The 66,121-nt window shown below is 63.0% G+C and overlaps 6 protein-coding genes across 14 annotated transcripts in view; all 6 read left to right on the top strand.

The window, feature by feature from the left end:
- The window catches only part of ANKRD33 (ankyrin repeat domain 33), a 2,519-nt gene extending 1,231 nt beyond the window's left edge, over positions 1-1,288 (top strand). Inside the window, exons 3-4 of the mRNA XM_075724891.1 lie at positions 231-371; positions 510-1,288. Coding sequence (XP_075581006.1) covers positions 231-371; positions 510-1,288 — 920 coding nt within the window. The remainder of the gene's footprint in view (positions 1-230; positions 372-509) is intronic.
- A 5,140-nt stretch (positions 1,289-6,428) lies between these two features.
- Positions 6,429-14,765, top strand: ACVRL1 (activin A receptor like type 1). The gene is made up of 10 exons (XM_075725095.1): positions 6,429-6,526; positions 8,683-8,753; positions 11,004-11,228; positions 11,626-11,825; positions 11,936-12,035; positions 12,377-12,523; positions 12,598-12,873; positions 13,015-13,212; positions 14,405-14,535; positions 14,631-14,765. The coding sequence occupies exons 2-10, from the start codon at positions 8,687-8,689 to the stop codon at positions 14,763-14,765; spliced, it is 1,479 nt and encodes a 492-aa protein (XP_075581210.1). The 5' UTR covers positions 6,429-6,526; positions 8,683-8,686.
- A 14,538-nt stretch (positions 14,766-29,303) lies between these two features.
- ACVR1B (activin A receptor type 1B) lies at positions 29,304-36,603 on the top strand. 9 transcript variants are annotated; one of them, XM_075725076.1, is made up of 8 exons: positions 29,304-29,556; positions 30,839-31,087; positions 32,442-32,531; positions 32,914-33,081; positions 33,655-33,811; positions 34,334-34,458; positions 35,114-35,244; positions 35,442-36,603. In XM_075725076.1, exons 1-8 carry the CDS (start codon positions 29,382-29,384, stop codon positions 35,565-35,567), a joined length of 1,221 nt encoding a protein of 406 aa, XP_075581191.1. In that variant the 5' UTR covers positions 29,304-29,381; the 3' UTR covers positions 35,568-36,603. The 9 variants fall into 9 exon arrangements, with proteins under 9 accessions (XP_075581191.1, XP_009489498.2, XP_075581192.1 ...); XM_009491223.2 differs by having other exon boundaries at positions 32,301-32,531; XM_075725077.1 differs by lacking the exon at positions 32,442-32,531.
- Positions 36,604-40,546: 3,943 nt separating this feature from the next.
- On the top strand, positions 40,547-45,014 carry TAMALIN (trafficking regulator and scaffold protein tamalin). Its single transcript, XM_075725068.1, has 8 exons — positions 40,547-40,687; positions 42,765-42,814; positions 43,258-43,312; positions 43,904-44,006; positions 44,088-44,181; positions 44,264-44,330; positions 44,419-44,485; positions 44,581-45,014. The coding sequence occupies exons 1-8, from the start codon at positions 40,547-40,549 to the stop codon at positions 45,012-45,014; spliced, it is 1,011 nt and encodes a 336-aa protein (XP_075581183.1).
- A 6,500-nt stretch (positions 45,015-51,514) lies between these two features.
- NR4A1 (nuclear receptor subfamily 4 group A member 1) lies at positions 51,515-56,996 on the top strand. Its single transcript, XM_075725001.1, has 7 exons — positions 51,515-51,747; positions 54,642-55,447; positions 55,700-55,829; positions 55,943-56,094; positions 56,168-56,370; positions 56,453-56,631; positions 56,740-56,996. The coding sequence occupies exons 2-7, from the start codon at positions 54,644-54,646 to the stop codon at positions 56,994-56,996; spliced, it is 1,725 nt and encodes a 574-aa protein (XP_075581116.1). The 5' UTR covers positions 51,515-51,747; positions 54,642-54,643.
- Positions 56,997-62,074: 5,078 nt separating this feature from the next.
- ATG101 (autophagy related 101) lies at positions 62,075-63,155 on the top strand. The gene is made up of 2 exons (XM_009481876.2): positions 62,075-62,371; positions 62,506-63,155. Exons 1-2 carry the CDS (start codon positions 62,120-62,122, stop codon positions 62,908-62,910), a joined length of 657 nt encoding a protein of 218 aa, XP_009480151.2. The 5' UTR covers positions 62,075-62,119; the 3' UTR covers positions 62,911-63,155.
- The last annotated feature ends 2,966 nt before the right edge of the window (positions 63,156-66,121 follow it).

Below are 66,121 nucleotides of genomic sequence, written 5' to 3'. Positions count from 1 at the left end.
GGACTCTTTTCTGCATTCTCTGCTGAAGCAGCTGGGGCGCCAGCGCTGTCCCCTACACGGCCAAACCCAAAACAAAATAAACCCAAACCCTTTCAGTCCTGATCCCTCCAAGTTTCTGTGTCTTCATCCTCACGAGATGCGGTTGCTAAATACTCTTTCTCCAACAGGCATCAGCAGTTATCACTCATTAACTGTCGAAACCCTAACGCAGCTTCTCTCTGGCTGTTAAGGACACATCACCATCGTCAACTACCTCCTCAACTACTACCCCGCGCTGGAGGTGGACAAGCGAGACCCCCGGGGCCTGACGGCGCTGATGAAGGCTGCGGTGCAGGGGCGGCAGGACTGCGTGGCCGCCCTGCTCCTGGCCGGTGAGCATCTCCCCAGGGACCTTCTGGGATGTTTTGGGAATGGGTGGCATTGCTGCTCACCCTGCACTTGGACCTGCGCCATGGGGTGGGCCAGGGTGGGACACTGCGGTGATGCTCTCTGCATCCCGGTGTCTCCAGGAGCAGACCTGCGAGCAGTGGATTCCATCAAGGGGAAGACGGCCAGGGAGTGGGCAGCCTTCACCGGCCGCTTCGAGACAACCGTGCGGATCTGGAGCCTCCTGCAGCACCCGCGGGCGGAGCAGTTCAGCACCCGGTACCGGCCCGAGTGGCCGGCCCTGGCCGAGCTGGTGGCCAAAGCCCTGAGGCCCAAATCCAGGAGCAAGAGGCTGTTGGAGAAGGTCCGATCCATGTTCACCTTCAGCTTCCCCCACGACCCTGAGGAGGACGGCGTGATGGACCACATGGTGAGGATGACCACCTCCCTCGCCAGCCCCTTTGTGGCCACCGCTTGCCAAACCATCTGCCCGGACAGCCCCCCCGAGGTGGGCAAGCGCAGGCTGGCTGTGCCGGAGATCCTCGGGCAGCACGTGCCAGATCCGGATGCCAAGCCAGAACCCACCTCGTGCCCCGGCACTGGTGCATCCTCTTGCAATTGCCAAGCTGTGTCGGAGATCCGGCTCCTGCCGCCACGCCGGCTGGCCGGCGGCCTGCTGAGCTTCCTGCCCCGGCGGCTGCGATGCGGGAACAGCATCTTCCCCGGAGAGCCCATCCCGAAAATCAAAGTGAGCAAAGCCTCCTGCCCGCCTGCCGGCTCGAGGGAGTGGAGGCAGCGCGGGGGAAACAAGAACCTGCTGCAGCCGCCCAAGTGGAGGTACAAGGAGCTGAAGGAGGAGAAGAAAGCGGCCAAGGAGGCGAAGAGCGAGGAGAAAAAGAAGAAAGGGGGAAAGAGATGCTAAGGCAGGAGGTGTTGGGGTGGGGTCCCCGTGGTCCCCTGGGACCTGCTTGCTTTTCTGGCACAGGAGTGGTTTCCTTCCCGGCAGGATGGTGATGCCCGAGGGAGGAGGATGCTGTGGACGTACCCAGCTGAGATGCCCCAGCCCCTGTGGTCCTGGGTCCTGGACCCCCTGCCCAATCCCTCGTCCCCTCCCAGCCCGGCTCTGGTCGTGCTGGGCTCGAAAGTGCCGAGACCCTGCCCTGGGCCAGGCTCTGGGTCTGCCAGGGAGCAGGGCTGTGGCAGAAGTGGCTCTTTTCTCTTTTTTTTTTTTTTTTTTTTCCCCCCTCCTTTGATCTTCCTGAGATCTTGATATTGCAGCACATGGTGGAATGTGGCTGTGCAAATTGGAATGGAAGTGGTTGCCATGTTAACAGGATTGATTTAATGAATAAAGCTCAGGGTTGCTCGTCGGGCTGGCAGGAACGCTTCCCCTTTGCTGCCAGCATCCCCTGCCCGCCCCATCACCCCTCTGGTGACATTAACTTCCCTGCTCCTGTGTATTCCCGCGTTGCAGAGGGACAAACCAAGGCTCAGCGTGGGGAAGCATCTCCACGCTGCAGGAGGGTTAACGGGAGCTCCGGGTGCCAGGCACAGGCTGGAAACCAAACCTGGGGTGCTCCTGGGCTCCAGCCCCACTGCCCGACAGCCCGGCTGCCCTCCGGAGCGGGGATGCTCAAGAGAGGAGGCAGCTTTTGTGCTCCAGCGTTACCCAGGGCAGTAACTTTTGCTCGTTCCCAAGCAAACCACCCTCCAGGAGCTCCAACCTGTGCCCACGCGGAGCCCTGGGACCCCTCACCTGCACCTGTGCAGCGCCCCGGGACCCGCTCCCATAGGGAGCCGTGCAGCTGCTTTTTTGTCAGATGCCCGCAGAGCCAGGTATGTGATGCGCTGCCGCGGCAGCGAGCTCCTGCTCCCCATATTTCAAGCTCCTCTTAAATCCGGCTCCACCCTGGGGTGTAGGAAGGTGAAAGCGGGGTGCGAGCAGCTGCGCCGGCTCCTGCAGCGCCCGAGCACCCAGGGTTTGACACCCAGGGAGAGCGACTGGCAGCAAGAGCTGCGCGAAGCACTCATTATCCGAGTAAGAAATATCCCTTGGCCAGGGGCACAGCCCCGGATGGTGCCCCCTCCCCTTGCCACCCCCTTCTTTAGGGGGTGAAAGCCCCCGCTCCCCACTTTCAAGCTGCAGCTTTGCCTTTTGGGAGGCACCGGGAGGTTTGGGCCGAGTCACGGGCAGGCGAGGAAGGATGCTCGTCGGGAAGGAGCTGCAATGTCCCCGTCTGTTCCCCTCCAGCCCTTGGCTCACGTCGGGCTCCCCGGCACGTGGCTGCCCTCCTTCGCCAGCTCCCGGCGGCGGCTCGCAGATGAGCTGGGGGCGGACGGCACATGGAGCAGCCATCGCACGCGCCGTGCCAGCCTGGCTCCTGCCGCGCGGGGGGAAGGGACAGCCGGGCTCCCACCGGCCCCTCGTCCCCTCCGCCGCTGTGGGGACAGCTCGGTGAAACCCCGAGGGACGGCTGGGTGCGCCCGTGGCGGCGTCCGACCACGGTCCGGGGGTACCCGCGACCCTTCTGCGGGACGAAGCCGCGGTGCGCGGCGATGAGCGCCCAAACGGTGGCGGAAAGTCTGGCTTCGGCTTCAAAGGGGGGTGGCGGGAAGTTGCGCCACGGCGGGCAGGGCTGGTGCGGGGCTGCGGGTCGCGGTGCTGCCGGCGGTGCCAGCACTCAGCCCAGCGCCGAGGCAGGCGCCCGGCCCCGCTGATTCACGCCGGCTGCCCCAGCCGGGGGCTGGCACCGGCGCGAGCGCGGAGCGGGGCAGGGATTGCCCTACCTGCGGCCAAGAGAGCCCGGGGCGGGTTTGGGAAGTTCATGGATGTACCGCTACGGTCAGTCCCGGCTCCGGATGAATTCGCTTTCCCGTGGCAGCAGCGCCGGAGCCACAGCGCAGCCTGGGGCTCTCACCCATCCCTGCCCTTTGAGTCGCCCGGGATTAGGACTTGGTAACTTCTAGAAGTTTTTAAGCAAGTATTTATCTCCCCATTGCTGATTATTGTTAAAAATATGGAGCTGCCCCATTTGGAAAATTAAAGTTCAGGGACCGAAGCAGCTGGCACCAGCCCTTGCCGGAGATCCAGCACACTCTGCCGCCTGGGAAAACTCCTGCCCGCAGCCATAAAAGCGGGGTGCCAGCACCCACCATGTGCCTGCACCCATGGAAGGCAGCGGGGGACACAGGAGCCATCCAGGAATAACTCTGGGAGTGGCCGATCGCCGGTCAGATCGCCGAGACCTGTGCGCCGGAGCAAAGATGGTCACGGCGATAAGGCATCTGCAGGCACCGGCTTCCTCCCCGGCGGCTCCTATCTGATGGAAACTGCCCGTTTCCCCTGCGCCGGTTCTGCAAACCTCCCGGCCCCGGCGCGGGCAAGGTCACGCGTGAAGGTCCCTCGTGTTTTATCCTGGTTTTGTGCTTCTGTTTGTTTAAACTTCCTAGATCAGGGGCGATAGCAGGGGAGAGGCGGCCGGCAAGACCTCAAAGCTTCGCAGCCGCGCTCCGCTCCCCTGGCACGGGGACGGTCCAGGTGCCGGTTGGGTTCGTGATGCCATTGGGGTTGGTGATGCAAAGAGGAATGGAGAGGTGAATGAGGCCCCGTAACTTCGTTAGGAAAGAGGCTGCAACGCCAGCCCGGGCGCTGCCTGCTGCCTCTGCCTGCCCGCGGGCGCAGGTCAGCGTGCCAGGGGGAGCAGCCAGGAGAAATGCAGGGATGGGGCTCGGAAAGGTGCTGGGAGGGAGAGGAGGGGGACGGGAGGGGCGTGAAGCTGCTGAGAGCGGGGTGGCTGAAAGAAAACAACCCCAAAGCGGCAAAAGGGGAAGCGACGCTTCCGCTGCCCGCGGTCCCGGCGGCCCCACGTGCCCTGGGGGAGCGGGAAGTGCCCAGCCTCCCCCCACGGAACGGCCCCGGCGCCTGCTGCCCCGGCACCTCGAGGGCCGCGGCGGGGACGCACGGGCAGGAGGCACCCAGCAAACCCCCGCAGCCCACCCCAGCCCTGCTCCGTGCCCGCAGCCAGGGCAGAGCATCCCTGATGGGGCGACCATTCGGCAGCACCCCCCAATGCCGTGTTACACCCCAGGGGAGAAAACCTCCCTGCCCTCCAGCGCAGCACCCCGAAGGTTGTGTGGCCAGCGCCGAATAAGCAGGGAGCCCCTCGGCTCCGCCGTGATGCTCCCATCGCCGTGAGGGTTGGATGCTGGAGCAGGAGGGATGGCCAAGCTCGTCAAGGTCATTCCCACAGCATCTCTCCGGACCGTTCCCATCCCTGGCACCGTCAAAGCCGCCAGCTCTGTTTCTGCCGCAGGCCTTTAGGTGCTCGGGGAAGGAGATGGCTGTCGCCCCGCCAGCTGCAGCCCAAGGGCTTGGGTTTGCCTTGAAAGCTGGGAAACCGGGGAGGGAAAGCGCCCGGCAAAGGACAGGGGCGGGAGGAATGGGCCGAGGGAGAGCAACCAGGATGGAGCTGGGGCCCGGTGTGCGGGAGGAAGGGAGGCTGGCCGTGGATGTGTGCTCAGCAATAGGAAATGCTTTATTAGCTGGGAGTGGTGGAGAGAAGCCAGGCAGGAAGAGGCAGTAATAAGAAACATTTTTTTGACTTCTCCCACATCCAGACCACAGAGCGCTTGCCAAGCGGCTGCGTTCGGACAACGGGGCCGCCGAGCCGAGCCCCACGGGCCGGGCCGGGGACGAAGAGGTTCCCCCACCGGGACGGGTGACGCTGCGGCTGCGGGAGCCCCCGCGGTGCCGGGACAGGCGGCAGCAGGAGGGGAGCAGACCCATGAAGCTCCTCCAAGCCGTGGCACACGGCACGGAGCAGAGCTGCCCCGGCTGAGCCGTGCGCGCCGCTTCCACGCTCGGGACCGCGGCCGGGAGAGTCTCACCGGGGCCAGGCAGTGCCGCGGGACGCGGATGCTGTAGGTGAGTGGGGAAGCGCCGCGCGCTCGTGGGGTCCGGGGCTGCACCGAGCTCACCGCTTCCCTCCTCATTTACCCCAGCGCGGCCGAAATCAGGATTTGGCCCTGCTTCCTTCGCATTCGGTGGGACGCTGGGGTTGATGTCAGTGCAGCAGAGGCTGGAATTGGGGGTCTGGCAGAGTGGGAGCATAAATCCGGATTCACACCAGTTTAGTAGTAGCAGGATCAAGTCCCCAGGTCCTTGCTAAAGAGTTGAAATATGCGGCTGCTACCGAAAGCCCGGAGCCGACTTGGGAAATGGGGAATTTGGGTGTATTTTGAAAAAGCACGGGGGAAAAAAGAAGGGAAAGTTGACAGCTCTGCTAGCTGGGGGCTGGAGCGAGGGCAGCGGGGGTACCGACGGCAGCAACACCGCAGGACGCAACGCCTCGACGCACCCCTTCTGCAAAGCCAAACCCCGGGTCCCTCTGAGGAGGGGTGAGCGAGGAAGAGCCACCCAGCCACTACGGAGGCTCCATTTTCAGAGCAACATGTCTAAAGCAAAGCTGGTGTGAGCCGTGCCACGGGAGCTCTGCCCCGCTGCCGGCATTCGCGCCCTGCCGCAAGGTCAGGGCAGGAACGCTCCCCTCCTCCCCGCTCCGCACGAGGAGCCGCGTGCGACGCCGGCCCCACGAAGAGATGAACGTGAGCTGGGTTTGCTGCTCTCTGCATCTCTCGTTTATGGCACAGCGATGCCCGTCGGTGCGAGAGGAGCCGGGGCGGCACAGCCCACCCGTGCGAGTCCCTGAGCTGAGAGCTGCATCCATCCCTCCTGCACCAACTGCACCGGAGGGTCCGGAGGATGCAAACGGCTTTGCTGCACGCTGACCAACACGCAGCTCTGGGGAGGAGGGAGGAGAACCTCCGTCCATTGCCTGAAACCAGGCTGAAGCCTTGGGAGTCCATGGCAAAGCTCTTGCTGCCTCTGACGTGGTCTCCATCCAGCCCTTCATGCCTGCGGCCGGTGCCGCCGGCACACGCCTGGCTCGCCCTGATTCCCCGCAGCCAGCACCGGCACCGGTGCTGGCACTGCGTGGGCCGACGGTGCACGGGTCTCCACCACGTCTGGCTCCCTGCGAGAAGGCGACACAGGGGAACTGAGTCACAAGGCGCATCCTGTGGCGAAACCCCCCCGGGAGCAGCAGAAACCACAGCGGAGGGTGGAAGCGCCGGGATTGCAAAGCTCTGCCGAGCTGCCCCGGTAAGAGCGAGGGGGATCCAGCCATCCCGTGTGTCCCAGAGGATCGCACCCGGCCACCCCCTTCCCCGGGCTCCCGCTGCCTCCCGCTCCGTCGCCCCCAACAGCCCCTTTGCTTTTCCTTCCACGGAGTCGCGGGGAAATTCCCCTTCCCCAGGGCTGCTCCAGACCCCCCGGCCGGCCGCGGCGCGGCGCGGCTGCCTATCGCTCCCAGGCACTTCTGCCAGCATCTGCACCCCTCCGAGAGGTTTTAATTGGGGTTTATTCCTTCTCCTGATGCTGCTGCAAATCCCGAAGGATGGAAGGATGGAACATGGCAACGCAACTTGCCATCACCCCCCAGCCAGGCTGGGGAAGATGCTCCAGAGGGTGCGTGAGCTGCAGCTCCAGTGTGAGAGAGAAGGGACGGAGGTTGGGGACAGGGATGGGGGCATGAGGGCCGGTTTGACCCAGGGTATTTCTCCCACGGGACACCGGGGACGGCTCGGGGTTAAGGTTTGCTCTCAGCACCAAAAATCCGTGCAATGTTGTTGCACGTACGGCGAAGTTTTGGGTGAGGCCCGGCCCGCTTTGTGTTTCATGGCAAAGATCCTGCAGCCATCTAACGCCTCGGGATTTTATGGAAGTGCCCCCAGGAAGGGAATGCACCACCAAGGAATCTGGGCTCCCCTTTAAAAGGACGTGTTTTGTAGCTCTCGGGATTGCAAGGAAAGGCGCTGTGCCCGGGAGCATCCCGGAGGCTCAGGGAGCAGCAGCCCGACTCCAGCGGAGTTTAGTTTTTGGAGCAAAGCTGCCAGCGGGCCAGCCAAGGGACCGGCTGCTGCTTCAGCCGGAGATCAGCCCCGGCATCACTCCTGGCACGGGACACCCGGGACCAGACCCCGCTCCTGCCCTCCGGCCGCGGGACCCGGTCGTCGTTTCCTCCCCGCGAGCAACAACCAAGCGAGCTATTTTGGGGAGGAAAAGCTCATTTTACGCCACGGCCGGAGTCTGCCTGGGTCAGCCACATACGTGTGTGCTCTCGAGGGCCGGGTTTGCGTGACTTCGCTTCCCCATCAAGGCCAGAATCTAAACAATCTTGATTCCTGTCCCGGCGGCCCTGGGCAGGGCTCCTTCAATTGCAGGAAACGGAGACTTTGGCGTGTTTATGTCGGGAATCGCGAAGAATGAGCCGAGGAGGGGCTGGGGAGCCCTGGCTGCCGCCGGCCAAGCTCTCGGCCATGTGAAAGTGGCAGCGATGTCGGCAGGGCGAGGGGCGGGGGACAGCGCCGGCTCCGCCGTGTTTGGCTTGGCAGAAATGTCTCTTTTAGAAGTTTAAAAAAAAAAAAAGAAGATAAAAAAATAGCAAAACTTCCCCCAAAGGCACAGCTGGGGAATTTTTGGCTGCCCGCAGCAGCTCTGCTTGTGTCATCGATAAGCTCCGTACAAAAGCCCCCCGGGGACGGAGCTCCGGACCGCGGCCAGCTGCATCCGGTGGCTCCGGCACCAGCGGGGGCCGCACCGCGGCACGGGGGCTTTGAGCTGCATCCCATGGCACGGGTCTGGCCAAACCTGGGATCGCCGGTGGTGCTGTGCCATCACCGCGCTCGCCATGGCTGTCGAGCCCATGGGGTCTGCCGCTGGCTGCGTTTTTGCAGCGTGGGAGCCACGGGAATGGTGGGAAATGTCAGAATACGGATTGCTGGGATAAAGGAAGGATGTTGGGGCAGCATGGACATGGCAAGGTCCCCGTTCCCAAGTCCTCCCGAGCACCGTGGGGCCGTGCGCGGTGTCCCACGCCGCGGTCGGGAGGTCCCCCAAGCTCGGGAGGTCCCGGGGATCTGCTCTCAGGAAGGGCTGTACCCGGGACGTCCGGAGCCGGACTCCGCTTGGAAGCAGCACATCCTACCTCGCACCGCTCCGCCCGCCCTCTCCCTCCCTGCCGGCCTCCATCACTCGCCACGGCCCCCCAGTTCCTTCCCAAAGCCCCCACGGCCACCCCTGGCCCGGCAATGGGCCCCTTGGGGGGCTGCGGGGTGTTGTGGGGGGCTGCGGGGCATTGGGGGGGGCTGCGGGGTGTTGTGTAGGTCTGTGGGGGGCTGCAGGGTGTTGTGGGGGGCTGTGTGGGGCTGTGTGGTGTTGTGGGGGGCTTTGCCTCTGACCCCCTCTGCTCTCCGCAGGAAGATGCCGCGCGGAGCCTGCGTCCGGGCGCTGCTGGCGCTGCTGACCCTCTCCCTCGCCTTCGCAGCCGGTGAGTACCAAAACGATGCGGTGAAGGCGGCCGGTGCTGGATGCTCTCCACCACGTGCAGGGGGTTAAAATAAGCCCTCGGCTCCTTGGGAACGTCATCGCTTGCTCTGCCCAAAATAAACCGCCGCGGAGGGCAGCTCGTTCAAGCTCGCCTGGAGCGAGCACCGGGGGAGGCAGGGCTCCTCGGGGACCCGCGCCGTGCCCAGCGAGGGGCTTCTCCCCTCTGGGGCGGTGACCTGCCTCCCAGAGAGGATCTCGGCTTAATTAATTACGCTTCATCAAGTGCTTTGACGTCACTGGAGGGGAGATGGGGAAAAGGCTCGCGCGCACGTGGTTTGTCCCAAGGGTGATGGTGGGGAGCGGGGATGAGCTGCTCGTGATCCCAGGGGAGCACCACGGTGAGCCGGGGACAGACCCAGGCTGGGTGCTTGTGCAGGGAGGACCGAAGCAGCGCGGCTGTGCCGGGGAGAAGCAGCAGAGCTCGTCAGGGGGATGAGTCCCGCCTGGGTCCCCATCCTGCCCACGGGGCCACCGACCCCCGGGACTTACCGACCCAGCCCCGCCGCCACCCCATGGCCCTGGCACCGGGCAGCCTTTGGGGCAGGGGGGGTGACAGGCGCAGGAGGGGTCTGGCCACAGCCGTCCATCCCCTCGCCGTCATCCGTCAGTCCCCTCGCTGCCGGCTGTCTGGCTGCCCTCGCGCTGAACTCGCTGATTCCAGGAGGGATATTTTCTGCACGAAAGGGCAGAGCTAAATCGGGAGGTCGGGAGCGCGGCCGCCCCCGTGCCGCTCCCGCACCGCGGCGCAGGGGAAGCGCCTTTGGGGCAGCCGGGGAAAGCTCCAGGAAAGACCCCGGGTTTGGCACCCGGCTCCCAAAACACAGCATCCCCACAGCTCCCGCTGTGGAGGCACCGGCCGAGTTTGGGGCTTTTGGTCCTGTGCTGGCTCCCAGGACACAGCTCCTGCAGGCAGCCCCGGAGTGGGGGGCTCCCACATCCCCAGGACCCCGCGGGCAGGATGTCACCCTGGGCGCTGTGAGCCAGTGCGTCGCAGTTAATCCCAGCTGGTGGGGCTGGATGCACGGCCCCTCCGCTGCCTTCCCGGGGGCACAGGGACAGGTGACCCCCGGCTTCGGCACTGGTGCTTGGGTCCCAGCCAGGAGCTTGGGGAAGAGCGGCTGGAAGCTGCCCGGTCGAAAAGGAGCTGGGGGTGTTGGGCGACAGCGGCTGAACATGAGCCAGCAGTGTGCCCAGGTGGCCAAGGTGGCCAACAGCATCCTGGCTTGTGTCAGGGGTGGTGTGGCCAGCGGGAGCAGGGCAGGGATCGTGCCCCTGTGCTCGGCACTGGTGGGGCCGCCCCTGGAATGCTGTGTCCAGTTTTGGGCCCCTCAGCACAAGGAGGACATTGGGGTGCTGGGGCGTGTCCAGAGAAGGGCAGCGGAGCTGGGGCAGGGTCTGGAGCACAGGGCTGGTGGGGAGCGGCTGAGGGAGCTGGGGGTGTTCAGCCTGGAGAAGAGGAGGCTGAGGGGAGACCTGATCGCTCTGCAGCTCCTGAGAGGAGGGGGCAGGGAGGGGGTGTTGGGCTCTTCTCCCAAGGCACCAGCGATAGGATGAGAGGAAATGGGCTCAGGCTGTGCCAGGGCAGGTTTAGATTGGATATTAGGAAAAATTTCTTCATGGAAAGAGTGGTCAAGCACTGGACCAGGCTGCCCAGAGAGGTGGGGGAGTCCCCAGCCCTGGAGGGGTTCAAAAAACGGGCAGAGGTGGCACTTGGGGACATGGTTTAGTGGGCATGGGGGTGTTGGGTTGATGGTTGGACTGATGATCTTGGAGGTCCTTTCCAACCTTAATGATTCCTAGTTTTTACTTTCATTAAAAAATAACCCAGCCACCAAGCCAGGAAACACGAAATTATTCCTCTCCCCTTAACTGGTTTAGTGGTGGGCTTGGCAGTGTTAGGTTAATAATGGTTAGACTGGGTGATCTTAAACATCTTTTCCAACCTAAATGCTTCTATGATTCTGTGAATCTAAGTGATTTTCCAGGAGGTCTCAGGATGGGCTTCTCTATGCTGAGCACCCACAGCTGCCTTCCCCAGCCCAGACCATGGTGGTCCCAGGCTGCCCGCTCTCAAAATTTGGTTCAAGAGTCTTTAGGACAGATGTCACTGTCCCCAAAGCTGCCAGCGTGCCCCGGGCTGGGCAGCAGGTTGGCCCCATGGCACAACGTGCCCCCTCCCTCATGCCCGCAGACGAGCTGCTGTGCGCCTGCGACGTGCCACACTGCGACCTGCCCACCTGCACGGGCAAGGTGTGCTTCGTCAGCAAGAGGAAGGAGGAGGGGACCATCATCCAGCACAAGGGCTGCTTCTCCCAGAACATCCAGGAGAACTGCTACACGCCCGTGATGGAGCAGTACGGCATGAGATGCTGCAACTCCAGCATGTGCAATGACGAGCTGAAGATCTTCCTGCCAGGTACGGGGGCATGGTCCCCTTCGAGGACCCAGAGGGAAGAGGGGCAGAGCTGTCCACGTGGCTGGAGATGTAGTTGGGTCTCCAGATCATCCCCCCTCCTCACTCAGCACCTCCAGTGTCACCCTCTCCCAGGTGGGACAGGGCCAGCGAGACGTCCTCAGTTGTCCCTTCTTGGGCTGTGCCTGCAGAGCTGCCATCCATGGGGTTGACCCCAATGCAGAACCACCCACCCCAGGTCTAAGCCCAAGCACCACAACCTCCACCTTTCCTGGGTCCAAGCCCAAGCACCACAACCTCCACCTTTCCTGGGTCCAAGCCCAAGCACCAAGACCTCCACCCTCCCCGGTCCAAGCCCAAGCACCACCTTCATGCTCCCATCCATCGTTTCCCCTGCCAGGAGAAGAGACCCTGGGAAAGGCAACTTCCCTGCCCAACCTCCTCCTGATGATCTTCGTCCCGCTGCTCGCCCTCCTCGTCCTCGCAGCGCTCACAGTGCTCTTCTGCTGGAAGGTGGCCCAGCACCACCGCAACAAAAGTGACTTGGGAGACATGGACCTCGTGCTGAAGGCATCCATGGTGGGAGACAGCACTTTAGAGGTGGGTGAGCTCTGGGGGGGACCCCGAATGCCCCCAAAGTGTGGGAGGGAGGGACGCACCAAGTGTGGGGTGGCTGCCGGGCTGACCCCGCTGCCGCCCCGGCTGCACAGGACTTGCTGAATGACGACTGCACCACGGGCAGCGGCTCGGGGCTGCCCTTCCTCGTCCAGCGAACGGTGGCTCGGCAGATCACCCTTGTTGAGTGTGTGGGTAAGGAGAGCGGCCGGGGGCGGGGGGGAGGCTGCCCCGGCCCCCCCAGCCGGTGCTTGGACGTGCTGGACCCCTTTCCCCCAGGAGCCAGCAATGGCACTGCGACACCAGACCTGGGAGGGGGGTTTGGACCCAACCGTCTCAGCCAAAACCCCGTAGACACCCTAAGTTCTCCCCCGTCCTGCTGATGGGAGAGGCAGAGAGCAGCTGGGTGGGTGGGTGGCAGTTGGCCAAGGTCAACGCTCTTGTTCCACACCAGGAGCTGGGTTCATCGTGCTGGGTGTGGGGAGGGCGTCGGGGGGCCGGAGGGGCTGTGTGACACGGTGCCATGGCCGTGGTAGGCAAAGGGCGCTACGGCGAGGTGTGGCGAGGCGTGTGGCACGGGGAGAGCGTGGCCGTGAAGATCTTCTCCTCCCGGGATGAGCAGTCGTGGTTCCGCGAGACGGAGATCTACAACACTGTCCTCCTCCGGCACGACAACATCCTGGGTGAGTGGGGAGCCGGTGGGATCGGGGGGTGGCTGCGTGGCAGGTCCACGGTCCCAGCTCCTCTCCCTGCCCAGGCTTCATCGCCTCTGACATGACGTCAAGGAACTCCAGCACCCAGCTCTGGCTCATCACCCACTACCATGAGAACGGCTCGCTCTACGACTACCTGCAGCGAACGGCCCTGGACGTGGAGACCTGCCTGGGGTTGGCCTCCTCCATCATCTGCGGCCTCGTCCACCTCCACGTGGAGATCTTCGGCACCCAGGGCAAGCCGGCCATTGCCCACCGCGACCTGAAGAGCAGGAACATCTTGGTGAAAAGCAACCGGCAGTGCTGCATCGCGGACCTGGGTGAGATGGGGGGCGGGATGAGGTGCCCCAGGGATGAGGTGCCCCAGGGATGAGGTGCCCCAGGGATGTGGTGCCCCAGGGATGCAGTATCCTGGGGATGCAGCACCGGCATGGCGCTGACCGGGGCCAACATCCCTCCAGGGCTGGCCGTCATGCACTCCCAAGGCAGCGATTACCTGGACATCGGCAACAACCCCCGGGTGGGCACCAAGCGCTACATGGCCCCGGAGGTGCTCAGTGAGCAGATCCGCACTGACTGCTTCGAGTCCTACAAGAAGACGGACATCTGGGCGTACGGGCTGGTGCTCTGGGAGATCACCCGGCGGACGGTGGTGAATGGTGAGCAGCTCCCAGCCAGCTGCCGCGCTCCCGTCTCGCGGCACTCGCTCCCTCCTTCCCTCCTTTTTATGTTTTTTTTTTTTTTCTTTCCCTTCGCCCAGAAGATTAGCTGTAAATTATAAACACTGTAATCTAGTGTCAGCACCCGGCTCCCTGATTAAAGGGCCCATTAGACTCAATCAGCGCTTTGTTTGTTCAGCGCTGATTAGAAAACAAGCAGCGTCGAGTGCTGCCTGGAAGCCGGCCACGGCCCGGACCTCCGGCCAGCAGGGCTCGGCTCGTGGGGATGGGGATGGGGATGGGGATGGGGATGGGGATGGGGATGGGGATGGGGATGGGGTCCCCCACGCTGCCGAGGAGCCTCCTCGGGGCTGCCCGGCCAGCGCAGCTCACTGCCGGCCAAGCCCATTAGAAGCATTAATTAAATGGTGGGCGCCCGCGGGTGAGGCAGGAGGGTCCCCCCGAGGCGCAGTCTGGCTGGGATAATCTCATTTACCACCCCAGGGCTCCTTCAGATTAAACATTTACTCCAAATTCCCAAAGCCATGTGCAGGGGATGACCTTCAGCCAGCTGGGTTTAACCCTTCCAGGCAGCCTCGTCCGCCGGGATGGGCTGAACGGCCCCTGCGCAGCCCCCGGGTGTCAGGGACGGGGGCTCCAGGGGACCCCGAGGTTCGGGGGCCACCCCATGGGGTGCAGGGAGCTGGTGGGTGCTCAGGGCGGCTCGGGGGGGTTGAGCCCCGCGGACGCACAGACATATGGAGGCACTAAGCGGCGATTAGCTGGGCCAGCTGGCGGGCTCGCCACGGGGCTGCCGATCAGTGCCGGGAGCTGGTGCTGGTGCTAGAGCTGGTGCCGGAGCTGTTGTTTGTGGCAAGGCTGGTGCCAGAATATTGCCAGTGCCGGAATATTGCCAGTGCCGGGGCCGGTGCTGGAGCCGGCCCCAGCCACCCCGTGCCGTCCCAGCCATCCCGCGGCGCAGCCGGGGCTGGGGCCGTGCACGCCATCATCGGCGGCATCCGCGCCAGTGCGGCGGGGCGAATCACGCCGGCAATTCCCGGGGCCCCACGTGCCCCCCAAGGCAGGGTGCAGGTCGGTCGTGCCGGTCCCCCCCGGGCATGCCGTGATGTGCAGGGTGGGGGGTGAACCCCGTGCCCCCCTCGCCGCCCTCACGCCGCCTGCCCTCCCCCAGGCATCGTGGAGGAGTACCGGCCGCCCTTCTTCGACGCCGTCCCCAGCGACCCGAGCTTCGAGGACATGAAGAAGGTGGTGTGCGTCGACCAGCAGACCCCTGTCATCCCCAACCGCCTCTTCTCCAACTCGGTGAGTCCCGGGGGGCTGCCCCCCTCCCACCCTGAGCCTGACCCTTGCTTCCCATGAAACCCTTCCATTTTCCCCTCTTTTTGTGCCTCCCCCAGGTTTTGTCAGCGCTGGCGAAGATCATGAAGGAGTGCTGGTACCAGAGCCCCTCGGCCCGCCTCACCGCCCTGCGGATTAAAAAGACACTGAAGAAGCTGAACAATTCCCTGGAAAAGCCCAAGCCGGAGCAGTGAGCGCCGGGCACACACCGGAGCCACTCGCGGAGCTGCGCCGGCGGCGAAGCCAACGCCGGGACAGCCCCCGGTCACAGAGGGGGTTTTGCTCACAGCCCCCACCTTTCCCACCCCTCTTTGGAGCCTTTTTAAATTGCAAGGAGGGAAAAAATAGGAGGAAAAAAAAAAAAAGCAAGGGAGGAATCTTCCAGCCCGGCTACAAAAATATCCCCCCAGATCCGCCATCCGACGCCGGCTCGTCTCGCCTGCCCGGCGGCGACGGGCAGCAGGCGCCTGGGGCTGGCAGCCCACCCCGGCCGGACGCCGCGGCCGAGGGGCGAGCGGGCACCGGAGCTGGCACCGTCCGCTGCCACCACCACCCCCCATGCCCGGCCGGGCACCCACCCCATCGCTGGCGCCCGGCACGGCACGCAGGCAGCGGGCGCTGCCCAAACCTGCCTACCCGGCGCGTTGGCAGCGGGGATGCTGCAGGCTCGGCGGCAGCAGCAGGAATTCCCCGGCAGGGCTGCGGTGCCCGGCGACGCCTCTTGCCGGAGGAGGTCTGGGTTTCGCTGGGAAAGGATGGTCCAGGGACAGCATCCCCCTGGCCGGGCCGGATCCGCACCCCGGCACATCCCCGGGACAAGGAGCCGCCGGCACCAGCGGGGCCCCAGCATCCCCCGTGCCGCAGGGACCCGCCGAGACTGGGACTCCCGCACCCGTGGTGGCCTGATCCTCCCCCGACGAGCAGCCAGCAGTCCCCCTTTCCAAGCCCGTTTGGTCTTTGCCAACATTTTGGTGTTTTCCGGGGTGTTTTGGTGCACCCTGCGGCCGGCTCCAGCCCGCACTGCTCGCCGCCATCCCCAAAACCACCCCACATTCGGGGCTGTTCGGATGGGACCGGGATGTTCAGCAGAACCAGCTTTGCGCCCTACTCCATAATTATTTAATTAAGATTTAATATATTTAATAAAGTGTAAAGCTATTTTATCGCTTAACAGCTGCCAAACCTCCCCCATCGGGCAGCGGGCGACGTGGCAGGATGAGACCCCGGCGCTTTCTGCATGGCTTAATTTATTGCTTCAGCACCGTGTAGCTGCCGTCTATCGCTCCGGCACGGCCGGATCCCGCAATAAACCTCGCTCCAGCCTCGTGCCAACCCTCTCCCTGCACCCGCAAGGGGCTGGGGCTGCGCCGGGGGGGCTGCGGCTGCCGGCCCTCCCGCTTTTTGGGGTTTGCAGTGCCGATAGTCCAGGGGAGAGGGCGAAGCCCCCCCGGGATAAAAGGGGAGCTGGCTTGGGAGAGCGTGGCCGGCTGGGGGGGTTTGGCCCCCGCGGGATGTTGGCCTTTCCCGGCACATCCCTGAGCGTTCCCGGCACATCGCTGCAGCCGCCCCAGGCTCGTCTCATCCCGCCCTTGTGCCCCGCTCCCAGTTAGGGACTGGGAGATACTGGTCAGCAAAGGGCAGTCGCTGGCCCTCAGCAGGGCTGGCATCAGGGTGAGGGGTACGGAGGGCTGGGCAGGGCTTGGGGTGCTCAGCCTGGGGATCGGGGTGCCCTGCCCATGGTTTGGGGTGCTCAGCCTGGGGCTCAGGGTGCCCTGCCCATGATTTGGGGTGCTCAGCCCATGGTTTGGGGTGCTCAGCCTGGGGATCAGGGTGCCCTGCCCATGATTTGGGGTGCTCAGCCTGGGGCTTGGGGTGCTCTGCCCATGGTTTGGGGTGCTCAGCCCAGGGTGCCCTGCCCCGGGTTTGGGGTGCTCAGCCTGGGAATCGGGGTGCCGTGCCCCAGGTTTGGGGTGCTCAGCCTGGGGATCGGGGTGCCGTGCCCATGGTTTGGGGTGCTCAGCCTGGGGCTCGGGGTGCCCTGCCCATGATTTGGGGTGCTCAGCCTGGGGATCGGGGTGCCCTGCCCCAGATTTGGGGTGCTCAGCCCATGGTTTGGGGTGCTCAGCCTGGGGATCGGGGTGCCCTGCCCCAGGTTTGGGGTGCTCCGCCTGGGGATCAGGGTGCCCTGCCCATGGTTTAGGGTGCCCTGCCCATGGTTTGGGGTGCTCCGCCTGGGGATCGGGGTGCCCTGCCCCAGGTTTGGGGTGCTCCGCCTGGGGATCGGGGTGCCCTGCCCATGGTTTGGGGTGCTCCGCCTGGGGATCAGGGTGCCCTGCCCATGGTTTGGGGTGCCCTGCCCAGGGCTCGGGGTGCCCTGCCCCAGGTCTGGGGTGCTCAGCCCCAGATTTTGGGTGCTCAGCCTGGGGCTGGGGGTGCTGTGCCCCAGGTTTGGGGTGCCCTGCCCGGCCGTGGCTCCGTCCCCAGCACGCACCAGTTGCCCCAGGCCTGTGGCTCACAGCCCCCTGCCTGCACCTGCCAGCCTCACACTGCACCCCGACACCGCACACTGCGAACACCCAGCGTGCGCACACCCAGCACACTGCACACACACGCTGTGCGCACTCACGCTGCACAAAGGCCACGCTCTGCACACACCCTTGCACACCCACCACACGCTTGCAGGAGAGCGTGCTGCACGTGCCCTGCGCAGCTCATGGTACACATGCATGCACACACACACGCTGTGTGTACACCCCACCTGTGCATGCTGCACACACCCTGCCAGTAGGGCACAGCCGTGCACACACCCCTGCACACCCACACACACCCTGCATGCATGCACACGTGTGCACAGCTGCATGCGCGCACAGAGAAATCCTGCATGCACACACAAATCCTGCCTGCACACATGCACACACATGCACAGATGCTGCATGCACACATGCACACACAAATCCTGCCTGCACACACAAATCCTGCCTGCACACACATGCACAAAGCCTGCGTGCACACACACACACGGAAATCTTGCATGCACACACATGTGCACAAACCCTGCGTGCACACACAAATCCTGCGTGCACACACACACACCCCCTGCGTGCACACATGCACACACATCCTGTATGCACACTCGCACACACAAATCCTGCGTGCACACGTGCACACACACAGACAAATCCTGCATGCACACACACACAGCCTGCGTGCACACACGCACACACACAAAGCCTGCGTGCACACACATCCTGCATGCGCACTTGCACACACAAAGCCTGCGTGCACGCATACACACACACACAAAGCCTGCATGCACACACGCAGAGAAATCCTGCATGCACACTCGCACACACATTCTGCATGCACACTCGCACACACAAATCCTGCGTGCACTCGCACATCCTGCATGCACACTCGCACAAAGCCTGCGTGCACACGCAAATCCTGCATGCACACACGAAGCCTGCGTGCACACACGCAGAGAAATCCTGCATGCACACACGCACACACATCCTGTGTGCACACTCGCACACACAAATCCTGCGTGCACACTCGCACATCCTGCATGCACACTCGCACAAAGCCTGCGTGCACACGCAAATCCTGCACGCACACACGAAGCCTGCGTGCACACACGCACACACATCCTGTGTGCACACTCGCACACACAAATCCTGCGTGCACACTTGCACATATGCACACAAATCCTGCATGCACACACACACACAAAGCCTGCGTGAACAAAGCCTGCGTGCACACACGCAGAGAAATCCTGCGTGCAGTCGCACACACGCACACACATCCTGTGTGCACACTCGCACACACAAATCCTGCGTGCACACTTGCACATATGCACACAAATCCTGCATGCACACACACACACAAAGCCTGCGTGAACAAAGCCTGCGTGCACACACGCAGAGAAATCCTGCGTGCAGTCGCACACACGCACACACATCCTGTGTGCACACTCGCACACACAAATCCTGCGTGCACACTTGCACATATGCACACAAATCCTGCATGCACACACACACACAAAGCCTGCGTGAACAAAGCCTGCGTGCACACACGCAGAGAAATCCTGCGTGCAGTCGCACACACGCACACACATCCTGTGTGCACACTCGCACACACAAATCCTGCGTGCACACAAATCCTGCATGCACACACACTCGCACACACACATCCTGCGTGCACATACGCAGAGAAATCCTGCGTGCACACACGCACACAAAGCCTGCGTGCACACACGCACACACAAAGCCTGCGTGCACACACACATCCTGCGTGCACACTCACACACACACATCCTGCATGCACACACGCACACACACATCCTGCATGCACACGCAAATCCTGCATGCACACTCGCACACACATCCTGCGTGCACACACGCACACTCGCACACACACACACCCTGCGTGCACACTCGCACACACACACCCTGCATGCACACACGCACACACACACCTGCATGCACACACGCACACTCGCACACACACACCCTGCATGCACACACGCACACATCCTGCGTGCACACTTGCACACACACATCCTGCGTGCACACACAAAGCCTGTGTGCACACGCAAATCCTGCGTGCACACTCGCACACACATCCTGCGTGCACACACGCACACTCGCGCACACACACACACACCCTGCATGCACACTCGCACACCACACCCTGCGTGCACACTCGCACACACACATCCTGCGTGCACACGCAAATGCTGCATGCACACTCGCACACACATCCTGCATGCACACACGCACACACCCTGCGTGCACACTCGCACGCACACACACCCTGCGTGCACACTCGCACACACGCACCCTGCGTGCACACTCGCACACACGCACCCTGCGTGCACACTCGCGCACCACACCCTGCATGCACACTCGCACACACACACCCTGCATGCACGCACGCATACACACACCCTGCGTGCACACTCGCACACGCACACACACACATCCTGCGTGCACACACGCACACACATCCTGCGTGCACACTCGCACCCTGCGTGCACGCACAGCTCCTGCACACGCGCACCCCGTTGCACGCTCCCAGCCCAGTTCCGCGTCGGCCGACCCGCGCCCGCCGGACCCTCCCCTTTAAGGCGCGCGGCGCGGGCCGTCCCCTTTAAGGCTTGCCCCGCCCCCACGCCGCGCGCCGGCGCTCGCCCCTCCCGCAGGCGCTGGCGGCCGCTCGCCACCGAGGCCGCGGCGCTCGCCATGGCCGCCCCGCCGCCCCCCCGCGCCCGCCGGCCCCCGCCGCCCGCCGCCGCCGCCCTTCTCGCCCTGCTCCTGGCCGGGGCGCTCGGCGGGGCCCGCGGTGAGTGGCGGCCCCCGGGCCCGGCCCGCACCGGGCACAACATGGCGGCGCGCCGCCCCGCCCCCGCCCGGCGCCGTGAGGGGAACCGGGCGTGGGGGGGGGGGGGTGCTGAGGGGCAACCGGGGAGGAATCGGGAGGGGGAAGCGGGGATCGATGGGGAGAACCGCGGGGGGAGGCGGTGCGGGGGGCTGAGGGGAGCGGGGGGGGCCGGGGGCGAGCCCGGGCCCGGGGGTGAGGTCGGCCCGGGGGGGCGGTGGGCGGGGGGGAGGTTTTGGGGGGTCTGGGGAGGGGGGGGAAGGGGGTGCGGCAGGGGTTGGGGGGCTGGAGGTTTCCTTCAGGCTACGGGGAGGGCCCTGGGGGGTTTGGGGTGGGTGCGGACAGGCAGCCCTGGGGGGGCAGGGGCGGGTGTTTCAGGGTGGGGAGAAGGAAGTGGGGGGGGTCCCTGGGGTGGGGGGGAGCCATGGGATGGGGGGTCCCTGGGGTGGGGGGAGCCCTGGGGTGGGGGGAACCATGGGATGGGGGGTCCCTGGGGCGGGGGGAGCCATGGGGGGGGAGGTCCCTGGGGCGGGGGGAGCCATGGGGGGGGAGGTCCCTGGGGCGGGGGGGAGCCATGGGGTGGGGGGTCCCTGGGGTGGGGGGAGCCATGGGATGGGGGGTCCCTGGGGCGGGGGGAGCCATGGGGGGGGAGGTCCCTGGGGCGGGGGGAGCCATGGGGGGGGAGGTCCCTGGGGCGGGGGGAGCCATGGGGTGGGGGGTCCCTGGGGTGGGGGGAGCCATGGGATGGGGGGTCCCTGGGGTGGGGGGTCCCTGGGGTGGGGGGAGCCATGGGATGGGGGGGTCCCTGGGGCGGGGGGAGCCATGGGGGGGGAGGTCCCTGGGGCGGGGGGAGCCATGGGGTGGGGGGTCCCTGGGGTGGGGGGAGCCATCGGGGGGGGGGTCCCTGGGGTGGGGGGAGCCATGGGGGGGGGGTCCTGGGGGGTAGGGGGAGCCATGGGGGGGGGGGTCCCTGGGGTGGGGGGTGTCTCTGGAAGCCTCAAGGCCTTGCCGTAGGGCTGGGTAGCCCCGAGCCCCCGGGGTGGGGGTCGCGCCCGGCCGGGGCGGGCTCGCGGGGGGGGGGCATTTGCCGGGGCGGGCGGTGCGAAGGGGCCCCTGAGCTGGTTTGGGGGGGCCGCACCCTCCGCGGAGGGGCCGGCTGCGTGGCTGCAGGGGCAGCAGGAACCGGGGAGGGGGGCCGGAGAGCGGGGGGGCTCCTCCCGGGGAGCTCTGCGCTGCGGGGGGCTGCTCCCAGGAGCCCCACACTCGCCTTGGCTTCGGCTGGGAAGAGAACTGGGAGTCTTGCAGGCTCCCTTCAGGAGATAACGAAGGAAACTGAAATTTATGGGCTTTTCCCGGGGGGAGGAAGAACTGGGGTGGGGTGGGGGGGTCTGTGTGCGTTGGGGGCCCGGGCGCGGGGGTCACCCAGGGTGTTTTACCCCGGGAAGCAGGGGCTCGGCGTGGGGCACGCGCTGGCAGGGCGGATCAGCCCCGGGGTGGGAAGTGCCACCATGTTGTTGCTGAGCTTCCATCCGAGTTTGCGGCCTCTTCCCACCGGCTCTTGGCCGGGGGGGGCTTCGGCAGCCCCCACGCCCCAGCGATTGCAGCGTGTGCTTGGTGTATAGCCTCTTGGAACCTGTGCGTTTGGTTTTTTAAAGAAACCTTTCCGAAAGCCCGCGCCTCTGGATTGTAACAACTGTAAATATTTGTTTGGAGGGAGGTGAGCGAGGGAAAACTCTTTTGTTTCGGTTGTTTGTTCTGTGGCGATCCTTTTTCTTTACCTGGGGGGGTGCAACCGCCGCCGCTTCCTGGGGGAAGAGCGAGAGGTATCAGCTCCACGCTTTTAAGGAGATTGGCCCTTTTCCCCAGAGCTGGACGGGCCCGAAGCATCTCTGAGCACCTCTTGGCAGGGACAGAGGACGGGCCGGCGGCAGCGGACCTTTCCAGCGTCCGAGGCTTCGCCGCGCCGTCCGTCTCGCTGTGGCTATCGGGGGCGATCGCTGCTTGTGTAACGCAGGTACCTGTTCCAACAGGAACCGCACTGAAACATTTTTCTCCTCCCCAATCCTCTGGCCGTTTGTGTTGTGTATTACCAACCGACCGTCAGAAGGTAATAACTTCGTGTGTGCAGATCTGGACTTGTTAGCTACAGAAAATGGCTTTAAACCCCACTAGGGCTGTAGGTTAGGGGTGTATTTGCGAGTCATGTTGAATCTGGTAGTACAAATACGCTGTAGGGGAGAGTGGCTGGACTTTGTTTTAACCTAAAGTAAAATCCAGCCTTAGGAAGGTGTTTCAGCTTTTCTGTGATAAATGGCAAAGCCGGACTAAATGAGACTCGTGGCGTGTCTGCTCTCAGACTTTCACTTTGCATTTTACATACAGCTGGTGTTGATTAAAAAAAAAAAAATAAGAATAAATAAACAGGAAAGGGCCAATTGACTGCGTATCTCCTGGAAACTCGGCTGAGTATCAGTGCCTTTGATATTGGGCTCTGTATGGCTGGCTATTGTTTCCGCTCAGTATGTGCTGTACATTTTTGTTCGTGCTGTCCAGTAAAAGGTGTGAGCTCAGCCTGGCTTGAAGGGCACGAGGGAGGTGCGTTTGCGGAGCTGGGAGCAGGATGGCAGGGAACAGGGACCCTAACCCTGCGAGCTGTTTGCTGCTTGAGCAGCCATGATGCGCGCTCGGTGTGCCTCAGCCAGCGAGGGCTGCCCTTACTATTGGGCTTTATACAAGAGGTCTTACCAGCTGCTTATTTCAGGGTAGGTTGGAAAAACATCCTAATTTCTGGCGGTGCTTGGGAGCTGTGAACCTCTGTGCGTCGGTAAACAGAGTAGAAAACACACACACCCCGCACTCCTTCCTTTAAAAAGAAGGAAAAGAAAAAAAAGTGCCTCTGCAGCAATGGTTATAGGGTGGTTGTAGGTCGGCTTTGCGTGCTTGACATAAAGCAAAAGAATACCATGGGGAGTAACCTTGGGCCAGCAGATTTTATTATTAACACCTGCTTAAAATATTTACCCGGTTAAATCAGGCAAACTCCACATGGTCCATAAGTTACATCTTACAACTTTCCAAGAAAGACTCTTCTAACTGGAAATTAAAAAAAGTGTCCAACAAGCATTCTTGAACTCCTTCAGCTCCTTGGCCAGACAGCTCGGATTTTTTTTTCCCTGGGTACGCCGTCCGCTGCCAGTAGTGGATGCTCCGGAAATCACTATTGCGAAAGGAGTGAAGTGAAACGTCAATTCTCTTAACAGCAAGCAAAGTTCACTGGGTGTTGACCAGTGGAAATATGTTCTCCACCGCACAGCCAGCGCGGTTATCTGAGCAGACCGAGAAGGAATTGCTTGTCTCGAGGGAGAAAGCTGTGATAGCGTTACAGGGATGAAACGTTCGCTGGTGCTGAGCTTGTGGAGTCAGACCCTCGTGTGTGAGCAGTTGTACGGGGTGGGAGACCTCTTTTGTCCTCATTATTTAAGCCACTGGCTTTCCAGCATCCCTCCTTGTTGCTTGCGGACCCATATATTTATTTTTTCATCAGAAAAGTGGACCTCGCTGCGCATTAAAGCCCCTCAACAAAGGCTTGGTTTTCTAGCATTTGCTGCTTTCTGTGGGCTTTTTGGAAGTAACCTGTGGACTGCTGGGTGTTGGAATATAGGCTACACATTACACAACTTGTTATTTAACTCTGAAAAAGCATGTGCCAATTGCCTGAGAATACGCAGCATCGGGTTTAAGTCTTGAAAGCCATCAGTAATGACCTGTGCGTCTGCCATGCCATGCGGCTGGTTTGCAGGACTTTCTTCCACGGTACTGGTATGGTATGGGTGGCTCCTGAACTGGTTTCCTGACAAGTTAAAACACAAAATAGGTGTCAGACCAGAGCCTGGAGAGGGAGTTCGGAGCCATATGTCTGTTTTCTAAGTTGAAGAGCAACAGCAGCAGCAATGTCAAGGCTTCTTCTAATTAACTTATTAATGATGAGACTGCTGTCAATTCGCTTATTTAAAATTCATTTAGAAGCTCTCCTTTTGTGTTACTTGAGTAGATGCAGGGAAAATTCTTCACTTTAAAGGTGAGAGCATGTTCTTCCTGCCTTTTTTTTTTTCTTTTTCCATTTAGTATGTTTTCTAGTCAGCCATGATGTGTTCATGTCAGGTTCAGCCTGTGCCAGGGGACTGCAGCCAGCTTGAAGAAGTTGGGACTCTTGTTTCCGACTTTAAATATCCTGGTATAATTTTTAGTTTCTGGATGACTTGCGTGAAAGTGCTTTTTTCATAGTACTTTGCAGCTAATTTTAACTCTGTTTCATTTAGCAGCAGTGGGTCAGTAGATTTCATAAGCACCAGCAAGGAGCGAAAGAGATGTTGAGATCTGAAAGTAGGAGGAGAAGTTGACGGGGCAGCGAGATGCAGGAAAGATATTGGAGGTGGTGGTACTGTATCTATGGAAGAGCAAATCTGTACTCGTTTCTGCAGCTCCTTTGTGAGGAAACGGGGGCAGTGTGAGCATCCAGAACTGGCCTTGCGCTTGATTTTGGAGACGGTGGGTGTAGGTGAGCTGACTCTGGGGCTTGGAGGAGAGACTGGTGTGCTGTACCAGGCAGGCGTTTCGGACTCGGACGTATCCTGGAGAGGGATGTAGGGATCCCGGTGGTTGACGCCAGGCAGCAGGAGAATCGAGGTGAATATAATGGAAAGTAAATCTTTGTTTTTAAAGTCTTCATCAGATGGCTTTGAGTGTCCTCATCCCTGCCTTTTTGAAAATGAAGCCCTGGTTGTTTTCTTGAAGCAGCGTTCTTGGAGTGGTATGGTTGAACGAGAAGCACAAAGGGACTCTTGGAACAGACCTCTGCTCCCTTGCTGCAAGGGAATGGATTTTATTCCTAACCTCCTCTTGGGCAAAACACTCTGTGATAAAGGTTATTCTTTCTTTATTTCGGCAGAGCATATAACGAAACACTGAAAGGTATTTCTTTCTTCCAAGCATGTTTACACATGTCCCTCTTCATTATAGCATCTAAAGAAACAGCAGAGGTACAAACCCAATTGTTTTCCATTTCTCTTGCTAACATTATGCTGCTGCAGCATTAAAACATCACTACCAGATTGGGTCTCATTAAGTTAGGTGCTGCACAGAGACATAATAAATTGCAGCTCCTGTTCCAGAGCCTTATAAAGGCTCAGAAGTCAGGGGAATCGTTGTTCTTCCAACCTCGATTCAAACTGTTGAAAAAGAACAGCAGCTTACAATCGCTGCAAAAATCTGTTTATCTGGTAAATACGTGGGTGGTTATTGGCAATTTTACCAATGATCATCTTCAGGTTAATTATCTTAATGCATCTTGATCAGGTAGCGTTTAGCCCTGAGAAAATGTCATCTTGCACAGCACAGCTTCAGGAGGTTTTGGAAAATGTATTCCAAAAGGTGGTTAACACCATTACATTAGATTTTGCTGTGAAACTTTCCCCTGTCTAGCTGCAGAGACATCTTGACACATGCAATCCTGTGCAAGAATAAATATGTGCAAAATGAGCTCAGATAGTTGCTGAAAAAAAAGAAATGTTCTTTGACTGTCAGAGCTTAATATTTTAGTCTCCCTGGAGCCTGGAGCTCTAATCCATGGCCCCCCACCTGCTTGTTTGGATTCGTGTTGTAAACACGCGTCACCTTTAATGGGGGAATTTGGTACAGGAGGGCCTTGTCTTGTTTTCCTCTCTGCTGCGGTTAATGCAAAGGGATAATAATACCTCCATGCCCCCCGGTTCCTGCCGGGAGCGATCCTGCTGCCGCCTGTAACCCGTGAACCTCGCTGGGTAGCACCCCTTGGGCTCGGGGTGGTCGCTTGAAGGAGTACCCGGCCCAGCAGCCGAGCCCTGGGCTGCCTTAGTCGAGGATCAAGGAGAGTTTGTCTTTTGGCAGCGCCGACTGCCCGCTCCGGCTTTTAGGAAGAGCGGCGAGGACCGGCACCGGGCTGGCTCGCTCCTGCGATTGATGTCACGACCACCTGCGCTCTGCCTTGGATGAAATCGCAGTGAGGGTTTGCTTCAGTATAAATACCAACCTGATCCATCTCTTGAGTGAGAACAAAGCTTTCATTCTGAGGATCTGCAGCTTAATGTTAGGCTTGTTTAAACAGCTTCTTTAAAGGGTTGGGTTTGTCTCTGAGCGGAATGTCGGAGTGTGCTGAGCAGATAGAGCAGACTCTGCTGCCAACTTCTGTAGCACCTTCCATGCAGACTCATCCCCAGGCATTCTGCGAGAGGGGAGCTCGCCGCCCCGGCTATGTGAACTGCTCTTTTGTTTTCCTTTGCCCCATCTATTTTCTTCAGCCCAGTCAGCTTCTTTAAGTAGATTATATGTTTTTGCTCAATAGGAGCTTTTCTTCCCAAATAAAAAGAACGCTGTCGGCATGAAAAATGCTTTTATTCGCTCCCGTCTCCATTTGCTTCGCCCAGGTGTCCCCGGGTGCTCTCAGGAGCGCCCGCGAGGTGCCCGCCGGGGAGCTCTGCGTACCTGTCCGTTTTCTGACCCCCACCCAAGGGGAAAGAACAGTTGCTTTTTCCGGGCTTCTGGCATTACTGATAGGCAAAGAATTTTCCCTTCTGGTTAATCAAACTTGAAACGCTGGACCCGCGAGGGTTGCCATGTAATTCTCCGCTCTGCCGGAAGCTTCCCGGTTCCCGGCGAGCCCCGGTGCAGACAGGCCTTTCCTCCCTGGCACGGCCGGTGCCGGCGGGAGCGGGGCCCTTCTCGCTGCAGCGCTGGCAGCCGGCGGTAGGTGATGCTTCGGGAGGATATGGCTGTAGCGATGGTAGGCGTGTATCCTGGGCTTTTTCGTAATAAAAATAAAGACGCAGTCGACTCCTGGCTGCGCGAGGGAGGCTGGAGCTGGACTTCAGCTTCTACCCAGGGATCTGACCATCTTTCCTAAAATTTGAGTGCCTGCCTGCAGCCTAGAGGTTATGGACTGGAATATCTCGAAAGCCCCTCGAGGGTCTCTCCTGAAAGGCGTAGCAGAAGTACGTACGTGTGCCGAAGGCTTAGTTTTCTTTGTTCACGCCGCTGTCCTTACCGTAGGGGGTTTTGAGGTGCTAACTGTAAGAATTGCTCTTAAAAAAGAGCAGTTGTCTCAGAGGAGGAACATCAGCTGACAGCAGCACGAGGTGAAATGAGGCCGTGCTCTGTGGGGCATACCCCTCCTTAGCAGGAAACTTCTGCTTTCCACACAGAACAGATAAAGATCTTCTTATTCTGTCCCTGTGCACTGGGGCTCTGGTATCATACCTTGCAGGTAAACTGATTTCTTTTTTTTTTCTTTTTTTTTTAAACTCTACAAACGAAACTGAGCAGATACAACCAGCTCCTCTGCTTTCCTTCTCAAACGGATGCTTAGTTTCAGACCAGGTACTTCAGTAAGAAGTTTACAAAACCAGTTTTATTAGTGCCTTGAAGTGTTTTGTTTACTTCTGAGCTTCTGGAAGCGCAACTGCCGTAGCCTAAATCTTGGGCTTGAGACCTTAGAAGTGAGTCTAACAGGAATAAAGTTCAGTTTTGCTGTATCTGAATCAAGTTGAAAAGAGCCTACATGGTGAAATGTGTGCGGTTTAATTTTTTTTAATTTGTACCTTGAGTTTTTGATAAAGTAATGAAGGAGATGCTTTATTCAAAACACTTACTTCCTTTTAAGTATACTTGAAGGTAGGAATGTGCCCTGGCTGCTCCTTCCTTTCTCACGTTTTCATAAAAACTCCATTATAACCAACCTTTGTTCCCCCAAGCGCGCGTATTTTTCAGAAGAATTGTCTTTTCTGTGCTCTGCTGACCACTGGAAAACCGTGTGCTCGGAGTTGTTTGTCAAGTTGATCATTAGTGGGTATTTTTCCTTTCATTATGAAGTTCCCCCTTAAAAGCTGCATAATCCATGGGTGCGGTGCTCTCAACCCTTCTCAATATCGTTCACTCTCAGGGTCTTCCCTGCCCATTTTCTAGTCTATGTCCCTTTTCCTTGGTCTGTGCTAAGCACATAGTAATAAGCTACATTTGCTTGTGATGCTTTTTAAAGACGTCTCACTTAACAGCTCTTCTGGGTTTTGCTGGCTTTTTACTGCTTCTGCGGTTGTGAATCTGTTGGTTCGAAACTCGCCCGCATCTGCATTTAGCCTGTCTGAAATGCTGCAGCCCACCTTGGAGCTGTTAAGCAGCTCACAACAGCAGCTAGGAAATGAAGAACACAGTGTCCAGAGAGAATTAAGTGAATAGTAATGCAATTAGCCTGACTGATTTACCTAGGACACTGGTGATAAGGGATAATGGGCGTCTTCCTCCTAAAGGAGCAGAGGGTGCAAGCAGACGTAGAGGATTTAGCGATCGGAGTGGGGAGAATTAACTGTGGCTCTTGTGTGTTTTAAAACACACTTCTTCAAACTCTCTCTACCTGAAAGACCATTTCTGCAGCGGGTAAGTACATGTTTCTGAATCCCTCCGGGGAGGCTGAAAGATCTGATGAAAGCTGAAGAAAATCCTGCGTGCTGCTAAACAAGCCCCACCCTTCTTCTTGACATTGTTGTATTCGCTCTTTGTTCCCAAGGATGGCATGCCTGGGGATTTGCTTACAGTTTTTCAGGCAGCTTGAGAAAAGCACAATGACAGCTGGGAGGCAGAAAAATGTGGGAATCTGCCTTGGAGTTTCTCCTTCGCTCTTTACCCAAATAATCTTCATGGCGAGCCGGCAAAAAGCCAGGAATGTATTTGACCCAAGGTAGTGTCTCGGATCAGGAAAGCAGTTACTAAATAAGTGACTGATCTAGCTGGGTGTAGCACGCTTGGCTTGTGTAGTCGGTTTGAATTGGTTTTGTTTTGGCATCTGCCAACTGCTTGTTGTCTCCTACGAGCTGGGGTGGTCGTCCCTCGCTAACCCGTAACGGGCGGCTCGTCTTTGGCGTAGCTGAGGAAGGCTGGACAGGCAGTTCAGGTGAAATCCAGTCTGTCGGTTTGAGTAATTGTTGTTTTCAGTTTGATTTCTGACCCTAGGTTGGGTTGGGAGTGGATCTTGGTAAAATCTAGCCTAGTTCGCAGGGATGACTTGGGTCATCTCTGTTAGTGATTGCAACAGGGGCAGGAAAAGAGGCTGTCTGGGCAGTCATCTTCTGGAAAGGCTTCTCTGCTTCCACGTTGTATTTTGTGCTTCGATTGTGTTCTTGCGGGTCTGAAATACTGAGTATGACTGGTTCTGTTCCTGAAGTCTAATTCCTTAGCCTAAGAATGGCCCGTGCCCTCTGAAATGGGAAATTTAAAGAAGAAAGTTCTCTCTTGTCTGAGTCTCTGGTGGGTTTTAAGGAAGTGGTCTTGTTTTGATTTCTGCAGCTTTGACGTGTTTGTGCTCCGACTGCAAACAAGCAAACTCCACCTGTGAAACGGACGGCGCGTGCATGGTCTCCGTCTTCAACCTGGACGGTGTTAAACATCACGTTCGGACCTGCATTCCTGAAGCAAAATTGATTCCTGCTGGGAAACCCTTCTATTGTCTGAGTTCAGAAGATCTGCGTAATACTCACTGCTGCTACTCTGATTTTTGCAACAAAATTGATTTAATGGTTCCCAGCGGTGAGTAGAGAGCTAAATAAATCGTCTGTTTGAAGTGGGGAGGAGAGAAGCTGTCTGTTTGGGATTGGGAATAAGGAGTTCTCAGCCCTGTTTTCACTTTTTCCCTTAGGTTGCTGTGTGAACTTGAGCACTAGGTTTATTTCCTTGATCTGTAAAGTGGAAATAATAACAAACTACTTCAAATTAAAATGTGAGGTTGCTTGAACTCCCCTGTGGCCGACAAAATGTCACTGGATGGTGAGGTTGTATTTAGGGTAGGAGAAGCTTCCAAAGTTGGGGGGTTTTTGCAGTTTTACTGCACTCAGTAGCTCCACATTCTGAGACTCCTCTCAGCTTATCAGCCCTGCTGCTGGTATCCTCGCAGGCTCCTGAAGGCAGCAGCAGCAGCGATGTTCATCTACGGTTCGAGATAAGTTTCTGCTGCATGATGCTCTGTGCGTGCAGTGGCCCGAGGACGGAGCGTGTTCCCTGGGCGCAGCTCGGATCCCTTTTCTGGCGCTGAGTTGTGCTGTAGCCTGCCTTTTATCGGATAGAGTGGCTTTCCTCCTTCTAGGACTGCGCATCTTTTCAGCGATGAGCCATGAGTATGGCAACGCGGCACCAGCTTCAGAGTAACGTGGGGGGGGTGGGGGAGTGCCTGGATCCTGAATACGTGAAGAGGAAGCAGCCCTGCCTTTGAGAGAGGGTGTGGAAAACGTCTGCTTCTCTAATTCCTGGGACAGAGAGGGCATGTGGTACTTCCTTATGCCGCATTACTTTCCATTTTGGGCTGTTATTTAGTGGGTCGTATGAAGACTGCAGTATCCATTTGCCTTGGGTGCTGTGGGGAAGTCTTATCTGTTCTCAAAAAGACAAATAATTGTCGTCTTCAGGTACGAGTCTTCGCTGGTTGTTACAGGGAGAAGGGAAAGAGGGAGAAATGACTCCTTATTGAGTGAATGGTTTTTCTTTGGAAGGTAAAATGCAGGATGTTCTAGCAAATTCAGCCCAGAACAGGCTCCCGTCCTCTTTTAAACAGCAAGTGCCAATAATCCCTGATCCCATGGTTGAAGCGCCATCTTCTTCTGGGGGTTCTAGTTGTAGTTTGCCTGCCTGATGACTTGATCAGTCCCATGTTAGCGCTGTTATTTGATGTGTCCTCTACCATCCTGGAACAGCCAGCTAAAATTGTCCAGGCTCCGAGAGGATAATTAAAACACAAGAAGAAAGTCCTTAAAGAAGGCTTTTGAAAGAGTGATAATTTTCTAAAAGTGGCTGTTTCTCTCCTCCCTTTCCTCTCAAGGACACCTGAAAGATAACGAACCCCCGTCCAGCTGGGGTCCTGTGGAGCTGGTGGCAGTGATTGCCGGACCTGTCTTCCTTGTGTTTGTTGTCATGATCATAGTAGTCTTTGTTTTTCATCACCACCAACGAGTCTATCACAATCGTCAACGGCTGGACATGGAAGACCCCTCTTGTGAAATGTGCCTGTCGAAGGATAAGACCTTGCAAGATCTAGTCTACGATCTCTCCACCTCTGGCTCTGGTTCAGGTATTAAGATATGACTGGAAATGACGAATGAGAACTTGTAGTCTGCTCTGGGCTTCTCGTTGCCACAGCTTTGCAGGGCTCTGAGGCTGTTGCATCGTCAGCCTGTTCAGGTTGCCTTGTCATGAGTAATGCGGAGGGCGTGCTTTAAATTCAGTCATGCAGTAGATGCTGTAGCCACGGCCCCGTGTCAGTCTTCAGTGCTTAGGCTAGGTAAGAGCAATAGTTCATCTCCTGTAACTGCTGATGGGTAGAAACAGATTTGTGTAGCTTTCGTCCTTTTCTGCAAGAGGATAATTCAAATGGCTACATCTATTTCAAATTTAGCCCTGGAACTGGATTTGGGTTGGAAACAGACGTTAACTGCTAACCTGTGGGTTGTTGGCTTTCAGAGGAGGATGCAGGATATCACCTGCATCAAAGCTGGCAGGAAAATGGGAAAGATCCCAGCAGCTGAAAATTTTACAGTGTGCAAACACTGCATTTGCACAGCCCATTTCATCCCAAAGGATCCTTGGGTCTTCCCAAGTGGGCAATGTACAGCGTTCACTTCTGGAGCACTTAAAAGAAACCATCCCCAGAATAGATAGGGAAGTCACCGTTTTATTCGTGACTTTGAACTATGGAAGCAGTTAGGTTTGAAAAAAAGAAAATGGATTTTGCAGCAGATGGAAACCGTAGGATAATCCACAGAGGCAGAGAATATAACATCCTGATATTTGAGCAGGGAATAAACCTTTAGCACCACATCTGCTGTATATAAAATGTTTTGGGATGTATTCTGTACACACTCAGCAGGTGAGCTCTGTAGCTTACGTAAGAGGTGGCAGCTATGTTAGGACTCCTTTCTTAAGAGAAGTTCTGGGGCTTTACTGCTTTTTAGCCGAGTCTGTCTTCAACGAGTTCCACTCTTTGCATATTCAGGCTAAAGTAACTTTGATCTGCCATAGAGCAGAAGTTCCCCAGCTGCTCTGTGCCTAATCGCTGGCAGTTTGCAAGCTACTTCAAAGTGATACGCAGATGCTGCCCAGGCAGCCAAATGGCACGTCCTACGCAGGAGCTACCACCATTTGCTGGTTTGGGTCTTGCTTAGGCTGCTGGTTGTTACCAACTGTAGAGCCTTCTAGGTTTGACGATGCTCTACTTCGGACTGCGAGGTTTTCAGGAGTTTCTTTTGCTGCAACGGGGATTCATTCCTCCAATTTCTTGTCCGTAGGTTTGCCGCTTTTTGTCCAGCGGACTGTGGCTCGGACAATTGTCCTTCAGGAGATCATTGGTAAAGGCCGCTTTGGGGAAGTGTGGCGTGGCAGGTGGCGTGGAGGTGACGTAGCTGTAAAAATCTTCTCTTCACGTGAAGAGCGTTCCTGGTTTAGAGAAGCGGAAATATATCAGACCGTTATGTTGCGACATGAGAACATCCTGGGATTTATTGCTGCCGATAACAAAGGTAAAAAGTGCCTCGGTCCTGAGAACAGAGACTTCACCAGGGTGCAGTCTGCTCTTGGGAGCTGCATTTCTTCACTTGCATTTATGATTAAATGGTTAAAACTGTCAGCGTGCTTTTCAAATAGCTACGTTTGAATATTTCTCACCAAAAGATGGTAAAATTACTGCTGGTGTTGAGAGGCACGATGGTGCATTAGCTGTACCTTACAAAGTCGTGTTTTGCCTTAAAGTTCTTTACCTTATTTGCCCCCAGGTTGGCTGTTGAGCTGCAGCCTTACCCAGCAGCTCTCCTCTGTACCAGAAAGATAGGGTGCAAAAACGCGCGACGGTTGTGTGCTGTCCCTGCGCTCTATCTGTCTGAGCACAGTCTTTTCCTGCTGCAGATAATGGCACGTGGACTCAGCTGTGGCTCGTCTCTGATTACCACGAGCATGGATCTCTCTTTGATTACCTTAATCGATACACAGTGACTATCGAGGGGATGATCAAGCTCGCCCTGTCCGCTGCTAGCGGGCTGGCCCATCTACACATGGAGATTGTGGGTACTCAGGGTAAGAGCAAAGTTTGAAAAAGTCTGGGGAATTTTTGAGGGGAGAATAAAGCAGAATTGATGAGCAGGACTGATGTGCTGCACGGAAAACACGGGCTGAGTTAGCCCAGATTTGTCTGGTCCATATTGACCAGAAATAGACTGATTGCTTTGGCTGGCTGCAAAGTGGGTTAGCTTTGCGCTGGCTCCTGGGAGTTATATCAGCATTTCACATCCCCATCCTAAAATTGGTGCTGCTTGGGTGGGATGTTAGCACAGGCAGCAGCAGATTTATAAACTCCTTATGTCCGCACCAATGTGTCTGATGCCTGGGACGATGGAGTTTATGTCCCTCTCGAGGCCTCTGGGTGCTACTGCACCGGCAGTGCCTCGGAAGCGTAAGCGGAGCCTTTGCATACCACGGGCTGTCAGCGCTGCTCTGTTCTTCGGCGCTGAAGCGTATCCAAACAGGAAAATGTGTTGCAACACTGAGAGTTTAACTAACGCCCTGAAATCCGGTACTGCCTCTGCGCCAGTTTGACTAAGAGATTTCACCAGACCTTGACCCCTGCTTCTTTTTATTTTGCTCTGTTAGGAAAGCCTGGGATTGCTCACAGAGACTTGAAATCCAAGAACATCTTGGTGAAGAAGAACGGCACGTGCGCCATCGCTGACCTGGGTCTGGCCGTCCGGCATGATTCGGTTACGGATACGATTGATATTGCACCGAATCAAAGGGTCGGCACCAAACGGTAGGAGAACAGTGTTCTTGGCCAGCATTCGAAGGCATCGGAGTGTGACTAGCAAATGCCTGAGCCGCTCGCTGTTTGAGCACTGGTGAAATTCTTTGTCTTAAGCATTTCCAAGTGTCTCGCAGAGTGTCAGCATTGTGCCCAGATTGATGTTGAAGGGACGTCAGTACCTTCGTCTCCAGGTGCCATCAAGCTGAGAGGTGTAGGCCAGCTATGTAAACTCGGCACCAGGGAGCTCATACAATACTTGACAACAGGCTTGGCATTCTCAAAAGCCTTTTGGGGCCTGCTGTCTGGAGCCTGATGTGCTTTTGGATGTTTGTACCTCTTTCCCAACTTGCTATTCTTTTTGAGTTATTTTGTTCACTCTATTAGACCATGGGGCCCAGTTCTGTTCTGATTAAGGCTGTGCAGAGCGGAGTTTTGTCTGCTGAGAAGTGCTGTGTGGGAAAACCTGCCATTTACCATCTCCTGGAGAATCCCCTCTCAAAATTAACATGCCATTCCTTTTCTGTTCTGCAGATACATGGCCCCTGAAGTCTTGGATGAAACCATTAACATGAAGCATTTTGATTCGTTTAAATGTGCCGATATCTACGCCTTGGGCTTGGTCTACTGGGAGATTGCTCGAAGGTGCAACGCAGGAGGTAATACCCTTGGTGCGCCCGTGCCATCAGCTCCGCTTCCTCCTGGGTTTCTCAGCCTTGGTGGTTTCTGTTGATCGGGTGTTTGCGGTTTGAGGGGACCCTGGAGGACAGGGCTGCGGGAAGATATGTCCATGCGTGTTGCTGCCGAGGGAGTTAACAGAAGCGACCCGTGACCGCTGTTAAGACTGGCTCATGGGGGGAAGTGGGGGTTAATGCTCTGACTGGTGGTTGATGTTCCTTTGGATGGATTTTAAGGAAGCGATGGTGCTGATTTATTGGGTAACTTTCTTCCCCTGAATCAGCATGAGTGTCTCGGCACATCCAGCCGCAGGCAGGAGCGCAGCACCGTCGTGCATGTGACGGTCCTGCTGCCTTCGGCTCAGTCGAGATTCGATGACCCTGCCTCTGTGCTGGGAGGTGTTGATTGCAGCACGCTGACTCTGTTCCAGTTTGGGCAGCTGCATTTTATTTCCCTGAATTTTTCTTGTAAACTCAAATCCCAGATTCTTCATTTCTGTTCTAAATAACTGCAAAGTGTTGACGCATCTCAGCAATGAGTCATGTAGTCCAAACCAGTATCAGTCCGCCTTCAGTGAGCGCTGTGCTGATGATCCCCTCTCCCAAGAACTGCATTCCCCCTTTCTCTGCCTTTCAGGTATCCACGAAGAGTATCAGCTTCCGTACTATGACCTTGTACCCTCCGATCCTTCTATTGAGGAGATGCGGAAGGTCGTATGCGATCAGAAATTACGGCCTAATATCCCGAACTGGTGGCAAAGCTACGAGGTAAGGTCTGCTTTCATCTTCGCATCCCCTTCTCCTTCGATAAGGTGAGTAAAGAGGAAGTACTGTAAGTTGAGCTCCGATTTTAGGAGGTGTGGAGGTCTGTATCAGTGTCCAACCAGGCGGCAGCAGCCTGGCAGAGACCGACTTGGGGCCGGGGAGGAGGAGAGCGCTGACATCTGCCCTTGTTTCTTGCCTAGGCACTACGGGTGATGGGTAAGATGATGCGAGAGTGCTGGTACGCCAACGGAGCGGCGCGACTCACCGCCCTCCGCATTAAGAAAACCCTCTCACAGCTCAGTGTCCAGGAAGATGTGAAAATCTAGGCTCTGAGCCCCAGCAGGAGGAAACTGCACAAAAGCTGCCATGCTAGAGTAGACGTGTGATGGAGGCCTACCTCGTGTTTCTGCCCAATCTACTGCTACCAACCAGACAGCGTGACCTACAGGCTGCTAGGTGGGGTGACGGAGCCTATTGAATTGCTCTCTTCCCTGCTTGGGTATGAAACAATCAGAAATCTTTTATGATCACCTCCTGACAGCGTGAAGACTTGAGAGGGACTTAACCTGAGGGATCTCAGCCATGATCGTAACTCTTGTTTCTTTAATGGAAATCCCTGTAAAGTTCAGTGCGCGCGGTGCACCCGTTGGCAGTGTTTGAGGCCGGGGTGCTTAGGTGCTGGGAGTGGGAAGGGAAAAGGAAGGTTTTCTTGCCGTACTCTGAGGATTTTTCCAGGGACTGGCATGTTAATGCGGAAAAAGCATTTGCAAAACAAATGGTGCTCCCTTCTGAGAGGCTGAGCCTGAACAGTTTATCAGCTTCATGAAACCGTTTCCCTCCTTTTTCTTAAGCTTGAAAAATTCTAAGTCAAAAACAGAAATCTGACTGGCTGTCAGTGTGCGCAACGGTGTATGCATGCGCGAGGTGCGCGTGTCCCCTGTGCCTGTTCATCTCCTTCCGTAGACCTGCAGTGTCTGCCCGTAGGGTGGCTCATCTCTGTTCGTGCTTTCTGTGCATGTGCAAATCTAGAGTGTCCTTTTTTTGAGCTGTGCGCGCCGGTGCTCTCCTTGTCGAGTAGTGAGCATTGTCTAGCTTGGACAGGCTGCTTAAAACCAGATCCTTAGCTCTTCGATGGGTGCTGTGGCCTTGCTGTCCGTACGCCGGCTGCAGGAACTTCCCATCAGGTTGCCTCACTGCCACCCCCTCCCTTTTTTTTAAAACAAAACAAACGAGGAACTGACTTCACTCCTGGAATCCAGGCTTTTTGTCTCGAGCCCCTGGGGTTTGTAATTCTTGGTAGGGTAGAAAGAGAGACTTGCAGGGGGAGAGATGCCACGGAGCTGAGATGCATGTCAGAGATAGAGCAGGCACTGCGCCCGGCTGGAAGGAGACCAGGCCGCAGGGAAACGCAGGAGACCGTTCTCGCAGGAACGCGATTCCTGGGTCCGCCGTCCGGGCAGACTTCTCGGGGCCTGAGCCGCGGGGGGCCGGGTGCCTGGGCGTGCTCCGCACCTCCCGAGAGGCACCGGGCGCTCGGCAGGAGCTGACAGCGGGGTGTGGGTTTGGAAATCAATGTCCATCTTTTTAATATACATATATAAATATCTCATAATCTGGAAGTGGCTGTGTATAACTTGTGGGGTGGGGGGAAACTGCATGACTTTTCTTTTGATTAAACGCCGAATCAGGGTGAAGTAGAGTTGGTTTGACTGTTGTCTACAGCTGGGCCTAGCAAAAGTGGACGTAGCTGAGGGCTGAGTCTGTCGTGCTGGGTGCAGCACTGAAGGCAGCCTGGGAAGTGCCGGTGGTTTGGTGGTTAGGTCAGTATCTACGGTATAGAACTCTGAAGCCATAACTTTTAACTGGAGTGGTTTTGATTATTTTTTTTTTATTATTATTATTATTATTATTTTATGGGAGGGTCTGGCTTTTAACTTTTTTTAATATTGTTAATTCTTTATAAGAGAAGAAAAACAATCTATAATTATTACCTCTTGACCTGTTTGTTTGTAAAGAAATCACTGCAAAAAAAAAAAAAAAAGAAAAAAAAACCAAATGCACACAGCTCGATTTACACTGGAACTGTTTCTACTCAAACCTTGCGCCTGCTCTGTAAGGTGAGGTTTCATCTCTGCTCCGGCCACCGGGGTTTACTTTTTTTTTTTTAAAAAAAAAAACACTCTGTTCTTGCTGTCTGTGTATCCGTCCATGTGTCCATCTTCCCCCAGACTCCCTATCTTGTCTGTGACTTTGTGTAAAGTGAGGAGCGTGTTTTTTGCATCGTGTTTGGAGCCATTTTGCATCCTCCTGTGGAGTTTAGCGGTCGGGCGGTGCAGAGCTGTCGTGGGAGGGCCGGCAGACTTTCGGCCCGGTTCATGGAGCAGTGTGGAGTGTTTCGCTTTGTGAATGTACAGCTTCCCTTCCCTTTCTGATTTGTTCTGACTCGTATCTCAGCCAGAGGTTACCGTGTGTCTCCAGTACCGTATGTCCCTTAACCAAACCCTTCGGCATTTAGAAACCGAGGCGGTGGGCGCTTCACAGAAACCCTAAAGACTCTTCTGCTGCTGTAACAGGACCTGGCGCTGGCCCATCCCGGCGGGCTGGGGAGGAAGTCTTACCGACTGTGAAATAAACTGCCGTAGGAAAGCCCATCGCGCCGGTAGGTACGTCTGCCGCGCGCTCCTCCGTGAGCGCTGCGGGCTCTCGTTTCCGAGTACAAGTCTCCCGTCCCTCTTAACCGTGCAGGCTGCTTCTCGAGGACACTAAATCAGCTACGTAACTTTGCACTGACTCGCCCACCCCTCCAACTGTAGCCACACATGCATCTGCCTCAGCGCTAAACCAAACAGCAGACAGCGGAGCGGTTTCAGACCGGATAAGGTTAGAAGGGGCGAGGGCAGGAGGACAGGTTATCCCCTATAAGCAGGGTTGCGGAAGAAGCCTTGTTTGTAGAGAGATGCCATCGCAAGATGGTCGAAACCAGGAGGATCCAAGATGGGAACGCTGACTATGTAGCATTTATACAGCACTTTTCATGCAAACACGTGCCAGGGAGGTGCAGTGCTTACTTAGCTGACTGGTAGCAAACATAGGAATCGCTGCCCGGCTCTGAAACGTGCCCGGCCCCGAGGTGGCTGCAGCAGCTGTGGAAAAAAGGAAAAAAAAATGCAACACTACGGACAGTCCAGGACAAGAGGCCGCCGCCGCAGCAGCTCAAGAGGAGGGGAGACGCCAGATACTCGAGGGCAAATCGTGCTGGGGAGAGGCAGAGGTACGGAGCTTGTGCTTCTCGTCCGTGGCGCAGGGTTAATCAGTGGTACGCTGGCTTCAGAACAGATCTCTTGGTACTTATCTGCCCCTTTTATTTGTTTGGTTTTGTATATTTTATTAGAAATGGACTGTAAAATAGCCACTTAGACACTTTACCTCTTCAGTATGCAAATGTAAATACAATGTAATATAGGAAATCTTTTGTTTAATATAAAACAAGGCTGTTGATTTCTGCTGTACATTATTAAAAGTTTGTTTTATTCACGCGAGGTGTTGGCGTCTCTCGCGGTTTGCTGTGAAGTGTTAGCCGTGGCGCAGAGGGGTGGGAGCCGAGGGGTGAGGACTGGCAGAGCTTCTGGTCCCCCAGAGAAGTGTCTGGGGGGGGGCTTGTTCACCCACAGCTAAAATAATCCCCCCGGGAATCCTGCTCAGCAAATCTTAACGTTGAATATTCCCCTTATTAGCAGAGATGCAGCTCCTGTCGTTCGCTGTGTGCTCGGGAGATGCCCTGATGGTAGCGGAGGTGAGACGGGGCTGTGGCAGAGCCAGATTTCCAACCCACGCAGGGCTGGATGGCTGAAATCGGGGCTCCCTCTCTGGGAGATGGCAGTCGGAAGCAGGAGGGGTACGGCGGGCAGCTCCCCGGAGCATCCCCCCGGCTCTCCGCCCACACAGACCCGCAGCTTCAACGACGGATAAATTTCAGCCCAAACTGCCCGGCATCCCTAGGAAATCCTGTTTGCTCGGAGGGCAACCAGTGCTGCACAGGCTGCCCCCGCTAATTCTCCCTAATTAGAGCCTCCCGTGAATGAGCATGTTGTGAGCGGATCAAGAGGAAAATCCGCCGGAGCCTGGGGTCCCCGTGGGCTCAGACGTGGTGGTGGGGAGGGGGGGAGCAGCCATCTGGGCTCACTCCTCCTTGCTTTTCTTGCCACGGCCCCCGAGAAACTCTAACCCTGTCCTGGAAACTGAGGCAGCGGGTGACTTGACGGGCTTCTTTTTTTAAAAAAGTAAAAATTGCTTTTACTCCTCTTTTAGGAAATGTGCTGGGAGAACAGGTCTGGGATGGCTTCAGCCCAGGGGGCCAAGTCATTGCCTGGGCTGGGCCAGATTTTGGGAACAGGGTGGGATGTTGTTCCTTGCTCCCTGATAAAGGGTTGTGGGCTGGTGCCCTGGCACGGGTGGTGGGCTCCATCCTGTCCTTTCCCGAGCACTTCCACGCCGGAGCAGCTCAGCTCTGGGAGCAAGCTTGCCTCCTGGTAACCCCCGGGCAGCCTGTGGGCGGGTGGCTTGGGTGTAACGCCAGCGGGATTGTTTAAAAACTGATTTTTTTTTTTTTTTTTTTTTTTGGCAAATTTTAAACAAACATCTGGGCAAACCCCTCCATTCCAGCTGGAAAGTTCCTGCTGCCTCCCGGTGCGGCGCAGCAAGAGGCTGCCCGGAGCCGTGCGACGTGTCCGCAGCAGACACCGCGTCTGCCTCCGGGAATTGTTCTTTCCTCCGTGTCCCTGTCCTCGGCACGGGCAAAGCTCTTGCAGGGACGGTTTAAATCCTCCCGTCCGCCCACGCTGGAAGCGCGGCCCGGGGCTCCGGCTGCCTCCAGCTTCTGCCCCGAGTTAAATCCCGAACGCGGCCTTGCTGGCGGGGTGGCCTGTGGGGCGAAACAGCCGTGGGTGCTTGGCCGGAGCCGGGTACGGCCCCGGGGGGCGGCGAAGCCCGGCGTGGCTTCTGCGCTGGCGGGAAACCCACCGGGAAAACCCCTCGGACACCCCCGGTCCCCCCCGGTCCCTGCTGCCCCGCAGCATCACCCCAGGGCGCCCCCACGGGCTCCCTTTAGGACCTGGGGGCCGACTGGGGCGGTGCGGGGGGGGGGGCGGAGCTTACGGCTTTGGGGCGTGGCCTGGCGCTAAAACGGGCGTGGTTTGACGCATAATGAGCGCAAAGGGGGCGTGTTCTTCTCGGAGGGGGCGTGCCTAGCGCTGGCCACGCCCCCCGCGGGCTGATATAGCGCGGCGCGGCCCGGCCCGGCCCGGCCATGACCCTGCGGCGGCTGCGGCGGCTCCGGCCGAAGGAGGAGGATGCGGATGCGGCGGCGGCGGCCCCGGAGCGCCCCGGCCCCGCCGACGTCTACCGGGCGCTGGCTGCCGCCGGCGGCACCCTGCCCCGGGTGCGCAAGGTAGGGCTGCCGGCAGCCGCGGGCGCGGGGAGGGCGGGGGAGCCTCCCCGGTGCCCCCCCCGCTTTGTGCACCGGGGGCGGTGGGGACCCAGCGGCCGTGACGGGGTGGGGGGGGGGGGGGACCGGGGGTGCGGGGTGTCCCCGTCCCGGGCGGCCACTGGTGCCTGCACCCTGCAGGGCTGCCCCGGTGTCTTCTCCTGGGCTCTTGTCCTGCCCCGGTGTCCCTCCCCGTGTCCCCGTCCCTCCCTGTGTCCCTGTCCCTCCCTATGTCCCTCCCCGTGTCCCCTGTCCTGCCCCGGTGTCCCTCCCCGTGTCCCCTCCCCGTGTCCCCTGTCCTGCCCCGGTGTCCCTCCCCGTGTCCCCTGTCCTGCCCCCCTGTCCTGCCCCGGTGTCCCTCCCCGTGTCCCCTGTCCTGCCCCCCTGTCCTGCCCCGTGTCCCCTCCCCGTGTGCCCTGTCCTGCCCCGGTGCCCCTCCCCGTGTCCCCTGCCCCTCCCCGTGTCCCCTGTCCTGCCCCCCTGTCCTGCCCCGCTGTCCCTCCCCGGTGTCCCTCCCCGTGTCCCCTGTCCTGCCCCGCTGTCCCTCCCCGGTGTCCCTCCCCGTGTCCCCTGTCCTGCCCCGCTGTCCCTCCCCGTGACCCCGTCCTGCCCCGGTGACCCCCCCCAGCCTCTTCTCCTGCCCCAGCATCTCCCCGGCCCGGTCCCATCCTGCCCCAGCATCTTCCCAGTGTCCCCACCTCGCTCCAGTGTTGTCCCCCCACGCGTCACGTCCCGCCCCAGTTCCTTCCCGCGTCCTGCCCCAGTATCTTCCCAGTGCCCACACCCCGCCCCAGTGTCCCCCCGCCAAGCCCCACGTCCTGCCCTGCAGCCGTCAGGGTGCAGGGACAGGCCCCCACCCCGGGGTATGTCCCATGTCACCGGGCCAGGCGTGTCCCCACGGCCCCCCCGGGCTGCACCCCACGGGGAGAGCAGGGGGACGGGGCACAAGGCACCCCGAGGTCTGGTTCGGTGGGACGCAGGACCGTCTGCCACCGTGCCCCTGGGAAAACCCCGCTCTGGCGGCGCTGGGGCTGTCACCGCCCCAACGCTTCCCCCGGCCCCGCGGCGCTTCCTGAGCATCGGGGGGAAGCGAGAGCGGAGCCGACATCCGGAGCAGAAGGGGCTCTCGCAGCCGTGCTGGCGCGGGCTGGGTCACATGCGGCGGCCTGGCTCCCGCTCACCGGCCGAGGCCACCGCCGGAGATGTCCCCGAGGGGGGCTGGGGCGTCCTGCGTCACCTCCCCGTCACTGGGGTGACGTGGGGGCCCGACGTGACGGGCGGCAGCTTTTCCTATGGCGAGCGCACCCCATTCTGGTGGTTTTAGACTTAAAGGCCCGTGGATGCGTTCCGGACGGCCAGCCACGGGGCTGGTGACACCTCCGGGGCTGGTGACACCTCCGGGGCTGGTGACACCTGTGTGGCACAGGGCAGTGGGAGCCAGTGGCACCCGGCTGCCGCCAAGACGGGCCACGTGCCTCTCTCGAGGCACAGCTCATGGCGACGCTGGCCGCACCGCGGCTGCCGGAGTCCAGCGGCCGCAGAGGGGCATTTGGGGACAGCCCTGTCACCTCCTGCCCCGCGGCGAGGGTCCTGCAGTGCCCAGCCAGTCCCTCCGCCCGTCCACGCCTCCGCACCCTCCACAATGGCGACATTGTCCGGGCCGGGGCGGGGGGGGGGGGTTTGCATGAAAAAAACCGACTTTGTGACCACAACAGGGCCCCTCTGTGCCCAGGGCCCCCCCAGAGCGTGGCGTGGGGTGGGGTGCGGCGCGGGCTGACGTCAAAGCGTGGGGCGAGCGCGGAGCAGATGTGAGGGTGGCTTTGAGCACCGATAAAAGCCTCGTTATGCCCGGCCAGCCTGGGGAGGGGGGGTCCGCGGGGTGGTGGGTGCACCCGGGTGCTGGTTCGGTGCCGGCTTGGCACGGTGTTCCCCTGGGGTTCCGTGGGGCCCTGACGGGTCCCGTTTCGGCCATCGCCGGAGGGGGTGGCGGGGAGCGGCCCCGGGACGGGGTCCCCCGCTGACGGCTCTCCCTCCGCCGCAGGGCGCGGGGTTCAGGTGGGCGTCCCCCAGCCAGTCCCCGGAGGAGCACAGGTAGGGACGGGAGACCGGGCCCTGCTGATGGGGGGCACACGCAGGAGCGGGGCCGGGGTTGGTGTCGGGGCTCGGCCCCCCCAGGCACTGCTCCGCTCTGGGCACCCCACGGAGGCTGGAAATGGGGGGGATTTTATGGCCGAACCTGGGGCGGGTGAGAGCAACAATGGGGTCACAGCTCCCTGGGGGGGCCCTGACACCCCCGGACCCCACGGGGACCTTGCCTGGCACCCACGGGACAGGGTGCAGGGCTCTGGCCAAGGCCAGGCTGGGGGGGGTCCCGTCCCGGGGGTCCCGTCCCAGGGGTCCCGCCCCTGCCCAGCACAGAGCAAACCCCAGCCCCGAAGCAGGGTTGCGTTAGAGAAGCGCCCGAGATCCCCTGGGCGAGTCGGGGTTGGGGGTGCCAGGGGCTCTGCCTTGTCCCTGATCCCCGTGTCCCCCAGGAGGGTGGTGACGCTGGAGAAGGCGGCGGAAGAGACTTTCGGCTTCGAGATCCAGGTGGGTTCCGTGCCGAGCTGCACCGTGCCATGCCATGCCGAGCCGTGTCATGCCAAGCTGCACCGTGCCGAGCTGCACGGTGCCATGCCGAGCTGCATCGTGCCGAGCTGCACCGTGCCATGCCATGCCGAGCCATGCCATGCCAAGCTGCACCGTGCCGAGCTGCGCCGTGCCGTGCCATGCCGAGCTGCGCCATGCCGAGCTGCACCGTGCTGTACCATGCCGAGCCGTGCCATGCCGCACTGCACCGTGCCGAGCCATGCCACGCCACGCCGCGCTCCCCACCCTTCCAGCCCGCACCTTGCTTTGCATCGAGGGTATTTTTAAGTTGTCTCTGAGCCAGGGTTTATTTTTAGCCGTGACGGAGCTGCCTGGTTACCGAAGCCTCCCCCGGCCGTGACGGCGGGGGTGGCCGGGGGGGCCCCACTTGGGGTGCAGCCAACAGGGGCGAGACCCCCACCCCACCCCACCCGGGGCCGGGGTGCTGCCCCGCAATTAAACGCCGCGATTGCCACCTCATGGCTGCTGCTTGAGGGGGGGACCCCAGGGGTCAGGGAGTCCCCGTGCCCCTCACCGGCCCCCCAATTTCAGACCTACGGGCTGCACCATCAGGAGAGGAACAGCGTGGAGATGTTCACCTTCGTATGCCGGGTGCACGGCGGGAGCCCAGCCGAGGCGGCGGGACTCAAGGCCGGTGAGCGCATCCCGGGGGGGGCCGGGGGGGTCCCGGCAGCAGGGACCAGCCATCCCTGAGCCCGTTCCCCCCCGGCTCCAGGGGACACCATCACGGGGGTGAACGGGCTGAACGTGGAGGGCGTCCGGCACCGCGAGATCGTGGAGATCATCAGGAGCTCCGGCAACGTGCTCCGGTGAGCTGGGGGGGTACGGGGGGGTACAGGGGGGGTCCCGGGTGGCCCCCCGCCCCCCGCACTGACGGCTGCCGCCCCGCAGGCTCGACACGCTCTACGGGACGTCGATCCGGAGGGCTGAGCTGGAGGCCCGGCTGCAGTACCTGAAGGTGAGGTGGGGGGGCTGGAGGGGGAGCATGGCAGGGGGGATCTGGGGACCCCCCCATGGGATCCTCATCCCCCTCCGCTTCCCTGCAGCAAACGCTCTACGAGAAGTGGGGGGAGTACCGCTCGCTGATGGTGCAGGAGCAGCGGCTGGTGCGGGGTGAGTGGGGGCCGGGGGGGGGGCTGACACACACGGTGGGGCACCCCCCGGCCCCCTCTGACCCCCCCCACCACCACCCTCTGTCCCCCTTTCAGGCGTGGTGGCCAAGGACCCTAGCATCTACGACACGCTGGAGTCGATCCGCTGGTGCCTGCAGGGTGACGGGGGGCTGCCCGGCGGCTCCCCCCGCGCCAGCGGCAGCGACGACTCCCTCTACCAGACCTGCCTCTTCGCCTCCGCCGACTCGCTGGACGGGGACAAGGACGGGGACAAGGACGGGGACAAGGATGGGGACAGCGGGGGTCCCACGCCCCCACCGCCACGGCCCCGGCCGGCCCTGGCCCGCAGCGCCAGCCTCAAGTGCGGCGGGGGGCCGGGGGCCATGGGGCGGCTGTGGGCCCGGGCCGGGGACCCCGGGGAGGGGGCGGCCGCCCCCCGCAAAGGCCGCCACAGCAGCTTCCGCCGGCGGCTGCTCAAGTTCATCCCGGGACTGAACCGGGCGCTGGAGGAAGAGGAGAGCCACCTCTAGCCGGGGCACTGCCGGCCCCCCGCGGGCCTATTTATTTATTTATTGCAAAGAACTGCACCCCCCCACCTCCCCGGGGGCCGCTGGAAGGAGCTCGGGGTCAGCCCCGGGGGTCCCGGCTCGGCCGCTGGCTGCGGGCGTCGCGGCACCGAGGGACAGACGCGGGGACGCTCCCCGAAGCCGCCGCTCATCTCAGGAACCGGTGCCCTCCTCGCTGGGCCCCCCCCTGCCTCAGGGGGGCCCGGGGGTCCTGCCTCCCCCCGCCCCGGGGGCCGTTGTCGCGGCACGCTCGGCGCTTGCCAATACAGAGACTTTTTGCAGCGGCGTGTGGCTGTGACTGGGGGGGACGCAGACCCCCGTGGGGACGGGGACGGGCTGGCCGGGGGGGGGGACACGCATGTCTCCCCGGGGGGAGCCCACTGGGCACCCACGCTGCAGCCTTTGCGCTCCCCCCAGGCCCCGGGGAAGGAAGGCCTTGGGGTGACCAAGGTCACCTCGCACCCTGCGTGGGCTCCCCGGGACCCCCAGAGCCCCCTACCCGTGCCGTGGGCCATGTCCGGGCGCTGCGGGGCCCCGGCCAGGCCCTTCCTGCCCCGCTTCCTCGGGAAGCCGGTCCCAGCCCGAGCCCTTCCGCCTGCGGGGGCCGGGGTGCCCGCGGGGAGCGGGACGGGCACGGGGGTCCCCCCGCGCTCCATGCCCCCCCCAGTCCCACCCAAGGTGCATCCAGAGGCCGTGGGGGACACGGAGCCCCGCTGGCTGCTGCAGCGAGCACCCATGGGTGCACAGGGGGTGGCCTCGCACGAGGATTCCCTCGCACGAGGATTCCCTCGCACGAGGATTCCCTCGCACGAGCGCTCTGCGTAAGCACCGAGAGCCCCCCGGCCTCTGCCGTGGGCTCCGTGCCTCAGTTTCCCCTCTGGCTGGTGCCCTTCCCTGCCCCGGGCGTTGCGTGTTTGGGGAGCCCCGGGGAGCCCCAGCTCTGAGCTCCTGCACGCCCCGGCCATGGCTCAGCCCCCCGGGGCGCTCAGGGGCTGCAGATTTTGGGGATGAGAACCTGGGGATGTGGGGGCCTGCGCTGTGCTGTAGCGGGGTGCACACGTGTGCTGCAGGGCTGCGTGTGTGTGTGCTGTAGGGCTGCGTGTGCACGCGTGCGTGCTGCAGGACTGTGTGTGCACGTGTGTGCTGCAGGGCTGCGTGTGCGCATGTGTGTGCTACAGAGCTGTGTGTGTGCGTGCTGCAGAGCTGCGTGTGCACACGTGTGCCGCATGCTTTCACGTGTGTGCGTGCTGCAGGGCTGTGTGTGCACATGTGTGTGCCGCAGGGCTACATGTGCACGTCTGCATGCTGCAGGCCTGCATGTGCACATGTGTGTGCTGCAGGGCTGTGTGTGCGCATGTGTGCTACAGAGCTCTGTGTGTGTGTGCTGCAGGGCTGCATGTGCATGTGTGTGCGTGCTGCAGGGCTGCGTGTGCACACGTGTGCCGCATGCCTTCACATGTGTGCGTGCTGCAGGGCTGCGTGTGCACACGTGTGCCGCATGCCTTCACATGTGTGCGTGCTGCAGGGCTGCGTGTGCACACGCGTACCACATGCCTTCACGTGTGTGCATGGGGCAGGGCTGCGGGGGTCCGGCCAGCTCGCTGCCGCTCTCCTGCCTTGTTCCTGTTCCAGGACGGCTCCGTGCTTGGACATTTATGGTCCGGCTGACGGGGCCGCGCTCGCAGCCCTGGCTCGCGACGCCCGCCCGCGCGCTGCCAGGGTCGGGGCACCCCGTCCCCGTCACGGCCGTCACGGGACCCCCCCGCGGCAGCTGCCACCCCACGCCGAGCTTTTTTTAGCCCCGACCTGGGGCTGCGTGTGCCCGGGAGTGGGCAGGCGCCGGCTGGACAGCGGGGTCACGCATGGCACCGGCTGAGCCGGGCTGTGCCAGTGGGGCCGAGGCTGCGGGGTACGGGCCGGGAACGCCCCGGAGCAGCCTGTCATTACCGACAAATATAGGCCCGGAGCAGGGAGCCTGCGCCGGCCGTGGGCACCCTGCAACCACCGCCCAGCCCGTGGGCACCCTGTGATCCCCAACACCCACCCGGCCTGTGGGCACCCTGCAACCCCCTGATACCTGGCCTGTGGGCACCCCGCAATGCCCTGACACCCACCCGGCGCATGGGCACCCTGCAACCCCCCGACACCTGGACCGTGGGCACCCCACAATGGCCTGACACCCACCCAGCCCGTGGGCACCCTGCAACCCCCCAACACCCAGCCCGTGGGCACCCAGCAACTCCCCGGCACCCGGCCCGTGGACACCCCACAATGCCCTGACACCCACCTGGCGCATGGGCACCCTGCAATCCCCCAACACCCGGCCCATGGGCACCCTGCAATCCCCCAACACCCACCCGGTCCGTGGGCACCCTGCAAATCCCCTGACACCCACCCAGCCCGTGGGTGCCCTGCAATCCCCCAACACCCAGCCCATGGGCACCCTGTGATCCCCCGACACCCACCCGGCCCATGGGCACCCCGCAATGCCCCAACACCCGGACGGTGGGCACCCTGCAATCCCCCGACACCCACCCAGCCCATGGGCACCCCGCAATGCCCTGACACCTGGACCGTGGGCACCCTGCAATCCCCCAACACCCGGCCCATGGGCACCCTGTGATCCCCCGACACCCACCCGGCCCATGGGCACCCCGCAATGCCCCGACACCCGGACGGTGGGCACCCTGCAATCCCCCGACACCCACCCAGCCCATGGGCACCCCGCAATGCCCTGACACCCGGACCGTGGGCACCCTGCAATCCCCCAACACCCAGCCCATGGGCACCCTGTGATCCCCCAACACCCAGCCCATGGGCACCCTGTGATCCCCCAACACTCACCTGGCCCGTGGGCGCCCTGTAACACCCTGACACCCACCCGGCCTGTGGGTGCCCTGCGATCCCCCAACACCCACCCAGCCCATGGGTGCCTTGCAATCCCCCAAAACCCAGCCCGTGGGCACCCTGTGATCCCCCGACGCCCATCCAGCCCGTGGGTGCCCTGCGATCCCCCGACGCCCACCCAAGCCCAGCCACGCGGGTGCTGGGGGCAGTGGGAAGGGCCGGCTGGTGACCACCGCGTCCCCGTGTCCTCGCCGGGGCGTTGGGGCGGCCGCGGCAGCCCAGGCCCGGTGCGAGCCGGGGCTCCCCCCGCGCACCCCCGTGGCCTTGCCGGGGGGACCGGGCTCGGGTTTCCTCCCCCGGAGCCGGCGGGGCCCCGCGGCCTCTCCCGGGGTACGGCTAATCCTGGGTGCGGGGGCCGCCGCCAGCGCTCTCCCCGCCACCGGCAACGCCACCGCCGGCTCCGCCACCGGGCGAGGGGTGCGAGGGGGCTGGGACCGGCCGCGCTCCGCCACCCCGGTGGCTCCGGGACCCCCCCCCCGGTGGCTCCGGGACCCTCGAGAGCTCCGGGACCCCCGGTCTGACCCTGCCCCGGGGGGGGTCCTGGCCGTACCCCCGGTTTGCAGCGGCTGCAGCCCCGGGCCGAGCCCCGGTACCGGCCGCGCCGCTGGCGGGGTGCGGGGACCCCGGTAGGTCCCGGCTGAGCCCGGGGGATCCCCGCGGGGGCGGCCCCGGTGATGCCGCGGGATCCCGGGGACGTCAGCGGTCAGGTGTGACGTCACGGGGCCCCCGCCTGGGGCGGGCGGCGCGAGGGGCCCGGGGCCGGAGCGAGGGAGCGGGCGGCGGGAGGCGGCGGCGGCGCCCGGTACCCCCGGAACCCCCGGGGCCGGGCCCCCCCGGGCCTCTCCGGTGCCGGGGGGGGGGAGCGGGGGGGGGGTCTCCCGTGAAGCCGGGCAGGGTGGCGGCGCCGGGGGTCCCGCCAGCCCCTCCCCGGGCCCCGCCGTGCCGCCCCGACGCCCCGGGGATGGGCCGGTAGCCGCCTGCTCCGCTCCCCCGGCGGGGCCGAGCCGGGGGGCTCTGCCGTGCGGGGGCATTAACGGGGGGGCATTACCGGGGGGGCATTAATGGGGGGGGGCACTAACGGGGGGGGCATTAACGGGGAGGGGGCATTACCGGGGGGGCATTAACGGGGGGCATTACCGGGGGGGCATTAACGGGGGGGGCATTAACGGGGGGGCACTAACGGGGGGGGCATTAACGGGGGGGGCACTACCGGGGGGAGGGCACTAACGGGGGGGCACTAACGGCGGTGGGGGACATTCCCCGGGCTGCCCGACCGGGGAGAGGGGACTGGGCACGGCGGGCCCGGTCCCCCAGCATTACCGGTTTGCCCCCGGGAGCGGGTGCGGGGGGGGTACTGGGGGGGTACCGGAGGGTAGCGGGGGGGGTACCGGTGTGGTACCGGAGGGTACCGGGGGGTACCGGAGTGGTTCCGGAGGGTACCGGGGTGGTACCGGGGGGTAGCGGGGGGGGTGGTACGAGAGTGGTACGGGGGGGTACTGGGGTGGTACCGGAGGGTGCCGGGGGGAGGTACCAGGGTGGTACGGGGGGTACCGGGGGGGTACCGAGGTGGTACTGGAGAGTGCCGGGTGGGTACCGGGGGGTACTGGGGTGGTACCAGGCTGGTTCCGGAGGGTACCGGGATGGTACCGGGGGGTATCGGGGGGGTACCAAGGTGGTACCGGAGGGTGCCGGGTGGGTACCGGGGGGTACCGGGGTGGTACCGTGGGGTTACCGGGGTGGTACAGGGCTGGTTCCGGAGGGTACCGGGGGGGGTACCGAGGGGGTACCGGAGGGTGCCGGGTGGGTACCGGGGGGTACTGGGGTGGTACCGGGGTGGCACCGGGCTGGTCCCGGAGGGTACCGGGGGGGTACCGGGGGGTACCGGGGTGGCACCGGGCTGGTCCCGGAGGGCACCGGGGGGGTACCGAGGGGGTACCGGCGCTCTCCCCGCCCGTCCCTCGCCCTCCCGCCGGCCCGGCCCGGCCCCGCACCGGCTGAGCTCATCTTTCCAGCCCGCGGGCGGTGTTCCCGGCGCTGGGCGCCCGCCAGCAGCCGCCGCTCTTTCCATCGCCCCGGCCAGGGTCTCCCCGCCGGGACCGGGCGGGGGCGGACGCGGGGTCCCGCGGGGGGTGGGGGGGGGGCTCCCACCCCAGGCCCGGGTGGTCCCGGCGGGACCCCGCGTCCCCTCACCCGCCCCCTGCCCCCCTCCCGGGATCAGCCCCCCCGGGCAGCGAGCGGGAGGAGACCGGGGGTACCGGCACCGGGGCCGCTGGGCACCGACGATACCGGCTCAGATGGGCACTGGGCACAGCGGCACCGGGCATACGGGAGAGCACCGGGGGTACCGGCACCGGGGATACCGGCACCGGGAATAGCGGCACCGAGGGGGCGCCGGGGATGGGGGCTCCGGGGATGGGGGTACCGAGGGAGCACCGGGATGGGGGTACCGGAGATACCGGCACCGAGAGGGCAGCGGGTATGGGGGCACCGGGGATGGGGGTACCGGACATACCGGCAGCGAGGGGCACCGGGGATGGGGGCACCGAGGGGTCCCCGGGGATGAGGGTACCAGGGATGGGGGCACCGGGGTGCCAGCACCGGGGCACCAGCAGCGAGGGGACACCGGCGATACCGGCACAGGGGATACCGGCACCGAGGGGGCACTGGGGATGAGAGTACCGGGGATGGGGGCACCGAGGGGGGCACCGGGGATAAACGGCACCAGAGATACCGGCACCGGGGATGGGGGCACCGAGGGGGCACTGAGGATGGGGGGTACCGGCGACGGTGGCACAGGTGATACCGGTACCGAGGGGGCACTGGGGATACCGGCACCGGTGATACCAGCACCGAGGGGGGCACCGGGGATGGGGGCACCGAGGAGGGGGAGGGCGGGGATAAACGGCACCGGAGACACCGGCACCGAGGGGGGCACCGGGGATGGGGGCTCCGGGGATGCCGGCACCGAGGGGGACACCGGGGATACCGGCACCGGAGACAGCGGCACCAAGGGGGTACCGGGGATACCGGCACCGAGGGGACACCGGGGATGGGGGCTCCGGGGATACCGGCACCGAGGGGGCACCGGGGATGGGGTCACCGAGGGGGCACCGGGGATACCGGCACCGAGGGGGCACCGGGGATGGGGGTACCGGGGATACCGGCACCGAGGGGGCACCGGGGATGGGGGTACCGAGGGGGCATCGGGGATGGGGGTACCGGGGATACCGGCACCGAGGGGGCACTGGGGATGGGGGTACCGGGGATACCGGCACCGAGGGGGCACCGGGGATGGGGGTACCGGGGATACCGGCACCGAGGGGGCACCGGGGATGGGGGTACCGAGGGGGCACCGGGGATGTGGACTCCGGGGATGCCAGCACCGGGGATACCGGTACGGGGGATGGGGCCTCCCTTCCCCCTGCCCCCCTCCCCGGGGCTCCCGGGGCCGCCGGCGGCCCCGGGAGCCCCGGGGAGGGGGGCAGGGGGGGGGGGGGCGGTCTATTTTTAGCCGGGGCCGCGCGGGTATTTTTAGCGCGGGCGCCGCGGTTGCGTCAATGGAACCCCGCATGCGTCACGGCCGCGCCCCCGCCGGAACCGCCCCCCCCCGCGCCTTCTACGGGCGCCGCCGTGCGTCACGGGCCCGCGCGCCGCCCCGCGCGTCACCGAGCGCTTAAGAGAAAGTAGTGGCGGGGCCGGAGCCTCGGCGGAGCCCGCGGCGTGAACCGGAGCGGGAACCGGAGCGGGAACCGGAGCGGGAACCGGAGCAGCCCGCCGCGCCGGTACCCGGGTACGGGGGGACCGGGGACGGCAGCTGGGGACCGGGGGACCGGGGACAGCACCGGCACCCGGGGACGGGGACCGGGGACGGGATGTCCCGCACGGATGGGGGGTGCGAGCACCGGGGTCGGGTGTCCCGGTGGTACCGGGGGCTCGGAGCGGCGGGCGTCCGCAAAGTGCATGGGGTCGGGCGTCCCGGTGGCACCGGGGGGAGCTGGTTTGGGTGTCCCGGTGGTACCGGAGGCGAGTTGTGGTGGGTGTCCTGCAAAGTGCCTGGTGTCGGGTGTCCCGGTGGTACCGGCGGCTCGGAGCGGCGGGCGTCCTGCAAAGTGCCTGGGGTCGGGTGTCCCGGTGGCACCGGGGGGAGCTGTTTCGGGTGTCCCGGTGGTACCGGGGAGAAGCGGGTCGGGTGTCCCGGTGGTACCGGAGGCGAGTTGTGGCGGGCGTCCTGCAAAGTGCCTGGGGTCGGGTGTCCCGGTGGCACCGGGGGGAGCTGGTTTGGGTGTCCCGGTACAACCGGAGGCAAGTTGCAGTGAGCGTCCTGCAAAGAGCCTGGGGTCGGGCTTCCCGGTGGCACCGGGGGGAGCTGGTTCGGGTGTCCCGGTGGTACCGGGGAGAAGCGGGTCGGGTGTCCCGGTGGTACCGGAGGCGAGTTGTGGCGGGCGTCCTGCAAAGTGCCTGGGGTCGGGCTTCCCGGTGGCACCGGGAGCTGGGTCGGGTGTCCCGGTGGTACCGGAGGCGAGTTGCGGTGGGCGTCCTTGCAAAGTGCCTGGTGTCGGGTGTCCCAGTGGCACCGGGGGGAGCTGGGTCGGGCGTCCCGGTTGTACCGGGGGCTCCAAGCAGGGGGCATCCCCCAAAGTGCCTGGGGTCGGGTGTCCCGGTGGCACCGGGGGGAGCTGGTTCGCATGTCCCGGTGGCACCGGGGGCAGCCGGTTTGGGTGTTGTGGGTGGCACCGGGGGCTCAGAGCAGCAGGCATCCTGCAAAGTGCATGGGGTGAGGTGTCCCGGTGGCACCGGGGGCAGCTGGTTTGGATGTCCCGGTGGCACTGGGGGCTCAGAGCGGCGGCTGCCCTGCAAAGTGCATGGGGTCAGGCGTCCCGGTGGCACCGGGGGGAGTCCAGGAGCGTCGGGGGTCCCGGTGGAAGGGGCCATGCGGGGCTGGCAAGGTGTCCCGGTCCTGGGGGTCCCGGGGAGAGCCCAACGCCGGGCTCTGGGAGGAGCTTTGCAGGACCGGGAGCCATTTCTTAGGGCTACCCCAAACCGTGCCGGGCTACGGGACCAGGGCCGGGCTGGTCCCCGGTCCCGGGAGCCACCCCCAAACCGGGCATCGCTGGAGCAGGCAGCGCGGTGGGCATTGCCGGGCAGGCAGGACTGTGCCGGCAGCACCGGGGACGTTGCGGGTGCAGGCAGCACCGGGGACTTCACCGATGCGGGCAGCGCCGTGCAGGCAAGCCCCCCGCTGCCCACGCGGGCCTGGCAGCGGCTGCGTTTTGGCAAGGCCAGGCAGCAGGTGCCGGCGGGGAGGTGGGCAGCGTTAGCTCCCGGCGCTGCCGGCTGCTCTCGCCCACCCGCGGCCCAGGGCCCGGTGCCAGGGGCTGCCACCAGCCTGCGCGGGCAGCACTCTCCGGGCCTGGGCACGGGCAGCTGCCTGCAGTCCCAAACGAGGAATCTGCAATTACTGCCCGGGGCCGTGGGCGGCACGGGGGCCGCTGCGGGAATTTCTGCCTGGTCCCCCGGGAGGTTCGTGGCGCGGGGGGGGGGACGGACCCCAAACGCTGCCAGCAAGCAGGTGAAGGCAAAAGCATTTGAATAAGGAAGCGGCGACCGTGCCGGGTGCTGCCCGCTGCTGCCAGGCAAACCCCGCAGCGGGACCGCGGGAAGGGTCGGGGCTTTGCATAGCCTGGCCGGTGATTTGCAGCCGGGATTTGCATGCAGGCCAGGAAAGCTGCCGCCGGCAAGAGCTGGTGTCCCCTGCTGCCATGTCCCCAACGTGGCCTCACGCCCCCAGTTGTGCACGAGGCCAGGAGGCAGCCGGGAAGTCGCTGTCCCCTCGGCACCCGCCGTCTCAACCCGGCACAGCGGATGGGCGCGAACCCCACCGGGGCACCGGGAGTGGGCCGGGGACCGGCGTCACCCCGTGGGTGCCCGGGCTGGACCCACGCTGGGTATTTTTAACCCGGCTCGCCGGGCGGGTATCGGCTTTCTGGGCGCCGGCGAAAGCCGCCCAGACTTGGCTGGGGGAAGCCGGGGGCCGGCGGGTGAGCTGTCAGCCGTGCCGTGCCGGGGCTGCGGCGGCCGGGGGCCAGGCGCGGCATGACCTTTAAAGGTCTGCGAGATGAATTACATTATCGTCTTGCCATCGGGGTCACTCCTGGCTTGGCTTTCAGCTGGACCCGGGACTCCTGTTACGTCTTAGACGGGGCCGGATCTGTGCCGCGGTGCTGGGGGGCTGCAGGGACGGGGGGGGTGGGCTCCTCTCCCCTCTGCAGCTGGCGCATCTGGCTGCGTTCGCTTTTCCAAAAGGCTCCGAAACGGTTTTGGGGGGGGGGAGTGGGACCCTCGAGCCCCGGTTCGGCCCCGGCTCTGGCTTCCCCTGGCCAGCCCAAGGCTTGGGAATCCGCCGGCCGCATTCCTCCCTCCTTCCCTTTCGGCGGCTTTGCTAAGCCAGCGTTTTGGGGAACGTCCTTTGCGCCCATTGGCTGCGGCGTGACCTTTCCCGGGGCCGGCAGCGGCCGCCACCGGGCAGCCCGGTGGCCCCAGGGGTCTGGCTCCGGCCCCAGCCGCCTGCGAGGGGGATCCCGGGGAAGCCCCCGTGGTTCTCGCCCCGTCTCCATCCTCCGGCGGGGCCGCGGGGGGCGGGCGCGGCCGTGGGGGTCCCCGCTGACGCCTCCGCTCTCCCCGCAGAGATGCCCTGCATCCAGGCGCAGTACGGCACGGCGGGCGCCGGCCCCTGCGAGCGCTGCCCCACCGAGCTGCTCAGCCCCGAGGGCGGCCGCTTCCCCATGGAGGTGGCCGGAGCAGACCTGGCGGCCGCCCCGGCCCTGCCCAGCTTCAGCACCTTCATGGAGGGCTACGCCGGCGAGTTCGACGCCTTCCTCTACCAGCTGCCGGCCGGCAGCCAGCCCACCGCTACCGCCGCCTTCAAGCTGGAGGACTTCCAGGTGTACGGCTGCTACCCCGGCACCTTCGGCGGGCAGCCGGACGAGACCCTCTCCTCCAGCGGCTCGGACTGTTACGGCAGCCCCTGCTCCGTCCCCTCGCCCGCCACGCCGGGCTTCCAGCCGCCCCAGGCCCCGGGCTGGGAGAGCTCCTTCGGGGCGTACTCGACCCCGCCGAACTACGAGGGCGGGCGGCCCTGGGCTGAGCCGGCCAAGGGCGGTGGGTCGCAGCCCCATTTCTTCGCCTTCGGCCCCCCGGCACCCAACCCTGCCGGGTCCCCCGGCACCCTGAAAGGGCAGCCGGGCCCCTCGCCCCGCCTGGACCCGCGGCTGCTGGACACGGACGCCTTCGCCCTCACCCAGGGCTCCCCTGGGGGTTTCGCCGGGCTGCCCCTGGCCCCCGCCTCGCCGCTGCTGGAGGGGCCGGCGCTGGCCCCCACCAAAGCGCGCAGCCCCGGGGCGGGCGAGGGTCGCTGCGCCGTCTGCGGGGACAACGCCTCCTGCCAGCACTACGGCGTGCGCACCTGCGAGGGCTGCAAGGGCTTCTTCAAGGTAAGGGGACCCCCCCCCTCCTCACCCCCGGCCCCGCTGCCGGGATGTTCCCACCGCGCTTCGCGGCGACGGGAGGATGCTGGGGGTCACCCCGGGGATGGGCAGGGCAGGGAGCGCGGCCCCGGGGAGCCCTCCCCACGGATGCGGAGCCGGATGCCGGGCTGGAGCGGGAGGCAGGGGAGGACAGAAGGGCTTTTGTTCGGTGGCTCAGCGCCCCAGGCTGAGCTTGGGCCGCTCCTTCCCTGCCCGCAGCGCACGGTGCAGAAGAACGCCAAGTACATCTGCCTGGCCAACAAGGACTGCCCCGTGGACAAGCGGCGGAGGAACCGCTGCCAGTTCTGCCGCTTCCAGAAGTGCCTGGCCGTCGGCATGGTCAAAGAAGGTACCGGGGGGGGTCCCGTCCCCGGGTTGGGGGGCGGGGGGTGGGGGTCCCGCTCCGCAGCCCGCCTGGCTGCGCTGAGGACGGACGCGCTCATTGCATGTCCCTCGCCGCAGTGGTCCGGACCGACAGCCTGAAGGGGCGGCGGGGCCGGCTGCCCTCCAAGCCCAAGCAGCCACCGGACACGTCCCCCGTCAGCCTCATCACCTCGCTGGTGCGGGCGCACATCGACTCCGTCCCCAGTGCCACCAAGCTCGACTACTCCAAGGTAGGGCCGGTGCCACCCCACGCCCTCCCCGCGGCCACGCCGGGCCCGGATCCTGACCCCGTCCCCGCGGCAGTTCCAGGAGTCGGCGCCGTGCCAGTTCGAGAAGGAGGATTCGGTGGACGTGCAGCAGTTTTACGACCTGCTCACCGGCTCCATGGACGTCATCCGCAAGTGGGCTGAGAAGATCCAGGGCTTCGCCGAGCTGCCCAAGGAGGACCAGGACCTGCTGCTGGAGTCGGCCTTCCTCGAGCTCTTCATCCTGCGCCTGGCGTACCGGTGAGCCCTGGCGCGGCGCGGCGCAGCGTGACGGGGAGCCCGGGGCCGTGCCGGGAGGGTAACGGCGTGGTTGTGCCCGCAGCTCCAAGCCGGAGGAAGGGAAACTCATCTTCTGCAACGGGGTGGTGCTGCACCGCCTGCAGTGCGTGCGGGGCTTCGGCGAGTGGATCGACGCCATCCTCGAGTTCTCGCAGAGCCTGCACCGCATGAGCGTCGACATCCCCTCCTTCTCCTGCCTCGCCGCCCTCGTCATCATCACAGGTGAGACCCTCGTCAGCATCACAGGACCGCCCCGCTCCCCGCCGTCCCCTTCCCCACCCTGCGGCCATCCCCCTGGCCTCACGCCTCTGTGTGCCCCACCTTACCTAGACCGCCACGGGCTGAAGGAGCCGAAGCGGGTGGAGGAGCTGCAGAACCGCATTGTGGGCTGCCTCAAGGACCACGTAGCGGCGGCGGGGGCCGAGCCGGGCCGCCCCGGCTGCCTCTCCAAGCTGCTGGGCAAACTGCCCGAGCTGCGCAGCCTCTGCACCCAGGGCCTCCAGCGCATCTTCTACCTGAAGCTGGAGGACCTGGTGCCGCCGCCACCCATCGTTGATAAGATCTTCATGGACACGCTGCCCTTCTGAGCGCTTGGCAGGGGTGGGGGGCTGCTGCCAGCCCCTCACCCCGACCCCCGGGGCTGCCTGGGACCCCCCTGGGGATGCCCGGGTCACCCCCGAGGATGCCTGGGTCCCCTCGGGGATGCCCAGGTTGCCCCATGTGCCTTCACGGCGCCGGGCGCAGACGCACAGCAGCCCCGGTGCCTTTTCCCCCCCGGGGGGGAGCATCACCGGCACGGTGCTCCCCTTCTCCCCTGTAAAAATGCCCCCGTTGTAAATAGCGAGCGGCCGGATCCTGTACAGAGCGGGGAGCGCGGGGACGGGGCTGCGGCCCCCCTCAAGCCTCGTCCCCCTCCCCTTTATATATTTTTTTTTTTTTTCTCTCTTTTGGCCGTTTTCTGTATATAAACTTGTACGTACATCGAGAGCTGCCGAAAGAGGCCGTTTCATCTCGTGCGTCCCGTGTCGTCCGTCCCCCCACCCCCGCCCCAGCAATATCATCTATATTTAATATACGGCAATTTGGAAGGGGAGGTGGCAGAGCGCCGGGGCTGAGGACAGCCGGGGTGCCGGAGCCGCACGTTGCCCACGCCGCTGCCCTTGAACCGTCACTCACCCCTGCGGCGGCGGCTGCCACGGCCCCGCACCTGTCACCCTCCTGATTTATCCTCCCCAAAATAACCGGGAAGCGTGACCGGGTCCCCCCCTCCCCGTGTCCCTGGGGACACAGCCACTGGCAGGGCCAGCCCTGGCAGGGTGGCAGCGGGGGGGACGGAGGTTGGGGTCCCCGTCCCAGCTGGGGTCTCCTGGGGCTGGGGACGGGGTGGGGGGTCCCGGTGCGTGGCCGGGGACGCCGGGCTGGCGCAGTCCCCCGGCTTGTCCCCTTCCTTCTGCCGGGGACAGCCTGGCCCCGGAGCAAATGTTAATGGGGACACCAAGGGCCAGTGCCGAACAAGGGGCACATTGAGGCGCCGGGCCAGGGGGGCCCCGCGGCGGCGGACAACAAGGGCCCCTCTGTCCCCCCCCTGCCGCCCGCCCCCGCCGTGGGGAGAGCGCTGACGCACGGCGGGGCCGCGGCCGGGGGGTCGGTCTGCGGGGGGCCGGGAGAACCTCACGTGGCGGGGACAGGGTGGGCTACCAGGGTGGCACGGCTCTGCTCCAGCTGTGGGGCAGGAGCAACTGCGCCATGCCATGGGGCAGGAATGGCCGGGCCGTGCCATGGGGCAGGAATGGCCGTGCCATGCCATGCCATGGGGCAGGAATGGTCGGGCTGTGCCATGGGGCAGGAATGGCCGTGCCATGCCATGCCATGGGGCAGGAATGGTCGGGCCGTACCATGGGGCAGGAATGGCCATGCCATGCCGTACCATGGGGCAGGAATGGCCGTGCTGGGCTGTGCCATGGGGCAGGAATGGCCGTGCCATGCTGTGCCATGCCATGGAGCAGGAATGGACATGCCGTGCCATGCCATGGGGCAGGAATGGCCGTGCCATGGGGCAGGAATGGCTATGCCATGCTGTGCCGTGCCATGGAGCAAGAATGGCCGTGCCGTGCCATGCCATGGGGCAGGAATGGCCGTGCCATGGGGCAGGAATGGCTGTGCCATGCTGTGCCATGCCATGGAGCAGGAATGGCTGTGCCATGGGGCAGGAATGGCCATGCCGTGCTGGGCTGTGCCATGGGGCAGGAATACCCGTGCCATGGCGGGCCTTGCCATGCCATGGGGCAGGAATGGCCGTGCCATGCTGGGCCGTGCCACCGCTCAGCAGCTGCCCGTCCCAGCATCCGTCGCGGTGCCAACCCTCACCCCGAAGCCACCAGGCAGGGCAGCCCCCGGTGCCCCGAGGCCAGCGACCGGGTCGGAGTGGGGTGGTGGGTTCCTGTCCCCTCCCGGGGGCACAGGGCTGGCCTTTCCCGCCTTGTCCCTGTCCCCAGCCCTCTCCCTGTCCCCAGCCCTGTCCCTGTCCCTAGCCCCTTGGCAGGGGCTGCTGCAGGAGGGACGGGGACGACGGTGCCAGCGGGGCCAGGTAAAAATAGCCCCGCAGCCGGCTCCAGCCCCGCCGGTTGCCCCAGGGCTGCACGGCACAGACACGTATGTCACGGCGTGTGCCCAGCCCTCCACTGGGTGACACGGCACCATCACGGCCCTCCCTGCTATTTACACCAGGTCCCACGTCCCCACGGCGGTGTGGGCAGCCTGGTGCCAGTGCCCCAAATCCCCATGTCCCTGTGCCCCTGTGTCCCCCGTGTCCCCATGCCCATCCATCTCCCTGCCCCTGTGTCCCCCATGTCCCCATGCCCATCCATGCCCATGTCCCCCTGTCCCCCATGTCCCCATGCCCATCCATCTCTCTGTCCCTGTGTCCCCCCCATGTCCCCATGCCCATCCATGCCCTGTCCCCCGTGTCCCCATGCCCATCCATGCCCATGTCCCTGTCCCCCATGTCCCCATGTCCAGCCATCTCTCTGCCCCTGTGTCCCCCATGTCCCCATGCCCATCCATGCCCATGTCCCCCTGTCCCCCATGTCCCCATGCCCATCCATGCCCATGTCCCCCTGTCCCCCATGTCCCCATGCCCATCCATCTCTCTGCCCCTGTGTCCCCCCCATGTCCCCATGCCCATCCATGCCCTTGTCCCCCATGTCCCCATGTCCCCATGTCCATCCATGCCCATGTCCCCCTGTCCCCCTGTCCCCCATGTCCCCATGCCCATCCATGCCCATGTCCCCCTGTCCCCCATGTCTCCCTGTCCCCCATGTCCCCATGCCCATCCATGCCCATGTCCCCCTGTCGCCCATGTCCCCCTGTCCCCCATGTCCCCATGCCCATCCATGCCCATGTCCCCCTGCCCCCCCATGTCCTCATGCCCATCCATGCCCATGTCCCCCTGTTCCCCATGTCCCCCTGTCCCCCATGTCCATCCATCTGTCTGTCCCTATGTCCCTCATGTCCCCATGTCCATCCATCCCCTTGTCCCCCATGTCCCCATGCCCATCTATCTCCCTGCCCCCGTGTCCCCCTGCCCCCATGTCCCTGTCTCCAGTATCCCCCGTGCCCTGTGCCCCCATATTCCCGTGTCCCTCTGTCCCTTGTGTCCATATGTCCCCATGTCCCCCCCTCCTTATGTCCCCGTGTCCCCCCGCCCCTGTGGTCCCATGCTTGTGTCCCTGCTTTCCCCATGGCCCCACATCGGTGTCCCCCATGGCCCCGCGGCCCCCATGGCCCCTGCCCGTGTCCCGTGTCCCCATGCCCCCCTGCTCTCCCCTTGTCCCCTGTCGCCGCGTCCCCCCCGCCCTGGGCCATGGGGGTCACCGGGGTCACCGGGGTCACCGGCCCCGCTGCAGTACCGCCGCGGAGCCTCCAGCCCAGGGGGCGCTGTGCGCCCAAGCAGCGCCCCGGCGAAGGGAGCCGCTCTGCACCGCGGTAGGCCCAGCTCTGTGGCGCCCCTTCCTGGAACGAACCAAGCGGGCGGCGGTGCAGGGGGGGGCGAGCCGCGGAACGGGGACCGCGATTCCGCTCCCGGGGCCGCACCGAGGCCGGGACCGGCATCGGGGGGGAAGAGCGTTAACGATAAGAGGTGTAGGGTGAGGAAACACGGCTGCTACGGGCGGGAGGCGCCGCCACATCTGTAGATGGTGTGTCTCGACTCCCCCTCCGCAGATGGGCTGCTCCGCTCCCCTCCTCCCCGCTGTCGGATGGTCGGGGCCGGGCGGTGAGCGCAGGCCCGGCGGGGGGGCGAGGGGCCCGGAGCCCCGGGGCTGAGGGTGAGGGGGCCGGGAGAGTGTGAGAGGACCGGGGCTGGGGGGCCCGGAGCCCTGGGGCTGAGGGGCCCGGGAGACGGTGAGGGGACCCGGGCTGGGGGGCCCGGGAGAGGGTGCGGGGCCCGGGGCTGGGGGGCCCGGAGCCCCGGGGCTGAGGGGGCCGGGAGAGGGTGAGGGGCCCGGGGCTGGGGGGCCCGGGGCCCCTGGAGAGGGTGAGGGGGCCGGGAGAGGGTGGGGGGCCCGGAGCCCCGGGGCTGAGGGTGAGGGGGCCGGGAGAGGGTGAGGGGCCCGGGGCTGGGGGGCCCGGGGCCCCGGGAGAGGGTGAGGGGGCCCTGGGAGAGGGTGCGGGGCCCGGGGCTGGGGGGCCCGGGGCCCCGGGAGAGGGTGAGGGGGCCCCGGGAGAGGGTGCGGGGCCCGGGGCTGGGGGGTCCGGGGCCCCGGGAGAGGGTGAGGGGGCCCCGGGAGAGGGTGAGGGGCCCGGGGCTGGGGGGCCCGGGGCCCCGGGAGAGGGTGAGGGGGCCCGGGAGAGGGTGAGGGGCCCGGGGCTGGGGCGCCCGGGGCCCCGGGAGAGGGGGCCCGGGGCCGGGCCTGGGGGGCCAGGGGCCCCGGGAGAGGCTGAGGGGGACTGGGGCCTCTCCGGGGCCGGGTGGGGTTGGGGGGGGCCCGGACTGGGACATCTGGGTCCCTGTGGGGTATTGGGGGGCCTGGACTGGGATCCCAGGCCCCTGCGAGGTGGGGGGGTACGGGCCCGGGATGCCTGGGTCCCGGTGGGGTGGGGTGGGGGGGCCAGAGCAGGGACGCCTGGGTCCCCAGGGGGTGGGTAAGGGGTTGGCAGTGGGGCTGCTGCCCAAGCAGGGGCACAACTAACACCCCCCACACCCTTCTCTCATCGAATCACAGAGTCATCGAATCGTTTGGGTTGGAAAAGCCCTTTACGATCACCCAGTCCAACCATTAACCTAACCCTACCAAGTCCACCACTAAACCAGTTAAGGGGAGAGTAGGAATTTCGTGTTTCCTGGCTTGGTGGCTGGATTATTTTTAATGAAAGTAAAAACTAGGAATCATTAAGATTGGACAGGCCCTCTAGGATCATCAGTCCAACCATCAACCCAACACCCCCATGCCCACTAAACCATGTCCCAAAGTGCCACCTCTGCCCGTTTTTTGAACCCCTCCAGGGCTGGGGACTCCCCCACCTCTCTGGGCAGCCTGTTCCAATGCTTGACCACCCTTTCCGTGAAGAAATTTTTCCTAATATCCAATCTAAACCTCCCCTGGTGCAGCTTGAGCCTGTTTCCTCTCGTCCTATCGCTAACTACTTGAAGAGTAGAGCAGAAGAGCCCAACACCTCTCCCCGCAGGACCCGCCGTCGTGCCGTCCCCGCCATGAACTGCCGTGCGGAGGTGCTGGAGGTGTCGGTGGAGGGTCGGCAGGTGGAGGAGGCCATGCTGGCCGTGCTCCACACCGTCCTGCTGCACCGCAGCACCGGCAAGTTCCACTACAAGAAGGAGGGCACCTACTCCATCGGCACCGTGGGCACCCAGGACGTGGACTGTGACTTCATCGACTTCGCCTACGTCCGCGTCTCCTCTGAGGAGCTGGACCGGGCCCTCCGCAAGGCCGTCGGGGAGTTCAAGGTAAGGAGCCCCATGGAGACCCAGCAGGGTTGAAAGCCGGAGCTTAAAAACTTGTGGGCTGTGCCGTGTCCTCGCCTGCGAGGGGAGGGTCTGTCCCCGGCCCCCCTGAGCGGGGCCACGTGTTCTCTCGGCAGGACGCGCTGCGCAACTCGGGCAGCGACGGGATGGGGCAGATCTCGCTGGAGTTCTACCAGAAGAAGAAGTCACGCTGGCCCTTCTCGGATGAGTGCATCCCCTGGGAGCTGTGGACCATCAAGGTGAACGTGGTGAACCTGGCTAATGAGCAGGAGCGGCAGATCTGCCGGGAGAAAGTGGGTGAGAAACTCTGCGAAAAGATCATCAACATCGTAGAGGTGATGAACCGCCACGAGTACCTGCCCAAGATGCCCACCCAGTCGGAGGTGGACAATGTCTTTGACACCAGCCTGAAGGATGTGCAGCCCTACCTGTACAAGATCTCCTACCAGATCACGGACTCCCTGGGCACCTCGGTCACCACCACCATGCGCCGGCTCATCAAGGACACGCTGGCTCTGTAGGGCCAGGTGCCGCCAAGGCGGGTTCACCCTGTGTGGTGGCACCTCTCCGGCACAGCCCCGGGCTCTTTGGGACAGCGTCTCTGCTTGGATCCTTCCTCTCCACCTCCAAAAAGCCTCTGCGGAGAGCTGAACTCAGCCTGGCCCCTTAATTGGGGGTTGCTGCTGGTTTACTTTGCACCGTGGGGTGCTCGCCTGGCTCGAAGAACCGGCTCGGTGGCTCCCAGGTTGGCTGAGCGGCGGTGAGTCCTCGGGGCGGGAGCTGCCCGTCGGCACGTGTGGCACCGGCTCAGCGCCGTGCTTCTGGCCCGGCATAGCAATGCTGGGGATCGGCATGGTGGGGGAGTAGCGTCCAAACCCCCTCCGGCCCTGCCTGTGGCCACTCTCGGCTCACTCTGCGTGGCACGGCCAGCACCAGCCTTGTCCCCTGTCACCGCGTGTGTCCCCTCCGGTGGCACCCTGGTCCCTGGGATGGAGCCGCTTCCCCGCGGGGCCCGGAGACGAGCTCGCTGCCTCTTCTGGGGCAAAAATAAAGAATTTCTCCTTTCACGTGGAGTCTTGTCACCTCCTGGCTGTCGATGGGGCCGGTGTCCCCAGGACGGGGGGCAGCTGAGCCAGGGGCCCCCGTCGCGTCCCCGTGCCCTGGGGCTCAGCGGCCGCAGTGGGGAGAGGCAGGGGCTGATGTCCCCGGGGCCGCGTCGCTGCTGCCCACCCCTTGGGAGCGACACCCTGAGCCCCAGAGCGTGCCCAGGGGAGGGGATGGGGCGAGCGCCTTTGGGTGCAGGACGCTGCGCCCCTCCACAGCACCGCGGCGGGGGCAAAGCCCCTTCCCCTGCCCGGCGGGGGCGGGCATCAGCCGGGCACCGGCTTCTCCGCAGAGCAAGGGGGGCCGCGGGCGGCGGAGACGGTCCCTGACATCACTTAAACCCTTCCCATTCTCGCCGACCCGCCACTGCCCCGCGCACCCGCACTCTGCTCCTGGGAGGAAGAAGAAGAAGAGGAGGAGGAGGAGGAGGAGATGAACGCCAGTGCACAGGCCAGTGCCTGGGGGGCCGTGCGGGTGGCCGAGACTGCCCAAATTGCCGTCGTCCTGGTGCTCTGCCTCGCCGTCGCCTTCGCCCTCTTCTTCCTCGGCTGCAACCTGCTGCTGCGGGCGGAGAGTCTGGCGGCAGCCCCGGCACAGGGCGAGCGGCGGCCGTCCCACGAGACCGAGAGGGCCGCCGAGGGGGCGTAGGGACCGGCCTGAGCCCAGCGGATGGACAGATTGGACGGACGGATGGACGGATGGATGGACAGCAGCGTCTTTGCCCATGCAGCATCTTTGAAGGCACTTGGGGACGGAGCGGGACGGCACTGCGGGCCGCGGCGTCCCCGGCTTGTACAGACGGATTAAAAGGCCAGCGGAGCCAGTGCTGAGGCCAGGTCTGGATCCGGCCATGGGCGCGGCGGTGCTGGTAAATCCCCGCCGGGAGAGGATTAGGGGAAACTTTTATTCCCTGTTTTAGGGCTAATCCCTGGGCAGGCGCCGCTCGCGGCTTAGGGAGGGGCTGGGGCCTCATCCTGCCCCTCCGGACCCCATGTACCCCCACAGCAGCGATGCCAGGGCCGCATCCTGCACCCCCAGCCCCCTCTGCCCTTCTCCCAGCGACGCAGCGCCTGCATCCCGCTCCCCCCAGCCCTTCAGACCCTGGGCCATATCCTGCCCCTCCCAGCCCCCTTGGCTCTGCCCCGGTGATGCTCAGGCCTGATCCTGGCCCCTCCGTTGTTCCCAGGGCCGCATCCTGTCCCTCCACCCCTCTCGCAGTCCCCCCCACCCCACCCCTAAGCTGCTCCCAATCTCCCGCGGCTGCCGACAGTGGGGTGAACTGGGGCCACCCCACCCCGGAGCGGGGCTGGCGATGTGGGGGGGCTTCCCCCACCGCCCCCCCTTAATCCCACAGCTTTAATAACGTGCCGCAAAGCCCGGCTTAAGGGGCTGCTCCCTGCGTATGCCATGTGCCCCCCCACCCCAGGACACGGGACCCCCCGCATGGGGGGGGCTCCCCGGGCGCCGGGGTCCCCTCTGCGCCTCCCCTGACCCCCCCCCCAAGCAGACAGTGGTCATGTAAAAGACTCCATATATTTCACATGTACAAAAAGTCACGGGGGGGGGGGGGGGATTTGGGGGGATCCGGGGTGGGGGGCACCATCCTGCCGCCCCCCCAGCCCGGCCTGGCTTTGGTCCCTTTTTTTTTTTTTTTTTTTTTTTTTTTTTGGCAATTAGTGTTCACATCAGTGGTCAAAGTGACGAGCGCGGGGGGACACACACGACACCCCCCGTGGTCCCTGCGGTAGGATGGGGGGCTCTGGGGCAGTGACCCCCACGGGGACAAGGGGAGGGGGCACCCCATGGGGCAGCCACCGCCGCTGGGCACCCACCACAGCCGGAGGCAGGATTTGGCCTCTGCTGCAGGCAGGTTTTTGTGGGGGAGGGGTGGGGTGGGCATGGGGGGGTCTGGGCCACGCATTCCCCGCTGGGTGGGGGGGATGGGGACGCCGCCGGCGAGGACGGTGGCACGGGATGTCCCTGCGCGGTGCCGGGGGCAGGATGGAGCCCCCGCCTCAGACCTGTGGGGCAGAGCAGGGTGAGGAGGGGAAACTGAGGCAGCCCGGCCACCGCAGCCCAACCCCCTTGCACCCGGGGCCGACCCGAGGTCCTTACCCTTGCTCGGCTACAGGCGGATCCACCTGCGGGCTGCGGGATGGAAGGGACAGCGTCAGGAGACCCCGGCCTGGCCTGGGGGACGGCCCCGGGGGACCCCAGCAGGGCCAAGGCAGCTCGGGGCCCGTCCTGCAGGCACCGGGCTGGGAGCCAGTACAGCACTGGGACCCTGTGCTGGGACCCAGTATGGCACTGGGACCCCGTGTTGGGACCCAGTATGGCACTGGGACCCCACACTGCTGCAAAGACCCCAAGCTGGTAACCCACTCTTGCAACCAGGACCCTCCCTGGGACCCAGCCTTGCACTGGGATCTGGTGCCAGGATCTTGTGCTGGGCTCCAGTATGGCACTGGGACCCCTCCACTGCAGCAAAGACCCCATGCTGGAAATCCAGCCCCGTACCAGGACCCTCCCTGGGTCCCAGCCGCGCATCGGGATCCGCTGCTGGGACTCAGCCTGCAGTGGGAGCTGTGCTGGGATCCAGTGTTGTGCTGGGACCCTGTGCTGGGATCC

Source organism: Pelecanus crispus, chromosome 26 (genome assembly GCF_030463565.1).
Source record: "Pelecanus crispus isolate bPelCri1 chromosome 26, bPelCri1.pri, whole genome shotgun sequence".
In the NCBI taxonomy this organism is placed as follows: domain Eukaryota; kingdom Metazoa; phylum Chordata; class Aves; order Pelecaniformes; family Pelecanidae; genus Pelecanus; species Pelecanus crispus.
This window is presented reverse-complemented; position numbering and strand designations above follow the sequence as displayed.

Excerpts from the sequence above, each read along its gene's own strand:
- NR4A1 (XM_075725001.1), top strand. The coding sequence starts at position 54,644 with ATGCCCTGCATCCAGGCGCAGTACGGCACGGCGGGCGCCGGCCCCTGC. Across the intron at positions 55,448-55,699 it reads GCTGCAAGGGCTTCTTCAAG|CGCACGGTGCAGAAGAACGC; the intron begins GTAAGGGGACCC and ends CCCTGCCCGCAG. Across the intron at positions 56,632-56,739 it reads CGCCCTCGTCATCATCACAG|ACCGCCACGGGCTGAAGGAG; the intron begins GTGAGACCCTCG and ends CACCTTACCTAG.
- ACVRL1 (XM_075725095.1), top strand. The coding sequence starts at position 8,687 with ATGCCGCGCGGAGCCTGCGTCCGGGCGCTGCTGGCGCTGCTGACCCTC. Across the intron at positions 11,229-11,625 it reads GCTGAAGATCTTCCTGCCAG|GAGAAGAGACCCTGGGAAAG; the intron begins GTACGGGGGCAT and ends TTCCCCTGCCAG. Across the intron at positions 12,874-13,014 it reads GTGCTGCATCGCGGACCTGG|GGCTGGCCGTCATGCACTCC; the intron begins GTGAGATGGGGG and ends ACATCCCTCCAG.
- ATG101 (XM_009481876.2), top strand. The coding sequence starts at position 62,120 with ATGAACTGCCGTGCGGAGGTGCTGGAGGTGTCGGTGGAGGGTCGGCAG. Across the intron at positions 62,372-62,505 it reads AGGCCGTCGGGGAGTTCAAG|GACGCGCTGCGCAACTCGGG; the intron begins GTAAGGAGCCCC and ends TTCTCTCGGCAG.
- ACVR1B (XM_009491223.2), top strand. The coding sequence starts at position 29,382 with ATGGTCTCCGTCTTCAACCTGGACGGTGTTAAACATCACGTTCGGACC. Across the intron at positions 31,088-32,300 it reads CACCTCTGGCTCTGGTTCAG|GTTTGCCGCTTTTTGTCCAG; the intron begins GTATTAAGATAT and ends TCTTGTCCGTAG. Across the intron at positions 35,245-35,441 it reads ACTGGTGGCAAAGCTACGAG|GCACTACGGGTGATGGGTAA; the intron begins GTAAGGTCTGCT and ends TTTCTTGCCTAG.
- TAMALIN (XM_075725068.1), top strand. The coding sequence starts at position 40,547 with ATGACCCTGCGGCGGCTGCGGCGGCTCCGGCCGAAGGAGGAGGATGCG. Across the intron at positions 42,815-43,257 it reads CAGTCCCCGGAGGAGCACAG|GAGGGTGGTGACGCTGGAGA; the intron begins GTAGGGACGGGA and ends CGTGTCCCCCAG. Across the intron at positions 44,182-44,263 it reads AGCTCCGGCAACGTGCTCCG|GCTCGACACGCTCTACGGGA; the intron begins GTGAGCTGGGGG and ends GCCGCCCCGCAG.